Consider the following 72089-nt stretch of genomic DNA (forward strand, 5'->3'; position numbering starts at 1 on the left):
GGCAGGAATACCTTCCCACGTGGCTTCTCTGAGCTCTGCTGCTCTTTTCTGCTTCGCCCTGTAGTCACCAGGTGAGGAAAGAAGGGTCTCGGGCACTGCCTGGCATCATCTATGGATGCTCCACCCAAACCTTTCCAGCCTCCCCAGATATGCCCTTCAAAGAGAAATTTCTGCTGTGGCTCCTTTAAAATAGAGAAATTTTAAATTGCTGGTCTTCAGTAGCACAACTGGCGTTTCACTGGATAAGTTAAAACATGCACCTGAACACCTCAGCCTACACAGGCAAGGATATATATATGAGGAGGAACTCAGATTTAATTGCAATTAGGGCCTTTTCTGCAGCTTCACAGACATTTTCTTGCTGTACATGCACACACACACACACACAAACACATCCCAGAAACAGCACCAGAGGATGAGACCACAATGGACTTGTTTATCTGCAACAATAATCCAGACCAAAAAATCAAGGTGCTTTGTTCAGGGTTTGTGTGGGGAAAGAAAAGGTCGGGGTGCTGACTAACAGCTATTTTAGGACAGAACTGGTGCCATTATGAGTGGATTTCATCCTCTCCTATTCTATTCTTTCTCCCACTCCCACCTAGACACAAAATAACCTGCAATCCAATTAGTGCTGAGTGTGTACGAAGCAATCAAATTTAATAAACAGAGCTGGTGGGTTTTAAAAAAATACAGCCTTGTCCATGACCTTTTCTTAATTTTGTTGGATGTAATCTGAAATTCTGCTCTATTTATTTACACTTGCAGTTTAATTAGGCCCAGTTGTTTTAACCCAGCTACCTGCTTGCAGGCACGTAGGGGAGCACACACACACACACACACGGTGCTTGTGCTCAGCTCCTCTGTTATCCCCAGGAGCTGCTGGGCTGAACTTCTCTCACACACACCCTCAGCTGATTAATAATGGCAGAGTCAGTTTGTGTGTGTGTGTGTGTGTGTGTCTGTGTGTGTTTGTGTGTGTGAATAACATGCCCTGGTAATGAGTCGGGAACACAGACAGGGATTTGTGTCTCTCAAATGGATTTGGGACAGTAGCATGTAGCTTTCTCTTTTTTTTTTTTTTTTTTTTTGTTTTTTTTTCATTTTCAGATCTGATTTGCCCTTCTTCCACAGCCATCACTTCATTCCATGGAGAGGTGCCATGGAAAGATCTTTACTCACTGTACAAAGAGGAGTGATCCCCTCTGAGCCCTCTTTTTAATTCTTTGAGAGTAGACAAAGCAGAAAAGAACTGACAGAAGCAGCATGAACAATAAGCTGTGCTTTCCAGAATCAATGATGGCAACCAGGAATTTTCTGGTTGGGATGAAGGGCAGAGGAAGAGAGAAGGTGGCTTTGGAGAGTGGCCAGAGAGAATTTTGACTGGAGTCTTTAAGAGATGGAAGACAGAATTAAATATCAGCTTGTGACACAGTGGGTCCAGTGGTTAAATCCATCATGTTCCATCCCAGAATCCCAGAGTCATAGAATGGTTGGGTTTGGGAGGGAGCATAAAGATCATCTCATTCCTATTCCCCTGCCATGTGTAGGGACTCCTTCCACTAGACCAGATTGAAAGAGCCCCATCCAACCTGACCTTGGACATTTCCAGGGATAAGGCAGCCACAGCTCTCTGGGCAACCTGTGCCAGGGCCTCACCACCCTTATAGCAGGAGGCACAAATGCATTCCAAGCGCTAGACACAAGGGCAGGCAGGTCAGGAAGAACCCCCGTGGGCACCCAAGTGCTTTGGTTGCCCCATATCCTGTCACACCAGTGCTGTGTGAGACTCAAAACAACCCATGAGCACACCCTAAACACTGGAAAAGGGTGAGTCAGGGAGAATGGTGAGTGACACTGAGGAACTGAGTGGCAGTCTAGTAGATGTTCACTCATGTTTGCCCACCTTTGGGAAAAGCACTGGATGTTCAGGGAAGGTTCTAGGTGAAAATTTAGAATATCTCAGAGCAAAAGATTAAATGAATTCTTTGTGGAGCACCAAGTAAGACCAATGCCCTAAATGTCACACTTGCTTTCCCACTTTCTTGAATAATAATGTTCCAGGTTATGCTGCTTTTGTGTGGCAAAAGTAGCACAAGAAATTCTCACCTTCTGCTCATTCTTGTGTCTCTCCGATTGCCTCCCCTTTTACCTATCTAAGGTAAAAATTACTCCCCCCACCCACAAAAGAAACACCAGACAAACTTGGCAAGACTTGATGAAACTGGTTCCTCTACCAGAGGCAGCACAGCACAGACCTTCTGGCTCCTCACCTCACATTGGCCAAGTCTCAGACATCCCATATCACCCAAAATGCACTTGAGGAGGTTTTGAAGTTTGCCTACTGCTGTCTGAGTGCAGTGCTGAATTTAAAAGTGTGGGGAGCATGTGGAAACTAGTTCAAAAGTTGGCAGTTTCATTTGCATATGAGAGGCCAAAATAATCAAATAAAAACTGCCACACAAAACGAACCAGAATTGGAATTGGCTAAACACTTCCTTGTGAAATGGATTTTCGAAGTGACTCTTGAACTCTTCAGTGGAAAGACAGATTCATTTTCAATGGAGTTTGATCTTGCTCTTCAGCTTCATTTGTAAGACCAATTACAGAGCATTTTGTATAACAATTACGGGCATTAAAACCACTCTGTTCCATTTGATGAATTTTAATAGTAATTGAACAGAAGAACCCATCAACTGAAAGATTGTCCAATCAAGTATGCCCACACACTGAACTGTAATTTCCACTCCACAAATGTGTAATGCCATTCAAAACTACTAAAATGTCCTCTCCACACCACCATCCAAGCAGATTCTTGAGGATTTGTTCCAAAACAACTTTATTCCCTGAGGCTCTAAGTACACAGACAACACATTGACCATGGCCCTGTGGTAATTCCTGTGTACAGCTTTGTCCTGCAAAGCTCCCTGGAGCTCATTCTCGGATGGGGCATTCACAGGGTCCTGGTGACCACAGATATTATTGGGAAGCACCCCACAAACCACTCTACGAATCCATCTTTTTGTGAAGAAAGGCATTTTAGGAGGATGCCTTCTGAGGAACTTTGCAAGAGATTGCAAGAGCTGGGTGACTGCTCTGTGTCAGGGTAGGGAATGGAGCCCATCCCTTGGACTCTGGATCAGTTATTTACATTCAAATTCGTTTCAGATTCTTCCTTTGCAAAGAAGAATGTGCAGAATGGTGGGCACAAGGAATATAGACCTGAAATATATAATCTGGCTATGAGAAGAGACCCCTCACAGGCACTAAAGAATAGATATTTGGGCTAGAAAAGTCCTGATGATTGCCACAAGACCCAGACTCTAACTTGTGTTACAAGTCCAAAAACCACAAAAGCAATGAATGTGGCAGAGTAAAAGAGATCAAAGGCATCACCAATGTCCTGGGTCTCTCAGTGAGTGCTAATGCATTTCTTATTCTTTGTTGTGAACATTCTGTTGTTATTTTTTTCCTACTAAACCTGCCCTTTCTGTCTGAGGTTGGCCTCTGACGTACTGACAATTCCTTGAGGGAAGTTGTGTTCTTCATTGGATTTGCTGTAAATTAGAAGAACAAAAGAAGTATTTTGATGAACTTGCTCTCAATGGGATTTCCAAGTTTGCTTGGAAACAAAAAGAGATTCCGATAGTTTAGATCAGTGGGAGATAAGTGTCCAACTGTCAGAGCCTTCTTTTGAAGTGAGTTTCCCATTGCCAGTGGTCACTACAACTGTAAGTTCACTTTAAAGACAAAAGATGAAGTCGTGGCCTTTCTGAAGTCAATAAGAATTTTATTGCTGACAATTGAGAGGCCAAGATTTCACCCAAGATGTTTGTACAGGCACTAACTTTAGCATCTGTTGAGAGCTACATGAAATATTTATATCGAAGAGGAAAACTGTATTGTTTTCTTGTGTCTCATTCTGAACATAAAAATGACCCTGTCTCACTGGAAAATCATCACTCTTCTATGAACAGGGTACAGTTTCAGGTGAGACACCCCTTATTCCGATGTGACCAAATTGCAATATGTGATTTAAAAGCAATTTACATCTTCATGTGACGTATCTATTTTTTCCTGTTAATTTTCATTTTGGTTTAGAACAAGTGGATAATGAAAAGTGGAGGTTTTCACGTAAACAAGAAGATCTATTACCTCTACAACTAAAATTTCAAACAGTGGTTCCTTGTATTTAAAAAAATATCTGACAAATCCTGCCTTTGAAAGCCCAGGAAAAAGCTTCTCCTGAAAGTACTGAAGGTTCCATATTTCTTTATTTTGTGCAAGTCGATCAGTCAGTGGGTTCAAAATTCTACAAAAGAAGCTCAGATTTATTAAAGGATCTGCAGAGAAACTCTGTCTAGTAACAAACATATCCAAGCTTCTGTAATGTGGGAAAACACAAACCTGGCATAATTTTTTTTTTTTTAAAGCTTCTTCCCCTTTTTCTTCCTAGATGGAGACAATATCCAAAAACATGAGATCTGAGGAGAGGAAGGAGTTGGTAGAGAATGGGGATGGGTAAATGGCAAGATACAGGGATTTGTTTGAAAATGAACCATGCAAATTAAAGGGCAAAGAATTTTTACCCTGCTCATTTCTTGGTCCCCTCCCCTTTCAAACATCATCTCTTTATTTGTTTCATTTTATGTGTTTTAGTGTTTCAGTCCCTGGCTGCTACATTGGGTTTTTCACCCTTCACACACCATCACATACTGCCTGCCTGCCTTTGACCACACTCTGGGTTGTAATAATAATAATAAAAAACTGGGCCTGATTTTAATTTGTGTAATGTTTTTGTTAAAAAAATAAAAACTCAACAGCCTAATTAGGAAACTCGTTAAATGGCTGCAATTCAAATATAATTCTATTAAATTCTCCCTGTAAAGTTAATGTTACAGACTTTTTAACAGATGTTTTAATTAGACATTGTTATTAAAGGGAATACTGTAGAAATTAAAAGCAGGCCCTAAATGTGTTAACAAAGACACTTTTCTTGCATGGCATTGATGGTGGCAGAAACATTAGCAGAGAGATTTTGGCAGCAGGTCATGAAAAAGAAAAAAGAAGAGATGTGTTAAAGGAAAGATACACTAAGAGATATGCACTGCTCAGCTACTATGTGAGATGGGCTCATTTCACATCCAGCACCACCTCGGGCCATTGCCTGAGCTGGAAAGGAGGTAGAGAAGATGCTTCAGCCCAGTGCTAATGGCACCATGTGAGGAGCACCATGACAGCACAGGCACTAATCAGGAAGAGAGATTTGGTTGTGAGAAACTTTCAGCTTCAAGGATTTCCAAGGAAACATCAGCCTCACTGGTTTTTGAGGTTTCATCTGCTGAGTCGAAAGTTTTCTGATGGAATCTCTTGGAATCAAGGAACAGCAGAGGGCTCACATTTTTGTAAGATGGGTTTGTTCTGAGCCCCTCTGATTGCACAGGCTGGGATGGCAAGTGTGTTAGTTTTGGAAATGAGAGAATAAAATAACCCCACAGCTGTATTTTTGAAAAAGAAGGTTTAATCAAACTGCTTGATAGGTTTAAGCACATTGCAAAAGGACCCTCATGAGACCTTTTCTGCGATTTATGACACTAGGATTGAATTGCAGGTGAAAAAGGTGACAAACTGGCCAGGCTTCACAAGACCCTCTTTGCTGGGGACTGTGGTGTGTGCAGGTCCACAGTTCTCCACTTCTGCTGGGCCAGGCCACCAAGAAACCTGCCCAAGGCCAACAGGAGCAGTTCATCTAATACAAATAGCTCCTGTATGGCAGAGTAATTTCGTGGGGCTTCTGCTCTAACCTGGCATCAGTGCTCCCTGAGTGCCACAATCTGCTGATCAGAGCCCTCCCAGAGAGCGATTCAAAGCAGACTTGGTCAGAAAGATAGCACAGAGAACAAATAGCCAGTTACAGGTCTTGTGTTGGATGCTGTGAATACTGACATTAGTCTAGAGACAATCAGTTTGGGCCACACTAAAGAGGGCTTGTGCTCCTCAGGAGGCTGCTTGACTTGATGTTTCTATTCCAAAGCAGGACCAGCTCTACCTAACTCATTCTAGTAAACATGCACTGGCCAGGTCTATTATATCACTTCATTTACAGACTATTTCTGATGTATTTATCTAGTTAGTACTAGACCTTGTCTTCTTTCCCTGTAGGCACTTCCCACTCCTAATCTTCACAGCTCTTGAAGGAGTCAAGGAGAGCAGTTGGCACTGGGGGAGGTACAATTTTAATGAAGATTTTCACATGAACTTTGCTTTTGTCCTTTCTTGTTTATTCATACAGGAGTGTAAACTGCATTTCTCCTTCAGTACCCATTTTATCTCAATGTAGTGAAAAATGGTATGTCCCATGGTTCTATTTCTTGTAAGAGGTCAGCTTTGTGCTGCCCAGCACCTCTGAAGTGCTGAGAGGGTTAACCTGGACCCTTCTGAGCAGTTCAGTGAATAATGGAAGGACCAAGTGGTGGACAGTACTGACATACAAGTTTACAATGCCATCAAGGGCTTTAAGGCATCAAGCCCTAAAGACAGATCTTGGCATTGATGTCACCAGCAGTTCAAGGTGGCTCTTTAGGGTTATAAGAAGTAGAAATTGCTTACAGGCTGAGTAGATGGACCTGACATTTTAATGGCTTATTTCCCCCAGCCCCTTCTCATTTCTAATACATGATGTTGGCATTGCATCTGTGAATTAGGAAATGGTAGGTGTTCTTACCTGCCATAGATGTGCTCTTTGCAATGCATGGGGGGTGAGAAGGGAAAGTGTTGTGAGATTAGTCAGGAATCTCTGAGAACTGCTCTGGTCATGCTAATCTGGTAATTAACATCAGACAGTGGGATAGGGATGCAGACAGGAAGATGAACTGGCAAAGCTGCGTGAAACAGGCTGAACAATTCAAACTTATCTAAACCCCCTGATTTTTTCTCTCAATGAGAGGAACAACTTCTTCCTAAAACATTAGGTGAAAATCTGATAATCACAGCTCTGAATGTTTTATCCCTGTCACCAAAACCTGTTATTGCTCACTCTGAGAAGAATATGAGTCTGGAGAAAAAAGACACATGGAAAAATCACATTTAAGTGATGCTATCATTGATATTAGTGAAAATTGTCAACTCCTGTTCCTCCTTCTATCTGTAGATTTCATTCTTTCAGCTACATTTATGCATTTATAGGCTGGAGACAAGCCAAACCCAGAGCAGAACTTTCTCAGAGCTTGGAGGGGTTGAACATGGCTGGTGATACTTGTCAGTGACTCTTGTGAGCATCTCTCAGAATCTGCACAACTGGGATTTTGTATATTTTCTCATTTATTTTGAAGCCTTGTTTGCAGTTTATTCTTCTTTGTTATCCCTTCCCTTTAGAGATATTTAGTTCAAAAGCAGTGCAGTAACCAGATTAATGCAGGTAGTCAAATTTTAATGATCACCTGAGTCAAGCAAACAGGAAAATCATTCCTGTACAGCCGTAATGGTAAAAGAGAGAGGTGCAAAACCCCACCAAGAGAGACAACTGGCTAATTATCTGATGCAAAACCAATGTAAAAAAACCCAGAAACTAGAAAATAAATGAAAACCTCTACAGCAATTACTTCCCAAAAGGTAACATTTTCACAATTAAAGCCATTCTAAGAACTTTAGTTAATTATGTAGGTTTTCTTCTCTCTCTCTTCCCCCTCCCTCTTCTTCTCCCTTTTTCTCCCCTTTATTAAAGTCCATCAGGGCTCATGATGTGTGGGAAAAGTGCTAACATTTGCAAATTGCTGGTTTATGATAAATGAATTGTGGAAACTCAGCCCCTTGGTTGGGGCCCGGGTAGATTGCAAAGCACCAGCATCTCCGGCTGCTGCAGCCCTGACCCTGACTTTACACCCATTGATCACAACTGGTGCATAGCCATGACCACCAAATGCATACATTGTAGCTGGGGGACTTGCTTTTCCCATAGTATTTCATCATCGTTCCACACCGCGAGCGCCACAGTAACCTTTGGCATGCCATCCTGCAAGACTAATACCTGCAGGAGATTTCCTCTTGCCCCAGTAATCACTGCTTCAACTTGCTCCATCTTTAAAAACCCTTAGTCATTAACCCAGATTTGATTTCCAAAAAATATCCGTTGATTTCAATAGTGCTGGAAAGGTAGGAAAGGGCTCAATGTGCTGGAAAATCAAACCCTAAATAATTCTAACATATTTCCAACTATAATGTTCTACATCTTTCCCAGCACTTTTATTTTAGGCAGAAATTTACTACAACTTCTCTGAATGTTAATCCCAGTGATGCTCAAGGATGTAACAGGAAGGAGAGAGAAGTACCTCTAAGGATATCAGAGGAGTGACATGTCTCGTGTGCTCCCGCGATTGCTCTTTGTTATTGCTGGATGCCTGGAGTGCAGGAGTGCTCCAACCTTGGAATGGCACAGAGAAGGGAAACCCCCTGCCCCAGGTGAGGGAGATGTGCAGAGTCATCCAGGGATGAGGGAGACACATGGCAGGTAAAGCACAGGAGGCTGGTGGCTGGTAGCTGGTGGCTGCCTCAGCTGGTGCTCCAAGTGGGATGTCAGCTCTGTGCAACATTTCGTGGCGAGTTTTGTGTTGACTTTAGGGACTATTTATGGTTTCAGGGAAAACACAACTGAAAGGAACGCAGAGCCTGGGCAGCTGCACGTCAGCTGAGATTCCTGCACAGGGAAATTGTTTCCATTCACACTTCTGGGTCTGCAGGCAGGTCCTGATCCTGCTTTAATGAAAACAATTCCTCGAAAGTCAAGTGCATTTTTCTGACTGGCACATGGATGTGCTGTTTTCTTGGCAGAGTCTGATAGATAATGCTGAGCATATGTAAGGAAATGTGCACGTGTGTGTATCAGCTCACACACACACACACGGACACACAGGGGGAAAAGGGAGAGAGGTTTTCAGACCCAGCATCAGACAAGAAACCCACCATCCATTAAAGAGTCTGGGTAAGAGACGATAGTGTCCCAAAGAGACGCAGAGTAATGAAGTTATGGAGAGCTGGGAAATGTTGGTATTACTTTATTATAGTGTACTGAAGAGAGCTTGTGAGCCAGTGCTCTAAGGGTTGTATTCAATAAAAAAATAATATGTCTGGTTCCCACACATGGCCACTGAAGTACCAAAAATCAATTTTAGTCATTGAATTGGACCCTAAGGTGCAGCAAAATGGGTAAGATTCACAACAGAAAAGTAAGGAAATGATGTGCATTCTCCAGATGAGGAACATTTCCCCACTTCACTTCTAGTTTTGGTTTGTGCAGCAAAGAACTGATGGAGCAACTCTCAGCTGCCCCATGCATTGCCCACACACCCTGCTGACCTCCAGCCTCTTGCAGAAAGCCTTTTCCTTCTTCCATGTGCTAAAACTCTCTCAATACTATTGAATCTGGCACAAACCCATCAGTGTTGATGAAATGGGCAAGGCTTGATACTGTGACTGTATTTTGGGAGGCTGCAAACACAGCTTGGCGTGAGCACCAGTGTTTGCATCAGTAGTTTAAACTCAGTTTGGGAAGGTAATACCTAAAACATGTCTTCAACCAACATAGAAAGGGAAGTATGGAGTCAGAAACATCCAGAGAGAGACCATTCCTGCACATCTCAGATGTGACTAATGTGAGGGGATTGAAAATTGGTTTAAAAATCAAATTTGAATGGAAAGCTGAAAAGTGTCCAAAGAGAGAAAGGCTGGGATTGCCTGGCAGATCTGGTTGGCATTTTCCAGGCAGCTCAGTCATGAGTTCAGAGTTTGCACCAGTTCTGTGTTGTCTTTATTAGTGCTCTGAAGCACAGCGTCTGAAGCAAAAGTTATTGAATTTTCCCTAAACCCTTCCTACATGTAAAGGCTTTTTCTACTTTAATGTTCAAAAAAGTCCCAGTCGCAGCCACCGTCTCTAACATGTGCCCATATCTTTTCTCATTACAGGCTGAGGTCCAAAACCAATACGAATTAAATAAATACCCCACTGAGAGCTGTACTTTTGAAAATGGCCTCATTGCAGTGCAGATGTGTGCTATCTAAAACCAGCTTAAATGTTTTATTTTTTTATATATATTTAAATTAAGAAAATAAAATAAAATCTAAATATTATCCTGGAAGGAAGTGTATGCACTGGTGGATGTTTGATTTTCATTTTTCTCCCAGCATGCTCTGGCCTTTCATCCTATAATGGTTCTTCTCTATTAATCCTTCTCAAACCCCACAGGTAGAGATGCTTATTGATAGAAGGCCAATGTATATCTCAGTTTACAAAGGCATATTAAAGGATACAAGTAACATATTTCTCTTGATGTCTTCTTATTAATGCAATTCCACTCAGAACATTTTGGCATGAGAGGATTGCCAGATGGAAGATAAAACTTCACTTTTATGGGTATTTTAAGGAAGAAAACATTTGGTTTGCATCAGTTCTAAATGAATAATATTTATTGCCCTAATGATTTGTATTTTATAAGCAGGGTAACAAAAAGCACTGTCAATTACTTAGTATTTTAACAAGGTTTTTTTTAAAAAGAGTCTGATAACATGAAGTCATTTTAAATGATCAAATGCCTTTAAAGCTAAACTGCAATAACCCAAAGTGATGGGTTGTTTACATAATAAAAATAAATAAACACTGACCACAGCTTGGCTGTATTTAAAGATTCTGTCATTTGTTACCACAGATCGCAGCTCACAGCGGGCTGAGGGGAGCCCAGCGTGTTCCCATCACACACACATCAAACGGCCGCGCTCAGGGCCCGGCGCACACCGTGCTGGGGAGGGACGGGCACTTTCAGGGCTGCTTCTGGGTGGGTTTAGGGAGAAGAGCAGTAAATCCTACAAGTTTTATTTTCCCAGGACATCAGTAGGCCTCCTGAGGTTGGTAAGGCTGATCCTGTGCATACAAAGGATGTCCATCCTCTGATCTCTACCCATCAATAATTCGATTATGTTCATGTCTCTCCTTTTGTGAAGATAATAAAATTCTGTATTTTTTCTTCTTTTTCTGGTTTGCCTTGTGCTGCTGATTATTTTTCTATTTATTGCCTTTGCAGCCATTAGGTCTGCAAAAACAGTTCAGTGGATCCAAATATGTGGCCTTTCTGCTGCAGCAGAGTCACCTTCACCTCAAGGCCAGGACCTTCCTGGAGCTTGGGACTCACAGAGGCACAACCTGCCCTGCCCAGCACCAGGCTCACCTCACTTGGATTCAGCACTATGGTGTGTGCCCTGCAATGCTAGACCTGTCCTTCAACAACACACAATGGAAATATTCTAAAAGTTAAGGCTAAGGAAATAAAATTGTTTTTAACTTTTCAAAGGAAATGGAAATAAATGAAGTTGATTTTAGGTAACTCCTCCTTTAGCACCTGAGCATGTCTGACTTTGGCTGATGCCTGAGAGGATTTGATGTCAAGCTCTTCAGAGCCGATACGCAGATTGACTGTGGCCTGTCCTGTGTCACAGAGGACCTGCTGCAGGGTCTGCAGTGGCACCAGTGACAGCAGCACTGGGTAGGACTTCATTTCTGAGACTGATTCTTCACTGCAAGGAGTGTTACCAGACTGGCAAGAGGTTTGGGAAGGAGAAGGGACCGCATTATTTCCTATCTCCTCTTTTCTTGTACAACTTGAGTCCTCTCTAGCCCTTTGCAGTCACCCCCATTTCCAGTAATAACAAATTCTCGGTACTTGGGGCAGTACTGAGAATGGTGAAAACTCCATCCCTGTGACGGCCTTTGTGTGCTTTGAGACACCTTGAGAGCTGCTTTAATTTGGAGTTAGAGCAAGACTTTGGCGAGATAATGAAGGAAAACATCCTCTTTTTCTGTCCTGTGATGGTAGAAATACTTGCAATTCTGTTCACATCAATGACAATCTCTTGCCATTTGTAGTCTGGTTCTGTGGAATTCACATGCCAAAGGACCAGCCTCTCCTGTCTCTGTGATGTCATGTGAGCAGATGGGGTATGAGTAGGTCCAAATCTTGGAATATTTTACATACAAGTCTGAAAAATAGTTTTCATGCTCCTCAGATGACCTTTCAGAGGTGTACTAGTTCTGGAGGTTTTCTCTGTCTGACCAGGTAGATGGATACCTCTCTTTCCTTTGAGATTCCTGCTTTTCCCCATTGTCTCCTGGTTCAACATCAAAGGTTCCCATCAAGGGTTCCCATTTTGGAGACCAGAGGGAAAGCAGAAGGAGACCTTGAACACTGGCTGTGTTAAGGTTCTGTTGAAATAACATCAGATTTACTCTGACATATTCCATGGGACTTAATATCGATTTTCAAATAATCCAGAATGCTGTTTTTATAAACAATTATTGGCAAGGGGAGGCGTTGTTTTTGGAAGCTCTTGTATGTACAGTAAGGCTTTATTTCTGCTTGTTTTGAAGTGCGGCACGTCTTTTAAAAAATGCTGTTCAGGAAACATCTGCTGTCAATTAAGGAGTAACACATTAAGGCATATTAAAGTGCACTCTTATTAGTGTTTCAGCAATAAAAAGAAAGGTTTTCTATTTGAATCATATGTTCTTTAACACATCTGCCAGCCATCTGAAACTTGCAAATATTCCTCAGTAAAAACATCTTCATGACTTTGTAAAAACCTAGCACTATATTTAAAAAAAATCTCTTTCTGCACTGAGTTCAGGTGATTCTCAAACAGGTTATTGGGCTGATGCTGACAGTTTTAGGTAAGGACAGCCACTGCAGATACTTGGTCCAGTCAGTCCCTCTGAATTGAAGGGAAAAATAAACTTTAATTTTTTCATTTTTGTAAAAATGGAGAAGTAGAAAATTCTTCCACAGAAAAATCAGACTTAAAAAAAAAAAAAAAGAAAAAATAAAAAAGGCACATTTGGATTGGAAAAGAAGGAATTGATTTGGAAAGGGGTAGTTGTGTATTAGGCAAATAGTAGTTTCAGTTTATTGAACTGCCCCTGCTCTGTTCAGACTACATTTCCCATGACACATGGTGGGTTCTTGTTATTTAGCAAGGTTGTGGCATCCTGCAAGACCTTGGTCAGATGCATAATGAATATATAAGTCACAGGAGATCATCCTTACTTAAACTGCTGTTATTTCTTAATGTAAACTCTCCCAAGCTCCAGAAAAGTGCATGAGACTTGAAATCTGAAGCCACTTGGTAAAAATGTTTGAAAGCATTAGTACACTGACACAGAAACTTATTTTTTGCCAGTAAGACCATGGAGATGACTCAGTTACCTGTGAGACAGGTGAGCAAGGTACGAGGTACTTGGGTTTAGGTACCCAGTGCTCTCTGAATCAGATTACTGTAAAATGAGGGTGATGGGGCAGACCAAAAGCACATTGTTTTCACCAGTCTTGCTGGATAAAAATGTGGGCCACCTCTAGGAAGCTCTAAGTATTGTTCTTGACATTGGGACATGGTGGGAACAGTGGGATGTGGAATCCTGACACAAGGAGATTACGGGAATGGTGCAACACAGGGTCTGGTACGCTCTTGGCAATTTCCCAGTAAAAGGCAGCACCAACGAGGTTTGACTGCAGGGTGGTATGAGGAAAAGCCTGGACTTGGTGTTTGTAGGCAGATAATTGTCTCCTTATGCTGCTGAAGTTACTACTCTTGTCACCTCCAAGCAGGATTCTGTGTAGGGACCAACAGGCTGAGCCTCTGAACAGCATTGCTCGAAGAGATTCCATGTTCCATCAAATACAGTTTTTACCTAAATACCTTTCAAATTTCTTGAGAAAAATTTCATCTGACTTTCAAGTGGATAGGAGAGAATGAAAACCTTCCTGGGCAAAGAATCAAGCATTTTTATTGTTTTCCTTTTGTTACGGAATGCTTTAAACACAGATCCCAAAGCTGAGGAGTCAATGAGGCAGCTCATTCTCAGCTACTTGATTAATTTTCTTACTGATACCTTGGAAGTGATTGCTACTGCATGGGTCAAAGCACCAGCCAACAAGTAACAGAGATTTCCTATTTCTGCATTTTTAAGGAGCTGGGAGCTGTTATAACTGGATGATGCAGCATCTAATGTTCAGTGATGGATACATCTGCTTGGATAAACAACAGAAATCTGCCTAATTAGATGCTATTTGGAAATGACCTGCTTGTGCCACTCCAACATACAGATATTCTCTATGAGGGAGGATACAGTTCTTCCCTAGAAAATCACAAATCAAAGCTTGGTCATGCTGGCTTCTAACAGCAAAGGGATTGTTTATATTTTCGAGAGCTGCAGGAGGAAGTTTGCTGGATGTTCAAACTATAGAGGGGAAAAAAAGGAACTGTAACTTTGATTCAGATCTCACACACTAAACACCATTTGCCCACTGGGCTTGCAAACTACCCATTCAACTGCCAAGCAGAAAGCAAACCTAAAGACAAAACCAAAAAAATCTACTGGGCTTCTGAGTGGCTGGGAACTAAATGCTTCCTCAAGTGTGAAAGAGATTGTGCAGCTGATTTATGGCAAGGGACTTAGAGGTGGACCAGCTCCAAAGCCTTCTGATCTTTCCACTGGTCCCTGATTTGAACTCCTGGGTCCTGATCATTGCTGGATTTCTTTCAAAAGTGCTAAGGAGGAGCAGTCAGACCTGAAACTAGAGATGATGGATTCAGGGTGGTTGGATAAGGATCAGATTCAGAAAAATGTGTAACAGTGAGACATTGAGGTTTTGTGGGGAAAAGGCCCCTGGATGCACCTTAGGTGATTATTCCTACTCTTCTGCTGAGGGATGGGTGCTATTTTCAGGCGCATCTGATGGTGGACACTTTTTCTAATCCACTCAGAAAAAACTTCACTCCCTCCTGGAAACACCCACAATGTCAAGTTCTTATATTGAAAGCTGTGATGATGCTTTTCTTTTTCAAGGTTTACAGCCACCACTGTCACTTAACAAACCTTGAAGCCCCTGCTTGGAAGGCTCTGCCAGGAGTGGGCAGACACTGCAGTATTTCAGCTCTCCTTCAGCTGCCCTGCCAGTGATGAATACTGTTTAATTACAAAAGCAGAATTTCTGTCATTTCTCTCAGCATGGCTTCTATTGGGGAAGATTAAACATCAGCCAAACATTACTGAATTACCTTTTTAAACCTATTATTTCAACGTGATTAACTTCTCTTCTTTTCATTTAGCTGTAAGTAAAATCTTGTTTACAAGGCAAAAAAAATGCATTTGCTATAATATCGGCAATAATAATAAAAATGAACATCACAGGGAAATAATTTATGTGTAAACCAGCATAAAAATGTCATTGATGCATGAGTTTCCTCTTCAATTAATAAAAAGGAGGAAATATTTAAAAACAATTTATCAAGGTAATACATACAGTTCATATATCATGCACTCACAAAGACTGTACAGTATCCATTCCACAAATAGCTGTGTGACCTGCACTGTTGCACAGATGCTGGATTCCTTTAGGTGACCTAATTTGGAGCAGTTGCACAGGACAAGACTGACTTTGTACCAAATGAAGATCCAGGATCAAAACACTGACGAAAGTATATTCTGTTAAAACAGGTAGTAATTAATCCTGATTGGACAACCTGAAATAAATGAAAATATAGCTGTTGATGATTCTTGCTTCATTATTTACCTTTTGCTGAGGTTGTCGTCACCACCCAAGTGATCTGTTCTCTGCTATGTATGATGGAGCTCAGTTTTGAAGTGGTCACAAGGGTAACATAAATCACTGAATCATAGAATGGTTTGTGTCCTTTGTGCAGAGTTGGCACTGTAAAACCAGATGGCTCTGTAGTCACATATAGAAGCTGACTCATATTTAGAAGTTTCAATATTGAAAAAAAAAAGATAGAATACCCATGCTGAACAGAAATACTGGAATTGTCAACCATGTATTGAACCTTACCCATTGGTTTGTGGCAATTTGAGTAAACCTTTTCCATTAATTACAGCCCTACAAAGAAACTGGTGCCTTTCCTACACCTGGCATTCTTTAATGTACCTCTAACATCTGTATCTGAAATGGTGTCTCCTATTAAAGAGATGCATTCTAATTTAAAATTATTTTCCTGTTTTTTACTCTATTTGCTATCTGAAAACCATCTGCAGTGCTTTTCAAGGGAAGGGAGAAATATAATTTATTTACTTGTCACTTTTCCTGTTTTTCAGTATTGTCCTTAGGTAAATGTGTGTGAAATTATAATTGCTAGAAAATTACATTCTGTAAGAGCTTTTGTACCCTTCCAGATGATGTGTTTGGCCCTAGGACTCAACCACAGGAAAAACTTCTCCTCTGTAGGCTCTCAGGTGTTGTGCAGAGGTAACCTGTGCAGAGGTATTCCCCTCTCTCCCCTGCTCTGGAGGAAAAGGAGGACTTAGTTTGGGTTTGGGTTTTTTTATTGATGTTTTGAAAAGGAAGAAAAAAGTGTGGATAATCTGCACAAAGCATACGGAAGTCATGCAGGATGTGATGATTCCTGCTTGCTCTCCCAGACCCATGAACCTGCATTCCCTGCATTCCCAACAGTGGGTGCAGGGCTTGGGAACAGCTGAACCCTGAAAATCCAGTTGGATTTGGTTTAGCACCCGAGAGGAGCAAAAGGCACTTCAAGAACGGGGAGAAAATGGGTTACTGGAAATGATGATGCTCTTCTGGTGCTGGGTTGCTCCCCTGTTTTCTCCCACAGCCTGGCAGCGCAGGCTCCTGCGAGCTGCAGGTGGAAGGGCTGCTATGCATAGCTGGGATGTCTCTGGGAGGTGTGAGAAACCTGATAGTTTCAGTTTCGGTTTGCTGAAGCTGCTCATTCACTCCCTCGTGGGGCTCACAAGTTTCCGGGGTTACTTACATCCCACCACCTGGGAAGGCTTCTCATCCCACTGCAAAGAAATAACATGCAGAAAATCAATGTGATATTAAGCAGAATTTTGTGTCTCAAGAGGATGGAAAGAAATCATGTCTGTAACTTCCCCACAACTCTGCAGCAGCTGTTGGTTTTGCTGGCTCACTTGCACCCCGAGAGCAATCCTGCAACCCCAGCCATGGTGCTCAGCAGGGTGAACCACAGCCCTGCTCCTCCAGGATGCTGCCGTGGCTGAGCTGATCAGTGTAAACTTCCCAGGAAGAAGAAACTCTTGGCCAGCCTTGGCCAGCCCTCAGTTCCCCTCTTCCCTGGCTCCCTGGGAAACACCATTTTTATTGTACTGCCAATTATATTGCTGAAACATTGAGTGCGTTTAACTGAGTCCCTGTGGCAGATGGATTGCACAGGCAGTGCCATGTCCATCAGCCAAGTTCCCAGAGAAAAAAGCACTTTCAGGTATTGCTTACAAACTCCTTTTCACATTTCTCTATTTATTTCTTCCTTGCTTCAGTCTTTGAAAACTGAAGATGCAGGTCTCACCTTGGCACCAGGGCTGCTGGTGTGTGGGTTTGCCTGGTGCATTTGGATGCTGGTTAAGGGAACATCAAGGAGCACAGCTAGAACAGGGGGTGGGGTTTTCAGTCTGAAGGAGGGCAAAATATTTTTTGTGCAGCAAGAGGGACAGGCCAAAAAGTACTTGTCTCTCTTTTTCCTTGTTTCTGTTTCCCATCTGTTTATCACTGAGCTGCTTTCTGGAACTACAGACAGGCTTTCTTTTGCTGCGCAGCAAACAAGAGCATTTAAGATTAGAAATTACTCAGCTTGTCATTTCCCAACCTAAACAGTGACCAGAGTAGAAAGGCAAAGTGTTCTGAGCCACTGCTGTTTGCTTCATGTCCAACCAGTTTGTCCATCAATGCTTCAAATAAACAGCTTTCGATTCCTGGATTGGGAATACCAATCCTTCTCTGCTGCAAATGCTAAAGGGCTTCTTCCCTTCCAAGGTTCTCCTAGCCAGGATTTTAAAAAGTAGCATTAAATTTTGCTGGCCAGGGAAGGCACCTGTCCCAGGGTAGTTATTTTTAGCAGCAGAGCTGACATCCAATACAGTAGCCCAAGTCACAAAGTTGGCCAACATCCTCTCTCTGTGAGTTATGTTTTCTTCAGTGTGATTAACTGTAGTTAAAAAATGAGCTTGGAGTGCATATAAACAGGAGAGTAGAAGGGTTGCTTAAAAGTACGAATCGCAAAAATATTAAATGAGAAAGTACATCCAAATTGGTTCTTGTTTGCTCAAAGATATTTAAATTAAGGAAAATATCATCCCTTCTCAAGAAAGTAGTTCATAATTTCCCCAAATGAGACCTAAACCAGCAAAGACCTAAAGTAACATTGTATACCCCAAAGCATCACTAACACAGCAAAAGGACAGCAGAACACATTTTAGCTCCCTCTTTGCTTTCTTCATGATGGCAGGAGGAAGGATCGTGGCCATGAGACAAATAAGTTTAGGAGGCCACCTCAGCAGAAAGGTCACAGCTGGACACCTCTGTCTCCCCAGTTTCTTCATCTCAGCCTTATGGCAGCAATAAAAAGGAGAATTTTCTTTCTTATCTTGAACACAAATTGGTCTTTTAATGCTCTTGCTGGTGCTGACAACTAACAGCAGGGCAAGAAAGCCTATCCCCACACTGAAATTTCTGACGTTTGCATTATCCCACTGAGTTGACGAGGAAAAGGAGCTGCATCTTTCTTTTTCAAATTCCAGTGAAAATACAGAGGAAAATTCAGTATGAATAAAAAATTCTAAACCCATTTCTTCTACAATCTAAGTGTCCTAGAAACACATCATGTGCTCCTCTCCCTTTGTCTATTAGGAAGATACAGTTGAGGTATTCAAGACCACATGTGTTTTTTTTCTGTGGCAATATATGAAAGTTTCCATCCCAAAGCAGGTGCTGCACAAGGAGAACCCCTGCCCAAAGCTGTGATGTCTGGGAGCAGCACGGAGTTGTCTTACATCTAGCCATGGGATTTTCTCATTAGTAGTAACAGGCATCACTTCTTGCGTGTGATGAAACCCCAGTGACAGCAATGCACTCTGCTGGATGGCTGGGTTCGCTCAAGGAAGTTCCTGTTTATTCACCTGTGAAACAAATGAGTGTTTTCTCTGGGTTGAGGGATATGTTAGGAACATGCCTGTCTGCATCTCCCTAAAGTGATATCTCATCTCCCAGCTGTGATTCAACATCTCCCTAAGTGTGCTGGCAGCACTCAGTTTGAAAGGTGATACTGCACCAGGCTTTCCAGTTCTTCACCTGACTGGCGTCGTTCACATCCCTCCACCACCGTCAGGGCTCTGAGTAATGTTCACTGCTGAATGCTCACATAATTTTTCATTAGCCACTTCTGTTGGCTTCGTGTCCTTTTTGTACACATAACCAAAATGCATTAACAGTTTCCAGTAGGTCCATTAGGATTTTCTCCCCAGTCTCCCTGGCAAACACGAGAGCATTATCACAGGCTCAGATTTAGTTAACCCCTCCATATGCTGAGCATCTCTCCTCCTCCTCTGCTATCTGTGTTTCTGCTGAGTTTCCTTTTTAACAATTATTAGTAGGAGTGGTTTTTTTCTTTTTAAGCACCACAAAATGAAAATGCATAGTTTGGGCATTTGCTTTAATTAGACACTTTTATATAAAATCTACTTTTGCATCTTTATATAGAACCTGCTTCAAAGGAAACAAGAAAGAATGTTGGTTTGCTCTGTTTTAGTTCTAAGTTTTTCACTGGCTTTACCCACTGGTAGATTAATTGAAGTGATGCTAAACCAGACATAAACTTGTCCTGCAATATTTTTAAATATTAAAAATTAATCAAATTCTTCCAAGACAGCAACTCATCAAAGTCTGCTCAGGAAAGCAGCAGGCAGGGATAGGCAGGGTTTGTTTTGCTGATACGTCAGTCCATCAGGGTCTAACACTGGTTCAGGCACGGACTGAGGTATCCAGCACATCTGACTCAACCAGCCCAAGCTCTCCCAGCAGCTGGTTGTTAGGTATGTTTAAAAGAGTAGCAGTTGGGATCAGCTTGCACTGTGCTGTTCCAGGCACAGCGATGTCCCAGCACGCGGCACCCCCACACAGTGACAGCCACACCGAAGTCTGCATCAATAAAATCCTTCGGTGTTTGCCTTGAAAACGCTCCAACGCCTCGATCCGTGTTGCCTCCTGTTCCAAGGCTGGGGGAGATGCTTTCCAACTGCTGTGCCTCAGGCTTGTGAAATATTATATGGTGAAGCTAAATGTGTGTTTATTTTAACAATAACAGCTTTACATGAGGGGAACCCCTGATGGACTCGTTCAGCAGGACTGTTAGAGGCTGTAGCTATGGAGCAAGAGAAGAGCAGATCTGTTCCAAGGCTCAGAGCACAGCCCAGGCTTAGCTCTGCTCATGGGAAAGGGACTGGGACTGCCCAGTTAGTACCAGCAAGACCATGTCCTTTCTGACCCCAGTCACATCCTCCCTAGCACCTTGTCAGTGCCAGTGGCACTTGATGCCAGTGTTTCTCTCTCTTTTGTTCAGCTTATAAATTACAAACTTGGATTCTTCACTATCATCAGCGTGGCTCAGGCCAAGTGTGCTGAGAGATGCTTGTGCAGCTCCACATCTCAGCCTAGGATTTCCAGCTCACTCACAGCTCATGGCTTTCAGTGTTTTGATTGACTTTGGACTCCTCTCTTATTTTCATTTCTTAACTCTGAGCATTTACCAGCTTACAGCTGAAACTCAGAGCCAGCCTCACAAGCCATCCCAGGTTATTTTTGATCAACCCAGCCTATGAGGGGAGTTTTAAAACCCTAACCAGAAACGGGAAAAGTTCCAAAAGAAGTGGAGGTTGGATTTGCTGTGGTGCAACTTTCAAAACACTTGGACATCTGTCCAGAGTTTTTCTAGCCTGAACAATACTGTCCTCTAACCTGGAAAGAAAGCAAATTATCCCAAGATGCCAGCTGGATTATGAGCAAGAATACAGTCTTGGGTGGTAGACTTGGACTTGTGGTTTTGTCCTAAGTCAGTTGCCACGAGCCCAAAGGTGATCATTTTTTCACCTCATAAAAATTTTGTTATGAGCCAAGACTCTGAACAGAGGTGAGATTTCATCCTTTCCTTGAATGGAAAAAGCCAGAAGGACACAGTCATTTCCCCAAGCCGACCTCCTGAGAGCCAGGGGAGCCTGGATCCAACTTGAGGCACCATGAGATGTGGGACACAGTGGTGACTGTGGATGGGAATGGCTGCAAGGCTGCAAAGCTACTGCTGAAGAAAGGGCAAAGGTTTGGATTTGGGCAAGGTGGGAAGAGGAAAGGTGAGGTGCAGGGACAGGGTGGTGACACCCCTGATAGCTGTTCTCTAACCTGTTAGATGAGGCCATAAAGAGGAAGATAATGTTTTTTTTTTCTATGTCCCTAGGGAAAGAAAAAAGGTCATTGACCTAAGTTATAGCAGAACTGACACCAGTTAAAAGGTTTGGAATAATCTACCTGGGGAAGTTGTGTGTTCCTTTTCAATGAGTTTTCAAGGAAAGCCCTTCCAGAAAGGACACAGTTCTGTCCTGCAGCCAGGATAGTGCTGCAGTTTTTGCTTTCCAGCCCAGCACAGAAAAGATGGAAGCAAATGGGGAGATTTCTTTCTCCCAGAGGCCAAAGAGGAAACAGACCATCATGACCATCTGGATGGGACTAAGCCCTTTTCCCCTCTGCATCTCATTCAGTTTGTTTGTAATTTTTAATATGCAGGCTTGGGCTTTGGCCTCTGTTCTACCAGATGATAGAAAGCAAGGAAGGTATTTTTCTGAACTGAATTTGCATCCTTCCCTCCTAAACTAAAGTCGGAGTGTGGGACCACGGTCTGCAAATTATTTTTTATAAACTGAGCTGTAAATATTTTTGTCGCTGGAAACCTGCAGCTTCTTATTGATCTCAGCTCACCTTGCCCCCAACCAAGGACTGTGTGTTACATGAATAATACAGCACTGCAAATGGGACAGGATCAGAGACTGCAATAAGAGTGTAATCTAAGTAAAAACACTGGATCTGTCTGTTTATGGATCTAATAAATTATGTTGGAATTGTGCGGTTATAAATCCAAGCTGTCCAGTAAACCCAACAACTAATTTGTCAGTCTCTCATCTAGCAATCTGACTCTCCCTTGCAATTGCTCACCATGCAGATAACAAGGTGCCTTACAAATCTCTTGGTTAAATGTCATTTGTTTCAGTGCCATAACATGCTATGGATCATTGCTCACACACAGTAACCCAATTATATTAACCTGTGCAGCAATACGGTGTAATGACATGACATTAATGCGAACACTTCCGAGGTTTCCAGCAATTTGGTCTTTCCTCCAAAGGGGTTTTTCTCCTTGAGCATCTTTTTCCTTCTTTCCTCCCTTCCCAATGCTCAGAAGCAGAGCAGTGGATCTACCCAAACACATCTAAAATCATCATGATTTCCCAAATAGCAGAAGCTTGTTCACAGCTTGGAAAGTGGGTTTGAGCTGTATTACTTTTTGGAATCTCTCCAAATCATAAGTATCACTGTTCCTGAGGCTCAGACTTCTTTGGCATTTTCATAAGAATACCTTTTGAAATACAACCCCTTACATTTTGTCAGTGTTGATCATGTGATCCTACAGCAGTGGAGGAAAACAGCACTTTTAAATACACACATGGAAAAACCCAAGCCTACAGAAAGATGAAGCTGTTATTTTCCAGCATCAGAGAGAAAGCTGGCTAAATCCATGAGCAAGTGGCTTGGCTGGTTTTCCTTCTGTTTGCATTGCTGCAGTAGGAACAACATAGAGACAAGATAAATTTGACAAAATCATGTTGTTCAGGAACTCTGGCTTCTGGATGAGGGTACAAAAGTAGTGAAGGAGGCTCTTTCATAGTAATGAACAGAATTTTATTTGTTTTTAAGAAAAGGCAAATTAATTTTGAAGCATGTTGAAAATTTCCTTCATTCTTATTTCTAAAAGGAAAATACCTTACTGCCTAGTTTGGCTGTCACTGAAGAAATCTCCAAAGTGCTCCAGAGAGGGTGCAAAAGGGTAACCAGCCAGCTCAGAGAGGTCCAATGGAAAGACATGAAGGATTTATAGCTCTGTCTCATGGCTGTAGCTGTTTTCCATCACTACAGTGTATGGAGGGGAATGGAGGACATGGGACAGATGCTGATCCTTTGGTGATCCTTCACTCTCCAGCTGGTGTCACCATGAGTGGAGTAATGTGCCCACAGTGTGGGCTCAGAATATGCCCCTGTATTTCTGTGTATTTATGGCTTTTTTCAGCTTCTGCAGGGAAGGAGAGTAACCCCCCTCAGAGGAAAGGGCTAAACTTGCTGATATCAGCTAAACCCAGCTTCTTCCTGTAGGAAGAGTTCTAGTAAGTAAGGAAATAAAGAGGCTCATCCATGACAAATCTTACCTGACACAAACTTATTTTGATCAGCCCGAGACAATCTGTAGCAGGCGCATCTAAATATTATGAAGAAATATGTGGTGATCAGCTCCAAACACAGGGCCTGTAATGTACACTGGCTAAATTCTTTCCATTGTGCTGTTAAATGCATCCAGCTGTCCATACGTTAAAGTTAAATATACTGTACTATAAAGCTGAACCGAGAGTGGAAACTATTAAAATAAACTCAACTATTTCCCTGTTCCCACTCTCCCTCCCAATCAAGTATATTTTAGTTGGGGAAGGAGGAGAGTTATAACAACAATTATTTGATGTGGTGCATGGCAATGTCAGGGGGAGAGGGGAGAGTAAGCGGCAGGGAAGGGAGCAGTCCCAGTTGGATGGGTGAGGAGAGATGGGAAGGAATATTCCATGTGACCTCAGCGGGGCAAAGGATCCTCCTTGTGAGGAGCAAGAGAAACTCTGCCTGGCTGGGTTTGCCATGCATAAAGAAGATGTATGGGAAAAGGCAGAGAGAGGGTGATGTGGTCAAGGGCTGCAGGGGGAGGTTGTAGAGAGCCATGTTAGGCTGGTAGTCAGGGTTTATATGCCTCTTTTTATTGAAGTTTATGGATCAAACCCGCATGAAAACAAGAGGTGGGAGTGTACTTTTGCACTATTCTCATGGAATCACTTGGAAACTTGATTCATTTCCTCTTGTTTTGGTCACAAAATTCCAGAACTGTTCTTCTAAATATGAACTTTTGCAAAAAAAAAATCCTATCTATAAACAAGTTCATGCATCATGAGAACATCAATTTCAATAGCTATTTTCAGATTATAAACAGACCTTGGTTGAAGGCAACAGTCTTCACTTTGAAGAAGGATGAAAATGATGTCTGGATTGGCTGTTGGTAGGACAAGAAAGAGTAGATTTAATATTCAACATGCAAGAATTAGATGAAAGCCTAAGAGCAAGAACCGAGTGCTTCAGTTCAAATCTTTACTGGTTATTTGTGAACAAAATATATGTGATCCTGTTTCCTGCTCTGTTGATGTCTATCAACAACAAGGTGATTTTCCACTTAGGTGGAAAGGTGATTAAGCAACCCACTTAGTCTCCAATTGTTTAATGCTGCACAACTGTCTTACCTATCTTGTTGCTGTTTGTCCTCTTGACAGCTCAGACAGCAGCCCTACAACATATTTGAACCCTTAAGCATGTCAGTGTGGAGGTTCCCTATAGAATGCTGTGAAGGTCAGGGCCTCTCAGGGTGTCAGTGACAAAGACGAGACTGTGAAGAAACCTACTGGTGTGAGGAGAGGGATCTTCTGTCTCTATGGATGCACATATGGGCACAGAAAGCAGCTTGGCTGTTTAGATTTTGCCAGAAAGGAAGGGAAGGTGGAGGGAGATGTTTCTGATATGAGATGTCCAGCTTATCTCACTGGCACTTTGCTGTGACAATTTTTAATATAGCTGCCCCTCTGTCACACTTTTGGGATGCACAGGAATAGCAAAATCAAGTAATGTTAAAATGTCCCAGGACCACACCAGCAATTGCTTTTGTAGTTCCAATGGCCTCAACTCCTCCTCTCCTGTCATGCACTTGAGATGGGAGTGCAGTGTGCTATTTGCCAAGTGTCAGCTTTCAGGAGTGTTTGGTATCAGCCTACAACTATCAAAAGGCAAATTAAAGGTGAACTAGAGTGATCGGTGCAGTGGAGAGTGTAAATGTGTGAGATAAGAGGGTTTTGATGCCAATCCAAGTTGCTTCCACCCTCTCTCCTTCCTCCCTGGTTTATATATATGTTGGTATAAAAGCTTTTCCAAAGCCATTTCTATGGTTATCTTGTAATCAGCTCTACATTTTCCCCCACTTGCCCACTGACTCCCCTGCACACTTCATTTCATTCTTTCCATAGGAGAGGTCTTTGTTTCAAAATAAATGAATGTACTTTGCACTTCCACAGCTGGTTTTGATCCAATGATTTCTAACAGCTTCATGGAGGGGCTTTCAGCACATTAGAGAGATGAGAGATGCACTCTTTTAGATCCCAGGGCCCCTGTGTCCTAGGGGAGTCATCACAGCCTTCCACACTAGGTAGCCACTTACACCTGTGAACAGAAAATTTAACTCCAACTTTAAAGCATTTTGCTCTCACCTTGCAGAGTGGTTGGGCAGTGGGGAACCAAGTCTTTAGCAGCTCAGAGACATGAAAGGTTGTACCCTGATGTTCAGCAGCTCAGAGGCAGCCTGGAGGAGTCCCCATCTCCTCCACCACTCTCTCTTCTGTGCCTTCCAGGAAACCTCCCCTTTTCATTTCCCACCCATCCATGTTAGATGTAGGAAGAATGAAACAGTGCCTGTGCCATCCATATTAGGCTGGAGTTTTCAGAGGTGAATGAAGAGGTTTGGTGACTGATTCCCACTGAAAATATGTTGCAAATGGACATTTAATGCTCTCTGGGTCTGCTGACAGCCTCATCCCTTGCTGGGTTAATGGCCTTAGAGTCTTTCACTTCCCAATCTTGATGCAATTGTTTTATAAAAGCTGCATAGCCCACCCTATGACAATCTTTCACCAGCTTTAAAATCCTTTTTGGTTCAGGTCTTGCAGCATTTGCTAGACTTAAGTAACTTGACAGAGTGAGGATTGTTGGCCTTTGCTCAGCCAGTAGGTAAATAAAAGCCCAGCTCCCTTTTCCTCTGCTAAGAGTGAAATGATGTATTGACAGAGGGCACGATGCATATTCACCCCCATTCATCCCTGTTACTCATTTCCGTGGAAACATGAGGATGCCCCCATTCATTCCCTGCTGAGAACACGACCTGTTGAGAGGTGTGCAGGTAAATGGCATGAGGAGGGGCAGGTGCACCATGGGCCATTTACAGCACACTCACCAGTGGTTTAGAAAGGCACATAATGTAGAAAGCACTGGCTTTTCTCAGACCTGATGCTGTCCTTCAGGTGACCTTGGAATAAATATGTATCTATTTCTCTTCCTTCTCCTATTCCTATTTCTATTCCTTTTCCTGTTCCTATTCCCATTTCTATTCTTATTTCCATTCCTATACAAATACCTGCCTGCTCTGTTTCCCTTCTCATTCCCCCCATTGCATAATTGGTAATTTACAGGATGAATTTCTGCAATTTAAAAAACAACCTGAGGGCAGAGGCAAAGCCACAGGGTGATATTTGAGATGGATCTAGTAAAGTCTTTCAGATTTTGTGCCCATCTGAAACCAAACACTTCCAGACTAGATTTTGGGGGAGTCCATGTGATGGCCATAAGCAGCCTGAGATACTCCATATCCACCCTGATGAACTGCCTGGCTGACAGGGACAGGCTGCTTGCAAAATGTTGTTTTTTGTTGGTGTTTTTTTTTTTTTTTTTTTGCCAGTGCAGCTCCTGATGCCTTTCTGGAGGTCAATATTTGTAAGGAGATGAAATCTCTGATGTACTTAACTCTGCAGGCAGACGGTCACTGCTTACTGACAAAGCATTTCTAGGGAAGATTAAGATTTTGCTACTCTTTAATTAGGGAACCAGGGAGAATTAGAGGCGTGACTACATCCAGGAGCTTCCAGAGAGCCCTCCCTTGTCTCTACTGCAGGAACCATTTCACAGGATTTTGTCCTGAATGTGAATTCAGAAGTTAGTCCCAAAACAACAATTATAGATCTGTTCATGGCAACGGATAAACTAGGAGATAAAGAGATTTGTAAAAGCTGTTTTTACCTGCAATGGCATTATCCAGAGAGAAATCTCTCTGTCCATAAACATTTATCTCACAGTTTAGACCCACTGGTCAACTCCCCAGCTGGGTTTGTTGCCCTGACTCCAGCACAGTTCCTGTGGCTGCCACCAGTGCCAGGCGAGGCTGTGAGCACAGCACACTCAGCAGCTGCTTAGTTCTCGGGTATTCAAATGCTCTGAGCAACTATCAGACTCATTGGTTTATTTCTGCTTTGTGACTAAATTGCAAACTCATTTAATCCCATATAAAGTCACTCCTGTGTCTTTTAAAAGTCACCTCTGTAGAGCCCCATTCTGGCTCCATGTAAGGGGACCAAGAGAGAAGGTAGGAAGATGCTGCCACTTCAGGGGTAAAAGAATCCTAAAATAAATCCCAAACTGATCCAGTTGGCTGGGGTGCAGATTCCTGCTGTCCACCTACAGAGGTTGCATGCCTTTGATGGATTGATTTTATTTATCTATTTATTTTGTGAGAGTTTTTGCAAAAATGCAAAGGGAAACAAGCTATAGAAAGAACTGCTGTCACTGGGAAGTTAGTCATTAACAGCCAAGTGTCTCGCAGACAAGACAGAGATGCTGCAGCCTCTCAGAATTTTGCATGTCATTAGAGAAGGATGTTGTGATGTGACAGACACAGGGATTTAAGACAGATCTTTTCCTTGCCCAGGGTCCCCTCTGCTTCTGCGGTGTTTATATGGGATCACTGAGCTATATCAAGCATTCAGTATGAAATGCATGAAGTACAATCCACATGCATCACCCGTCAAGAAAGATTAACTTTTCACTGCACAGCAGCACAGCAACACTCCCAGGGCAAAGAAGGACTGCCCAGACCAGAATCTTTCTTTTTTCTCCCTCATTCCTCTCATTAAAAATGTGGATGGCTGATGGAAATGGCTTACCTAGCAGAGATGAATGGCCAAGAGCTAATTTGCTGCAGGAATTGACTCTGTGGCAGTTCAAGATAGAACAGTGATTTGATGGCACCTTAAAAGTGCTTAAACCATTTTGTTGAATCAAGTCTGAGTCCAGAATTAGATTAAAAGCATAACTGACCTGGAATTTAGTGTCAATTATTTTATACTGTAGCTGCCCCTGAACGGATAAGTGAAATATCCCATCTCTTTGTCCCCTAAATCCATGTCAGAGCCAGGCACAACCTCATGATTTAACCATCAAGGAGGTCAGGATTTCCCTTGGGATCTGGATTTCAGCTGTAAGCAGGTTTACCACTGTTGTCCTTCGGGGTACAAGTTAGTTAGCTCCAGGTAAACAGCAGGGTTTAGTGTTCATCCCTGTGCTCACAGAGAGATTGGGAGCTGGACCTCTCTGGCTGTGAGCACAGGGATGGACACCAAACCCTGCTATAGACCTAGAGCTCTCCCCTATGTCACCTGGAGGAGAGCTGGACCTCTTGATCTTGCTGTCTCCCACAACATCCCTGTCATCCTCCACTGACCACACTGGGTGTGTATAAAGGGGTGACCCAGGCAGGGTTAGTCTGAAGAGGTTCCCTCATTTCTTCTCCTGGGCCATCACCCCTGAGGAGAGTGTTAAGTCCCCACTCAGCAGCTGTTATTGCCTTCAGAGGACAATCAGGGGTAGCATCACTGCTCTGCTCAGCGTTGCACTGGACAGCACACGGCCCTATTGTTTTAAACAAGTCAGCCAGTACCCATGAAATGAAAGGGAGTAAAATTGCCTGGAAAGAACAGATTTGCATGGCTGACTTGAGGGTACTCCAGGAGAAACCAGCAGCATCCTTATTAGAAACATGGGACAGGCTTGCAACAGCATCAAACCCAGGAGAAACCGTGTTGGTTCCCACTCCAGCTGAGAATTGATCTGACTTTAATGATTCTGGTGTGCAAAGAAGTGGTTACTGAGTCCACATGGCATCAGTGGACACAAGCAAGGAGAAATCACCCACAGCACAAAGTTGTTTTGCTGTCTCTGGGCCCATATTTCTCAGAGGAGCCCAGTAAGAGGCTTAGGGATGTTTTTCTCAGAGCAAGAGCCATGGTTATACCTCATGTGTATCTCATCTAATCTACTCACAGCATGTTAATGAAACTAGACCTAAAAAGCACATCCAACAATCCATACCACAGTGCACCAATATTATGTGCCACAGACCTCACCCCTCTATTTTATGTACTTGTTTCCATTTTTCAGTATCATTTTCTTATACAGAACATTCAAGCAGAATGACTAACCTAATTTTAAAACACTAGCAACATATTTAAAAAGTACCTTTTTTGGTGATATTTTAGTGATGCTTTTTCTGTAAGTAGCCACTGAAATAATTTAACATGTGGCATTTCAGAGCAGAGCTAAAAGGCAAGAGCCCTGAGTTCAAAGACTGAACTGCTGGGCTCCTGCTTCCACAATTAGTGTATTTCTTTCCTCAAGCAATGCAGGATAGAAGCAACTTTCCAAAGAGAAGGAAAAGCACTTTGCACTGACAGGAGACGCAGAGGAAGGGGAGGAGGCAGGGGAAGTTTGCTGTTTGGTGCCCTTAATCCTATTATCTGTAGAAGCATCACAAAGCCACAGCGCAAGAGCTCCTTAAACAAGCGTGGAAGAAAAGGCTGTATTTCCCTCATGCCGTTCCTCAAAAGTTAAACCAATCTTTTTTCTGTATTATTGTGCCAAGACCTGCTTATACAGAGAACACATGTCGCCTGACATTGATGACAAGCTCAGATACCTCACTTGTCTGCAAGAGAAATGGACACACAAAACTTTGCTTCCAGTCTCAGAAGAGAGTGATGATCCTCAGGAAGCAGGACAACTATGATTTTTCTACACTTTGCATGTGAAATTTTTTTAGTCAGAATAATTTTAAATGATGTCCAGTGTTCAGCCTGAGAAATGTGGAGCATTTTGGCTCTAAATATGATATTTGTATTTTATCAGAGGGAAGAGCTCCTCTTTTGTTCACCCTTTTGTACTTTACATCAGACAGAATAAGTTTCTCAGACAATCTGATGGTACAAATATGCTAAAACTTAAAATGCACTTGGAATTACAAAGACAGCCTGTTTTTCTTACATTTATAATTCCAGCCAACACTTCAGGTACACCAGATCCTCAAACCTGCTATATGAATGCTCAGTGCAAGACACCAACAACCAGTATCAGTGTACTTAGCTTGATCTGCCTGGTTATGGATGCAAACACAGAAATAATGTAATAAACTTCTTTGCATCAGCCTCATAAAAACAACCCCCATCAAAAAAAAAAAAGCTACTGCCAAACTTGACTAATTTTTTTTAAAGAAAAGGGCAATTTTTCACATTTTAATAGCTTTCATTCCATGTCTTAATAAATGCATGTTTGTTGATTTGTGTAAGCATGATGTAGGATTCTGCAAATGAATGTAATCTGCAACAAGGGGATAGCTAACCACTAGCTAACACTTTTGAATAATGAATCCCTACTGTATCAGATGGACGCTATTCATAATAATTCCTTGCTTTTCTCATTTTGTCGTGTACAGTAGCGATTAATCAATTTGCAGTGTTATGTCACCCGCAACAAATTGCTAGCACCAAGACAAATTTATTGCTTTATGATAAAAGAACTTGTTTAGGTAGAAATAAATTAAATTTGGGGGTTGTTATTTGAGTTTGATGTTTACATATATGACCCATGCTGCACAGGCCAGCAGAGGTAAGGGTATCCAATTATAACACCGGTGTTTTGAGGATAGTTCAAAGAGGTGCAAAAGCAAATGGTGTGTTTGTACAGCCAACTGGTCCTTGAAGAGAGTGAGTCCTCCTGGGAACTCTCTGTGCCATGAATGAGGCTCTTCAGAAGAATTTGTGAGGATTACTGAGGGCAGAGTCATACATTCAGTGTTCCTTCCATGTGAGGATGGTTTGATGCACTTTGGGGATCTAGGGCAGAAGCACCTCCCTGGGCTCCCAAAAGTGACATTTGCACCTCTCTTCTTCTGAAGATGATGTTTGCTTTGTGGAAATGGACTGAGCAGGAATAGCTTTCCAGGGAATAGTCAGGGAAGTCTGGCTCCCAGCTGCGTGTCCGTCTCTCTCCCAGCTGATGAACTGCCCAGCCAGGAGCAGCAGCCAAAGGTTTGGTGCTGGAAACCGAGTGTTACTTGTCTGGTCCCACTCCTGCAGCTGAATGCAGCCTTGGGGCTGCTTCCCATGGCACTGGAAGGAGATGGCCATCCTTGAGGCTGCAAAGGCTGATTAACTTCTAGCGTTCAAAGTGCCCAGTTTGCTGCCTTTATTTTATTTTTTTATTTCTTTTCAGTTTCCTTCAGCTTTGACAGGCCCCAATCTCATACTAGCTGCTCCTCCATAAATCTAACTTTTGCTCATACTTTCTCATTCCCACTGCTGCAGAAATCACTTTGACTCTTTCTCCCTGCATTAAAGGCCACTGTTACTTCTCTTTCTTTGCTTGTTTCTTCCACTTTTTGCTTTTTCTCATTTCTTATATTCCTGACCAGGCATTTTCTGTAGCTCTGGATAATGCCTTTCCCTTCCCTGCTACTCTCTACTAATGTCCTTGTCAGCCTTCTCCTGAATCATTGCTACACCATCCCAAAAGATGTTTAACGGAGATTACCCCTGGCTGGAACTGCAAGACTGAGAAAACCTGAAGTGTCAAATGGTTCTTCTACACTCCCTGCGGGCAAGGTGACCCTGAAACCTTGAGAAAAAGGAGGAGAGGAGAGGAGAGGAGAGGAGAGGAGAGGAGAGGAGAGGAGAGGAGAGGAGAGGAGAGGAGAGGAGAGGAGAGGAGAGGAGAGGAGAGGAGAGGAGAGGAGAGGAGAGGAGAGGAGAGGAGAGGAGAGGAGAGGAGAGGAGAGGAGAGGAGAGGAGAGGAGAGGAGAGGAGAGGAGAGGAGAGGAGAGGAGAGGAGAGGAGAGGTGCTTGGTGTCTTGTGAAAAATGCCTTTCCCTGTCAATGCAGGCAAACTTCACAAAGTGCTGTTGTGAATAGGGAATAAACTTCATTAAGTGCTTGTAGGGGTGTGAGGACACCACAGCTCATCTGCTGAGATTCCCTACATTTTTCCCTTTGTCTGAGGTGTATAACCTAGTCTGAGCATTTATTTTGTAGGGAGCATCCACACAGTTTGGGCATGAGTGTAGACAGCAGCTAAAAAAATTATATACTTCTAAAATTCAGGTCAAAGCCTCTCATAAATCCAAGTTTCACCAGGTTCTGAGGCTTATTCCAGATTTTTGCCAGTGTAACCAGTCTCAAAGGGTTCTAATGTTAGTCAACAACAGCACAGTAATGGTCTATTAATTAGCCAGTTTCTATCAACACCCGCAATGCAATTTTATTACCCATGACGGCAGCCAGCCTTTGATAGCAATCTGCCCTCAGAATCAGGTGAGGGAGTGTTCACGCTTGCTGAATAGTCCTCATTTCTGACAATATCTGGTGAAATCAAAGCTATTTCACAGAGCTTTCTCACCATCAAATATTCCTGAATCAGGGATTTAAAAAAAGGAAAAAAAGAAAAGCATCCCAAATAATGTCACATTTTGCATCTCCTGATTTGGTCTAATACATGATCTCCAGGCAGTTCAAAACCTACTACAGCCACACAGGAAAATCTATGGTAACAGAGAGCTGGTAGGTTGTCTAAATTAATCCAGTTTTTGGTGTAAAAGAACCTCAAACATTATATTAGTATTTTAAAATACATTATGGCAGTTTTACTGTCACAACCCGATCATGGCATCATCATCCCAGCTACTGTAGGATCTATGTGTGCACTCCTATCCATGTTGCAGTGAGAGGTATAATTGGGGCATGTGGATAAGCATACCCACATTGTTTTAAACACCTGACAACTTAGCACAGTGCTATCTATAAACAATTCATTGCTCCTATCCTGTTCCCCCATCTCAGAGCTGCCCCAGCTTCAAGGGTTGAGCAGGGTCTGCCCCAGCATGGGATGAGAGCTCTACACATCTTCTGACTTCAAGCCCTCTTTATGATGCCTAATATTCCCTTTATCAATACAAAGTGAAATGTGAGGGTTTGAATCTCTCCCCATTTAAAAATTTACATATTTCAAGCATTGAGACCTACATTTTAAATAGATTTTTCTTTTTAAGAAAAAAGTAACAATCATTTTTAGATTGAAAATGCAGGGAAAGAGTAGTGAAGTACATAGTTAGAAAATCTCAGGTTATTTAGTCAGTTAATTGGCAATATTAAGTCCTATAAAATAAGTTAAAAAGTATGTAAAACAGGTTTATCCTTATGCACATTAGTGCAAGAGGGGAGGATGTTGTGTTTTTCTTAAAGTGAATCAATATTTTGACAAAGCTGATCTTTACACTCACACATTTCAAACCCTTTGATGCCCACGTGGGACTTGGCCTCACAAACATGGGTTGCCAAATGCATATTCATTAACCTCACAATTGGCTAATCCAATAAAAGAAAGAAAAAGAAAGAAAGAAAAACCCCCAATGCCCTGGTAAGATGCTTATGGAGTCATTTATTGTAAACATGATCCAAGTGGCTCATTCCAGACATGCTACTAAAAGCTTAAAAACCACTGGCATTGCTTACCCCCAAGTCAAACCCTGCACAAAGAAAGGGCCTTCAGGCCAAGCCAAATGGAAAAAGGGAATTAGAAGGATGTTACTCATTCATTACTGCCACTTTAATCACTTAGAGGTCCAATTAAGTATAAATCATTAGTATTAAGTTACTTTATCCAGGACTCTTTATAACACACATGACTGGATTTGGAGGGCTCTCAGTGGCGAGGTGGAGCGTGAGCTGAAAAAGGCAGTCAGATGTTGGGTTCCCCCCTCCCTTTCCCTTTCCCCCTTGCTATGAAATTGATAAATGAAGGCTGCATTCTAGGTGCAGCAGTAATTTCTGTAGTGCAGTCAAGTGCTAGGTCCCTTGTCTCCTCCGAGCAATGAGGCCACCGTCCCCTTTAATGCCTCAGCCTCCCCCTGGGCTGCCCAAGGGCCCGACCAGAACCAGGCGCAGTTTCATTTCCATGCACAAATCCCCAGTGCAGGACCCTTTAATTCATTAACAGATTCATCCTTTCCTGAGGAAGGAGGCAGAGGAAATAGAAAAGCCAGGAGAGAAAGTGGCTTTCACCTCTTCCCTGGTCTCTGAGCGCTTTTACTGCCCGAATCTCTCCTGAGGAGCAAAGTGGCTTTGGGGCATGTTAAAGACACGATGCAACAGCATCCTCTAAGGTCCTTTCCTCTTCTTTTCCTTTTCCCCCTCTTCTTCCCAGGGATAAAATTTCCCCAGTGGCCTAGATCACTGTCTGGGAAGCATATTTCCTTCTAATCGGTTTTACAGCTCTTTTAAAGTAATATGTCAGATCATTTTCTCCATATACATAGTTAATGAAAGTAACCCTACAAATTCATTTTAAATAGATGGAAGTTGTTATAACCCTGATCTGGAATTTATTACATTCATTACAATCTTGCTGAAGTAGGTAATGTAATGGACTATTACTTTTATTATCTTTTTAATCCCTCAAAATTATTAGGAACTGACTAATATTTGGCATCACCCTGTTAATGTTTAAACAGAAATTGATATCTTCATTCATCTAATAAATGATAGGGTCTTTTTTCTGCAGAAGAACTAAAGCTGGTGACTCTTTTTTTTAACGTGAACTAGGCCAAAAGATTTCTAAGTAAAATCATAAACTGACGATATGATAATTTCATTAAATCAGCACTTTTATCAGGTTATGAGGACATTTTCCAGAACATTTTCATGACTTCTGACTGCCTGGGAGCAATCTGGGCCCCATCATTTTCTGTGAGGAGTGGTTTCAGATTGTACTTCAGCAGACAGCCCTTTAATCCAGCCTTTTGCTTCCCGACCACCAGAAGAGAAGTACCTCACAAAACCCCTCCTTATCAAGACAAACTTCCTTAACCACTCAAGAGCAGTGTTTTTCAAGGCTACTCTCAGATGCTTCAAACTGGCCTCCCAAACCCATCACTTTCTTGTACCTGTTCTGTAACATAGTGTGTTCTGTCACACCTCTGATATCCAACAGGATGCAATTAGTGCCACTGTAATTCGCAACACACGCTGTTCAAAAACTCAAGCGCTTCCTCCTGCTCTCCCTGGCTCACTGGTAGCAGCGCTTGCAAGTTCACCGAGTACATTTGTCCTGGGGCTGAATTGAGAGGCCATGCATTACATCATCCATTTTATGGGATAAGGAGACTTCTGGGGGTTATTTCAAGGTGGCAGGTGTGAACACAAACACGTGGTACAACCCGTGCAAGGTCCACGTGTCCTTACCTGTGTCCTCACATGTGCGACGCTGCGTTTGGGCACCACAGCCTGTGCAAGTGGACAAGCTTTGTTTGGAAAGACTGAAGTGCAGCCTGGTGCTGTGCACGAGGTCCCCTGGGGCCCTGAACTTTTCACCAGGAGTGATATGGACTGCATTAAAGCCCTCATTTGCCAAATCAGTTGACATCTTGCCAGTCCTGTGTTCATGCCAATGTCCCTTGGATAAAGTTTCCTGCTACCGAGGTGGTTATTGGAGTTCAGCTGCATATGCAACACTAGAAGGACAAGAGCATGGGGTTGCCATTTTCCATGAGTCCCAGGAGGCTGGGACCAATGTCACTGATCATCAGTGGCAGTTGTATCCCTGACTCTGCCAGGAGTAGAGTTGAACTCTATTTGAACAGTGTTTTCGGTTTTCCATACAAAATCTACCACCTGGACTCCCCTGCTGGCTAAAGCCCCGTGGTATCTCAATGAGCACATTGGACACACTTGCCAAAGACTTCTAAATGACAAAATTCCATTTTTGGAAATTGCTTACATAGAGAGAGTAACTGTGCAAACAAGTTGCTGATGTGATTTGCAAAAGCATCTCAATTTGGTTTTACACTGGTGATGATGAAGGTGCTTTTGAACCCTACATAAAATACGTATTTGTAGTATTGCAAAGCTTTAGACACCTTGAAAAAGAAGAGTTGAAGTCACTTCTAAAACTGCACTAACAAATCTGGCCCTTTGGCACTGCCAGAAATGCTACCCAGCATGCAACCTTTGAAAGCATTCAAGTTATGTTTTAATACCTTTAATCTGTATCTCACCTTACAAGTGCTATTAATATTCATTATAGATTAAGGCCAAAATGAAGATAACAAAGAGTTCTTTACAGTTTCTTTGGAGTAAAAACTGAGTTTTGCAGCACACTGCAAATGAAATGCAAGAAAATTTCTTTGGACAGTAGCCCTAGAAACCAGTTACTCAGGTATATATATATATATGTAAAGAATCTCTTTGTTAGTATACAGGTGAAAAAATACACAGAGTTGGTGGCATGATAAAAGAACTAAGAAGGGGACTCACAGCATGGTTTATTTTTAATTCAGATGAGAAGTGAAAAATATCAAAATTAAGAGGCAGCCTGAATGAGAAACATTTTCTGAAAATTGACCAGATGAAATGAATATTAGATAATATTTGTTCACCTAAGTAAAGGTCCCTGAGACAAAACATGAAAGGCAAGTAGACAAGTGAAAATTGATAATTTTCAGTGAAAATTATGAAAATATTAGCAGGAAAAGCCTGCTTGGGCTGTGATTATGGGAGTTTTGGGAATCATGCAGAAACAACCAACCTGCAAACATTCACCTGAAACATTCATATCTTCTAATATCACACTGTGTCCAGTATTTGAGAGTAGATGGGGTTGGAGATGCAGTTGAGCCCTCTCTACTGGTTAGGATGGCCTTATGCCAGTTAATAGCTATTAAGGATCTGTTACCAACATAATCATGTTGTGTCCTCAAATATCCTCTCAAAGTTCAATTGCCATTTTTATCTTGTAGAACTGAACCTGCTGCACATACATGACCAGAAAAGTCTCTGAACCATATTGTTGCCCTTAGCTCGTGGATCTGACATCCACAAAAAGATGTGGCAGAAAGATGCTATTTACTGGGACTTCTGTACTGCCAACTACATTTTTAAAATACACTTCCTTTTTGTCTCCCTATCAACTGTAAAAAATAAAGAAGTAACTGGATTTGGTGGCTAGTTCACAGGCAAGCGTTTCAGATGCACATTAAAGCCAATACTTTCTTGTCTCACGTTAATGCTCTCCCTGCTTTATGATCTGCTGCTGAGATGGAGTAAAAGGAGCAGAGGCAAAGAATCTTTTTTTTTTTGTATTCCAAATACTGCTTTAATAAGACTGAAAGTCTCTCTTTTTCTCTCCTTATAGCCCTGCAGCAAATAAATGGAGGTGTCAGCCCAACACCCTTGTAGGTTTAAACTGAATGGAAGTGTCCTTTTGAAAAGCTTGTTCTGTCTGACAGTCCTGAATGTGCTCCTATTGCAGTTCCTTTGAACACCCATCTTTTCTGTGATGGTGCTCTGCTGACATGGCTTTTCGTTGAGTTAAAGATTAACAGAATGCTGCAGAATGACAGGACTTTGTGATAACTTAATTGCATGAAACATAGTTGTTCCTATGCAAATCAGAGTATAATTGGTCAGTAAGAAATTACTCTCCCTGTATTAAGATGGCAAAGTGGATTTTGGACATACAGGGGGACTAATAATTTACTGCTTTTTATCATACTTGAAAAACATAGTTATTTGTTTTTACAATGAGTGTTATACATGCATTTAATGCCATGAAAATATTTGATTATGTACATTCAATATCAAGTCTGAGAGCTCTAAAACCTCCTTTTAAGTGTATTTTAACTGCTGACATTGGAATGAACATAACAATGTGGGAGCTCTGCAGTAGATTCAAAAATTTTGAATCCTAATGGACATAGGTCCCAGGGTATTTACCAGACAGACAGGACACAGCAGAAACTCTTTCTAATGAGAAAACACTGAAGAAGCTCCCTGAAACTGTTTCTTTATTACAATTAGTCTTGGGTAAGGGTAAGTATGAGATTACAGTATCATCTAAAAGAATATCATAAACTAGATTGAAAAATTATATTATAATCACAGAATGGGGACTACTCCAGGGCAATTGCAGCAGCTCTGACTAAAGGTCTGTGCTAAGGAGCAAATGAAAAAAACAAGGTTAAGAACTAAAGAGGTGTGTGACAGCCACAGAATGTTATACTATTTACCAAACTATTTAGCTCTTTACCTTAAACAAAAGCAAGGGTTTCTAAATCGAATTATGTGAGCTCAGCCCTGTCTCATGTTGCAAGAGCACAATTACAGTGCATCCCATCCTTCTCCCTGGTGTTTCGCTGCAGAGGCTCAACACTTTAGGAATGCTAAAGCACAACGGAATGGAAATGGTATTGGAACAGAAAGAGCCTCCCGAAATGAACTGTACGCAGCCCGTTGTGTTGGCATGATTGATACTGGAGCATGTAGGTGTAATGAAACTGATGCTGTCTCTTCTGCACCTGTGATTTATTGAGTACAAATTTAAGATGAGAAAAGGCCCCATACCAGGAGCTGCATCTTCCCCCTCAAAGAGGGTATGGTCATCCATCACCAGCCATTGCAAAAGGCCCAATAGTGAGCGGCTCATCAGATGAGCCAATAGTCTCTTTGTTGGGATTCCTAACAAGTGTTGGATCAGCAAAAGTCTATTTAGGCTGGTGGACCTTTCAGGACCAATTTGTAGTGGGTCACTGATTCTGCTAGTGTATTATCTTCTTTACTACTAGTACCAGTTGGGCAAGCAGCAAAGATTAATGATTTTAGCTGCCGACTGTTTGTGGCAATCTACTGCTTCTGGACCAAAGATTAAGATTTTTTTGTGCTTTACTAGAAAGGACACACCTTTTATCTGGGACCTATTTTATTTGCTGAGTTCTGTACAAATACTAAAAAAAAAAAAAAAAAAAAAAAATAATGGGCACCTCCGTTGCCTTTTTAATGGCAATAAAAAGGTTTTTTTGCTGGTGCATACCACAACAGAAGAGGGTTTTTTAAGGGAATGATAAAACTCAAAGCTGAGAGAAAGTTTTGTTCTCATTGGGATACACAATATGGCAGAGTACAGCTTTCTTTCCTGTCCATCAAGTACACAGTTCTGGAGAAATATACCCATTATAATGAACTTAGCCATGATGCAAAATAACTCAAGATCTATTCCAGGAGCCTGAATCTGTGCTGGGCTCCTTTGGCTTCTTGGGAGCACTTGGGATGCTGGGGGGCCATGGCCATTTTTGGAGGTAGTTTTGCCATAAAAGAATTCAGAAACAAGATGATGTGACTGATGAGCAAACAAGATTGGGGTGAGATTTTGGTTTAAAAGTCTTTTCAGACATATTACCTGCTTCTCATTAGCCCACTAGTAAACTCTGAGATATGTACGAGCTCAAGGGGGTGGACAGGAGAACACTGGGCAATTCTAGAGAAATGTCACTGGCCCCTTAGAAAAAGATGAGACCTGGTAGTGCTCAGGTCCTTGGGCAAACTGCTGCTTCAGACATCACAAGTTGAAATATAATGACAACAAAGTCATTCTGTTGTTGGAAAGAAGAATAAAAGAATCCTGAAAGGACAAAAGAAGTCCAAACCACAGTACTTGTGAAAATTCTGGTCCGGGTTTTCATTATCAGTATTATTTGCCTGTCCCAGTGAGATGTTCTAGAAGCTTCCCAGCAGCTGAGGAGGGCAGCAGCAGCAAAGGGCAGGTCAGCAGAAAGATGTGAGCAACCAGCAGTGAGAGGTACAGAAACCAGTGCAATTCCTGCAGGAATTAATCTTCACAAAGAGCTTCAACTGCAGATGGGCCAGGGCTTGTGGGTGAGCTCAGGGAAGTCCTGTGCACCCCTGGGAAGTTAAAGATATGGCACAGCAGTATTTCCAAAGGAAAGCCCAGGGTTTTCCCTCAATTGAAAAACAGGACAAAGCATCTGAGTGCATGAAAAATGCACTCATCAAGTATCTAATTTTTAAAAGGAACAATTGTATAAATGACCCAATAAAAAAGTGATCTAATTGTTTCCACAACTGCTTCCAAAATTGCCAGGGCCTTTTCTCCTTGCTTGCCATTGTTCATGGAGTCATAAATCACAACCCGGGAGATCACTCAGCTCTTGACAATTTGCAGCCATACTACCAGGTCTTGTATTTGGCTGGGCCACGATCACTGACAAGCTGTTACTTAAGCAGTTGACAGGTTCAAAATAGCAAAAACTACAAGGATATCATCCAGTAAAGAATTTTTAATTTGTTTTGTTTTGTTTATTTTTTTAACATGCTTATCTCCTACTCTTCTTGTGAACACTATGAGAAAACACAGTACTCCACTGTAGGTGCTGCAAAATCCCATTGTTACATCAAACATGAACATGAATTTTTCTTTGTGCTGTTTCTTGAAATATTGATGCTATTTCATAGGGCAGGTAAATTTCTCTCATTTTGAAGGATATTTATTAAAAAAAAGTCTTCCATGTGTTAGATGTAGGGTGTTTTCCTACTTCAACTGCTGGAATAGGCTTTCATCAAAAATGAAAACCATGGAAAGCTGAAATTTCAAGAAAACTACCAACTGTACAGTAAAAACAAATGGCATCATATTGCATCTCACGCTTTCCTACTTTTTGGTGGCCATCTCTCTGGATTTGTCCTTGGTGGCATTTGGATGCTGGCAGCCTGAATGGTTCCCTGGGAGAGAGGTGCTGGAGTCAGGGCTCCTCAGGTTGGAATCAGCAGGCAAAGCTGCCTGTCTCGTGGAGCTGCTGGGGCAGTGCAGCAGCAGAGCAAAGCAAACAGCATTACTGGCAACAAAGACAGCATGATGACATATATATTTTAAATCCCAACTACCCAAACAACAGTAGATGTTTCACAAATTTGATCCCCGGGCTGACAAACGCTCTCCTCTCTTTTGTTCCCTCAACAAAACTGAGCTTGCCCCGTTTTGCAGCTGTATTCCATTCCCTGGTCAGCCTCGCAAACGTGTTTTGACTTGCTCATTGAACACGGGCCATGTTTTAAACACACAGTTATAGAAAGTGGAGTGCATCTGGCACCACAAAACACCATGCTGGAACAGCAGAAAATGTCCTTCCTAAACCACTTCAGAAATAATCACACAAACCATAAAGTTTGAACTCATTCCTCTAGGCACTTTCTGGGATTTAATGCCATTAAACAACAAATTTGATAGTAGAAAATAAGCTGAACCCCTAACCAAATCTCCTTGGCATGCATTCTTTTGGGGATGGTCATTCCATGTGCTGCAGCTTCTTTCTTTGAGGAAACTCTCCCATACCCAGGGAAAGTAATAAAACCAGTTTTTTCAATGAATCATCGGAAGGTGACTTAACCTTTGCTCAGAAGGAACAAGCACCTGACAGAAAGCTGGGGCCAAGAAACCAGCTTTCCTGACCCATGAAATAGATACCAAGAATTGAATTAATAACTGAGCAGTGGCAAGGGGAGAGCCAGTGTTGTGGTGAACTTCTAACTCAGCTGCATTGAAAATTAAATAAGGGGGAGTAAAAGTTGGACAAATTTCTTCATAGTGGGAAAAGTGAAGGAAAGGAAAAAAGAGATCGTAGTAATTTCATAGTGCAATGTTTTGGGATTTCTTTGAGCTTTTTAATCCTCAGAGTGTGGCCACCCTGAGAGGACACAGCCTTTTTAGGCGTCCTTTACTCTGTTTTGGCTTGGTTTCACTAAGCCTTGGCACACAAGCAGAGGACACTGGAGGGCAGTGTGCTAGGTAAGGGTCAAGCACAGTGCTTGAACTTTTCCCAAAACTTGTCTGGGCAGCAAAGCCAAGCAACTCCTCATGGCCAGGCATGGGGAAGTTATGCTTAGGGGACAGGAGAGGATAATATTAAAAATATAACTTGTGCTTACAGAGAAACCCATTAAAAGTCAAAACTTCTGGCTTAGAGCAGGTTTTGCAAAAAAAAAAAAAAAAAAAAGAAATTAAACCCAAAACCAAACCTGAAAAAAAAAAGAAAAACCCAAATGCAAAGATTCTTTGCAAACACAGCATGGCAGTAACAACTGGAGACTTTGCTTCCTTTTTGCTTTAAGCAGAGCATTATCATCTCCAAGTTCAGACTTGGATACAGTTTTTTCCCTACTGAATTCAAAGGCAAAGTGCACAGCTGGCCTAGACTCCAGTCTGATGAATACAGAATCGACCTGCCTTAAAGGAAGATCAGATCTCTGCTGCTGATGCTCAATAGCCAGAGCAAAATGTCAGGGCAGCTGCTCAGGAACTGCTCAGTGAAACCCTGGGAGCCACTGAGCAAAGCCAAGCAGCACTGTGGATTCTTCCTGTAGAGATTTGGTGGAATGTTTAAGGCAATCTGGCATGAAGAAATGTGTCATCCTTACTTCTAAACAGGGAGTGAGCCACTCAGTAAGGGGAGTCCAGGAAAAAGGTTGGATGCACGCAAAATATCAGCTCCAAAGAGCTGTTCCCAGAATTCCCTTCCTGCAAAAGAACAGGGTAGTGGAGGACAAATTGCAGCCCTGCATATTCACCTTTATTTAGCTATTTAGGTGATTGAACATTAACATCCCAGCTCTTCCCCTGGAGATTTTTAGATGGTTAAGGGAGCACAAAAATGCCAAGTGATGTGACCAAGGTCAGAGAGAAAATTAGTGGCAGAGCAATAATACCTGATTCTTCTCTCACACCCCCTCACCCCCCCAATTCCATTAGTTGCTCAAACCTGTGAAGGACTGGTCTTAGAGAAACCAACAGGAGTTTCAGTGGTTTGAAGGTCAGGCCCAAGTACTGCAAAACCCTGGGGCAGGAATGTGTTTCTCCTCTCCCTTCCCTCCAGCAGGTGTGTATTCCAACCCCCTCAGCAGGGAAGGTTACTCCTTCACTGGAGTCCCTTGAATAAAGAGACGCTTCTGGGAGCACACTGAGCAAATGGGTTATTTTGAAAGGACAAGTTAGCTCTATAATTTGCCTTCACAATGTGTTCTGCACTCTAATTACAAATGCAAACACAGTAATTGAGAACAGCATCATAAAACTCTTAAGGAAGCCATAAGTGATATAATACATGGACATGTTTACTATTTGGTGCAGCAGGATGCCTCTGTGATGTTTCCCCATGTTTAAATGGGGTGGAGATTTGCTTTCTTTCATAAAATTAATTCCATGAGAGCAATTCTTTCCTCAGCCTCCCAATCCCAAGGCTGGATCAAATAAAATGCAGTTTTTGGGAAACATTTCTTCACTTTTCTCAAATAAGAAACTCCTCTCTTTCATTTGAAAGATGTAAAATTATTAATTCAAGCTATTCCAAAGAGAAGAAGAAAGGGAAGATATTGGTGTTTTCTCCACCTAGGATGTCCCAGTGTTGCCTGAAATCACAAATAATTCAGCAGGGTGAAGTGTAGAAGGGACTGGGGGGCTGCACTGTTACTCTCCCACCTAAACTGTCCTTGAGGAGATTGCAACCATTCCAATAGTTCACAGGAGATGGGGATCCCCACAGAGCTTTCCTTCAGCTTCTGGTACCTACAACTTGCATAGTGTAGGAAAACAGCACCTCTTGGTACTCTCCACCCATTGAATGCCATGGGCTGGGGTGTGTAGAAGGATTCAAAGCTCCAGGCTTTCCCAGCACAAGACAGGTGAGTAGCTTAGGCCAGTGAAGGGCAAATGAAGTCAGACAAGTTGCTTGCAGGCTGGCTGAGACCTTTCTGCGTGGATGGACAGCAGAAGGGTCTACAACATACTGCACATGATGCAATCCCACATTCCTGCCTACATCCACTCTGTCCCTTTTTGCTCTTCTAACCTTCCTCTTCCATCATCACCCTCCCCATGTCAAACTGGGGTCCTGCTCCAAGACTTCAAACAAAGGCAAAGTCCATGGACCTCAAAAATCTTCCCAGACACAACACAGAGAACAGAAATGGAAAATCAAACATGATATCAGCCCTACCATCTGGAAGACACTTTTGGGATGCTGCGTGGTGGGAAGGAGTAACCAGGAGGATGCTCAGCACTTCAGGGTGTAGTGCAGGAGAAACAGTGGGCATGAACCTTTTTCCAGAGGAGCCAGGTAGCAGCAGCGACCGATGAACTGAGAGAGGATTAGACCTGAGTGTGCATTGACAGGATCCTACAAGCTCACCTGAGCTTAACAGCTGCTAAATAACATGACAAATCATGTGATTCAAACCAGAACAGTTCAACCTGCCTTTTGAGATCAATGAAGACATGTGTCCTATCCGCAGCTCACTTGGGCTCGCATGTGCGCACACCCCGTCTCTTTAGATTTGCTGAAAGCTGCTATGGCCTGATTTTCAGAGGTGCTGAGCACCTGCAACTCATCCTGACAGGCTATACATCAAAATCCATCACCTCTTGGGAAACTTGATTACCCTAGTGGAAACCCTCATTTCAAGCATTTAACTGGTTCCTACTGGTTTCAGCCAGTCAACTGGGTTTTGGAATGGATTGCTCATTTTGGGCTAAACTAATCTTTCAGGAGAAATAAACTCAAGTCCATGAAGACCAGTGTAGGAATCCACTGAAATATCTAGAAATGTATCAACTAAAATAATAATAAAATTTATTTTTAAAACACTGAACCAATAAAAAAATAACTCACACTTGGCTGGTTAGTGCTGTTCATCAGGTGATTTGCTGCTGAACAGATGTCTCCAGCTGGGAATTCTTGGATAAAATTCTCTGTCTTCTTTTTTTTAGAAGTCAGTTATTAAAGACGTACATTAGAGGTTTGAAACATGTGTTAGTTCAAGCCAGAAAAACAACACAAAACAGAAACCACACATACATTGCCAAGAGAGAGGTTGCTGAGGTGTCATCACAGCTTTGAGGGGTGAAACTCTTTATCTGGATGTGTGAAGGATGAAAATACACTTATTAAAACCCCTGCAAATACAGAGTTAATGCTGAAGATAAACAGGGCACTCACACTGAAAGCCTGGAGAACCTTAGAGAAAGCTGTCCAGGAGACTCTAACCTGTTTTTTCATAACGCTCAGAAAATGAATAAAGTAGTGGTTAATTGTGTATATGGAGATGAGTTGACAGCATTTAAAGACTATTTTTTCCACAGCATTTAAAGACTATTTTTTCCAAAATTTTCAGCCAAAGTTGATATTAATATATGTATTTAAAAAACCTAATGAATACCTGTGTTACTGTTTAGCCAAGGGGGGATAACAGAAACTGCTGTAGTGCAGGCACTTACTGATTGTTGCAGGAGCCGTTACTTTTCTACCTTACAGAGTATAGGCTGGAAATTTTGGTGTGTGTTTCTGTCTCCACTAACATATGAGGAATTGATCCTACTGGAGCAAAACAAGCAGAAATGATCGCCCTTAGTACAGCACACATAAAGTGCCCCATAGGACTTCCATTAGAATAGGAATAGAAAGGAAGGAACCTTCCATGACCACCTTTTATTCCCACGGCAGCCTCAGCTCACACTGTCCATCTCCTCGCTGCATTTTCCTGTGATCTCTCCAGCCGAGGATACACAGGCACTACTGATGGGATCTCAGAATGATCCATGCAGCAACTGCCTAATTTGCCTGGAGAGCATTCAGCCTGGGAAACAGCAGGTGAGAATTTGTAGCACCGCTGTGCTGTCAGCTTTCCTGCACAAACTAATTTGACCATTCTGCAGAGAAGATCTGGAAGCAAAGAAATAGTTACAGAGCAACCACAGTTTGCCCCAGGGACAGCAATGAGCTCTGTGAGCCCTCCCCATATCCCAGCCCCGTTGTGTCAGAGCTGCTTCCCTTGGACCCTCCTTAGGATCCTGGTAGTGGCCAGTGATGGGAAACACCTCCAGCTTTTCTAGGGACTGGAGATCTAGTGAGTTTTAAGCTGAGAGGTGTTCACAACATGCAGTGGCCACATAGGCACACATGCTAAAACACAGTTTTATTTCCTAAAGATAAAATGACAGGTTGCACTATGAGCCAAATGTCTTGTTTGGGTAAGTGAAGCATAATTTACACTCTGAGTCTGATTTTAAAATCATCTGGTCTGGGGCTGTTCAAGACTGGATCTGTTTATGTGTAAAAGAAACAAAGATCAAGAACCTTTTTTTTCTCCTGTCTGGGTAACAGCTGAGTAAGTGCTCCTCAGACTAACAGGGAGAGCAAAGAGAAGCATTTCCCCAGAACTATTCCCTTTCTTTGTTTCTCTTCTGCTCCCATCTCATGTTTAGGACTTGAAATGTTTGGGGATGAAGGTGGAGGTTTGTAGAAGCCATCTCTTTTCCAGTTTTGCTCATCTTCTCAGAAATGCACAGAAGGACTTTAATTGCACTGCAGAACAAGTTTCTGCTAAATACTTCCTCACTTTTCTTCTGTACCTGGATCTATACGGAGGGGCTAGCAAAGGAAGATAGATGAATTCCTTAGGTGAATAGAGAGTTTCATTCCCAAAGGGCACAATAAAACTGATCCTTCCTCTTCTGATCAACAAGAGCACAGAAGCTGCAAACCTGACCAGTACATCAAAAAGGAGCTTGAAAAATACTTTGAGCAAAAAATGCTAACGGTGCATCCTTCTCCTGTAACTGCACTGATATTAAATCAGGAAACAGTACGGAACAACGGCAAACACATATATACAGGGGCTGTCAAAACAGAAACAAAACCAAATCCCTAATGGGGACTAAAGGTGGAAAGAGCAAAAAGAATATACAGTATAGGCTTTATGATTATATTTAAATCCTTATGCAGCAAACGCTGAAAAGGGAATTCCAAAAATTTTCTCTATATAAGCAGTTTTTTTGATCCAGGACTTAATGCAATGAAAAGGAATTACAAATCAATGTGAATGAAAGAGTACTGGTCCCAGTGGGTGCTGGAGCATGTCTGTGGACTCCTGGGTTGTAACGACAGCCCCCTGATCCTGCAAGGGCCCAGGGACATGCCCAGCCCTGCTGGGAGCATCCTTTCTGCTGCATTGAACACTGAACCTGCAACAACACTGTCTTTGTGAAAAGATGCCTCAATGGTCCTGGGTTTCCTCAAGCACAGCAGGCCAGATCTTCCTTCTCTCCTTCCTGACCACTAAAGATCTGATCATCAAGAAAGTCTCCTGCTGAGCCCCTTGGCCAGAAAGGGATGCTGACCTTTCCTAGAAGATCTTCTAGCTGCTCATGATTTTGTGACATTGGGTATAGTTCCAGAACACCTTCCCTGTTTCCCTGACATGTCCCTTTCCTACATCCCTTCCAAGGAAACTAAAAACCCTTGGGAAGATCACCTTTTTCACCCAGATATCTGTGTAGTACCTCTGAATTCATAGGAGAAGCAGACAAGCAGGAGAGAATTTTTTCTGTGGTAAGATGTGGTCCAAGTTCTGAAGTGTTTCAAAAGCCTTTGAATGACATAAAATGGCATTGCAAGATATGGCTGCAGCAATTACAGTCCTTCAGCTTCTACTGGCTACTTCAATCCCCAACGGCAACTTCTGATCACTCAGACAGGTTTTGGTGCTGTTTATTAGCTACAAGCTCCTAAAAGGGCTCAGATAATGAATTCAACATGCCATGGTTCAAGTGGAAAGCAGGACTTAGCAAAGCACAGGAGGAAATCTTATCCTAGCAAGGCTTGAATGGGGAATTTTGTGCTTCTGGATCAGGTGTTTCTGCTAAAAGCAATTTTTACTGTGATGGCAAGGGGAATAATGACAAGAGCATGTATTGGAGAGGGGGCTATAATGGGACAGTAGAGTTTTGAGATGGTGAAAGAGGGGCAAATTCTCTTGAAAACAAGTTTGGATCAATGCATTCATGGTACAATGGGGCTAAATCTGAAAGAAATAACTAGAAGGAGAATGTTTGTACTCTCTGCCTGCCTCCTTGCCAAAGACACTGTTGTGGGATGTTGTAGAAGGAGGTGAAATTATGCCAGTTGGTCTCAAAATCACCCTCGGGGTGCAGCGAGACTCAGACCCAGTTGCAGAGGTTGCCACGAAGGGGTTGTGCTTCTTTCTGTGCACAAGAAGGCAGGAGCCAAGCACGGCAGCAACCCCTCTCCAGGCCCCCGGACGGCGCAGCTGTCCCAGGATAACCCCGAGCAGTGGGGGCACTGGAGGACTTTCCCCGCTCTAAAAAGAAAATAATATCCTCAAGACCCAGAGGTTCTTCATCCTCCGAACCTCGCAGGGACTCGGAGCCCCGCCGGGGCATCACCTCGACGTGCGCTGGTGCGGTGCCCCCAGGGATTCCCCCATCAGGAGTCATCGCTCTGCCCTTCCGTCCCCATCAATCGCGCTGCAGCCTTTAGAGGTGGGAGTCCCAGGGCTGATGGGGGGCCGCAGGGCTGAGCCCTGCTCAGGGGGGACCCTCCGGGCAGTGACACCTCCCCCGGTGCCGACACAGCGGGGCTCACGGGCTTCGCGGTGCCTTCAAAACACCCGTCCGGGTGCGCTCACTCCGCGGGGCCCCCCGCGACAGAGCAAACCCCAAACCCGCCGCCCGCACATCCTGACCAACACCCCCCCCACCCCCCCGGCCTTTTCGACTCAGCGGGGATTTAATGCTGGACACTGTGAAACCTCAGGAAAGAAAAATACCCCACCCCCAAAAAACCTACCCTTCTGAAGTGTTGCTCCGCTCCCTTCTCCCGGATCCACCTGTGAAAACGTGTCTAAAGTTGGTACTGGGATTCGCCCCCCTTTTAACTAGTTCGGGCTAAAATCTGAAGAGGTCCCAGTTAACCCAGAAGGGTTCAATAGCTGATTTTATACTGCAAAGCTGTTGTGCAGACTTTGTCCGAAGACTCTTGCCCGCTTTACTTTGACAATCCCCGCAGAAAAGGGAGAGCGAGGGGAAACAAAGCCTTATGATTACCAGCAGTAATTTAATCCTAAATTCGTGGGCCATTCCCAGCAGCCCCAACAAGCAAACATCAACACTTTTCTTTCTCATGCACTTGTATCTGCGATAGATGATTAACCAGGTCTCTCACTGCTTACACAGGGGAAAAAAATCCTGACAACCAGCATGGTGTCTGCGTGCGGTTTGGGAAACTAAAAATCAAGTGAGGGGACGTAGGAATTTGGAAAGTGATGCCCTTTTTCTCCATCAATGCCGGCTGCCAGCCCAGGGTGATTTTTGTTTGTGTGTATGTTTCTTAAAATAACTAACCCCCTTTTCATTCGACATTTCCCGCTAATGGGGTAAAAAAAAGCTAATTCGGGGGAAAAAGTAGCAGTCAGCTACCAAAACCGAGGAGTTCTTCTCAGAGAACCGAACATTTCACAGTCCTCTTAGTTTTTATCAGTTACCCAGAACCCCTCTTTCTAAGAATTGGGGACTGGGATGCCAGCGTAACAGAATTCACTTTCTGAATGTCACGGATTCAGGCAGAGCCCTACCTGACTGAACACGGATAGGTATCTATATGCTCTAGTTTCAAGGGAGGAACTTCAAATTTCAGTGGCTCCAGGACACCCACTGTCCTGTCCTGGGCGGACACGCCGGCTGGAGTTGATCTGAAATGACATTAACATTTTCTCCGAACTCGTCCCGCTTTTGACCGCGAGTTTGCGAAAGGCAGGGGGGAGAGGAGGGAGAGCGGGAAGAAGTCATTCTTTCCTCGAAACTAACCTTCAAAAACAGGATCTTAAAATACAGAAAGAAAAACAAATGAAGGCTGCTCGATTATCGGCTTTCGGGTGCGGGGAGAAGGTCGCAATTAAATAAAAATTGCCCGAAGGGCACGGCAGGGAAGAGACCTGCGTCCCGCGCTGCGGGGCCAGGAAGGTGGACGCCTCTTCTTCCACCTCCGCGGGCGCGAAGGGGACAGGGAATCGTTCCCGCAGGAGCCTGCAGCCGCCGCTTTGCCCCGCGAAGGCTTTTAGGGTGCGGGCGGCTGCACGAGGCCGGGATGCGCGGAGTTCCCTCCCGCTGCGCGCAGCATCGCGGCCGCACGGCCCCGCAGCTCCGCTGCTTAGGCCGGCTGATGGGAAACTCTTCTGAGCTGCCTAGCTGGGCTACTCAGCCCAGGAATCCTCTTCTTCTGCTGCAACAACATAATATCTTCCCCAATCCTTGTTTTTTAAAAAAAAAAAAAGCATGATTTAAAATTCGGGAAGGAGCCCCTAAAAATTAAATCGCATGGCAAATAACTTTTGGTGGCTGAATTAAAAGCTCTGCAATAAACAAAATTGCCCTTTAACTGGGAATTCAGGGCACGAAGCGGTTCTGATTTTAGTCAGCCGATTAACGCCGCAAGTTTTGTGGGATGTATTTTGGAAAGGGCAGCGACGGACGGAAGAGCAAAGAAGCGGACCCAGAAAGTGTCCCGAAATGTTACGACGATTAGGATGGACGTTCAAAACTGATTTGCAATTCACAGCTGAAAAGATTAGGGAAAAGGGACAGAGTGTGTATGGACAGGGAGATAATCAGATCAGTGCTTCCTCCGCCTTTCAGTAGCTCCACCTTGTGAATATACCTCAGTAATTATGAGAAGAAAAAGTAATATCCATCTAATGGCACGTTTTACAGGGCTGCATTCAGGCTTCCCAAGCTCTCGCCAGGGTCCCCTTTCTCTCACTGGCAACGGTAACGTTTAACGTGCAGGTGAAAATAAAACTCTCCCCCAGCAGCTTCCAGGACCTCCGAAATAGCAAGCCCAGCGGACCCGCACGAGGAGTTCTCGGCAGCCCCCAGCCCCCGGGGAGGCGGCAGCTGCAGAAACGGGACCGCCGAGCTCCTTCCCTGGTCCGCTCTGCCCGGCTCGCCGGTCTCCTCGCACTGCTCCTGCCTCCCCACCTCTCTGTGCCACGGAATCGCTCGTAAAAACGAAAAGCCGACGATTTCCCAAATCTAGGACTGATAGGAAACAAGCAGCTTCTTGGCCGTGCGGACCCTGGAGGCCCCCGCACCGCGGGGCTGCGATGCCCGTAGGGGACGCAGAGTGCGGGGAGCGCCCCTTGTCTGTGTGTGTGTGTGTGTGTGTGTGTGTGCGCATTCCACGCGTGTCCTCCAGCACACGCGCTTGGAGCAGAGCGACCTGCGGTGAGAGGTCTGCGCGCTTTCGGCAGCTCTCCCCGCTCCGGCCGGGAGCGGAGTGCGGGGTCAGCTCTCATTCCCGGACAGCACGGCGTGGGGAGCGCCGGAGCCGGCCGCTGGCGGGGGCTGTCGACTGCGAGTTCCGTCCCCTCCAAATGTCTCGGGGAAACACTCAAACGAGGCATTGCCACACAACATTAAGCCCCGGTGCCCCTGTACTAAAGAGGATTTGGATGAAATACCCCTTCCTGGTTTCCACCTCCTCCCTTCCAGCCCGCTGCCAGAGGGACCCCCTGGAATTTCTGTTCTGGGGGAAGGGAGGACTTCGCGCGACTTTTGCCTCCCTGTGTGTGTCCCTGCACGGCTGCGACTGGCTCCGCGGAGATGCGGGTGAGAGGAACAAGCGGGTCCAGGCTGCGGTATCGCCGCGGGGTTGGCGGTGGGCGTCCCACAGGGAGGGACTGACACCGGGGGGTCTTCGCATGGAGACTCCGCAGTGTTGTCCCAGCTCCATAAAGACAGTTCCCTCCTCATAAATTTCGGGATAGCAGGTAGATCTTAAAGTTTATGAGTACTTTTGGCTAAATAAATATGGGTGATGTGGAATATGGGGGATGCTGAGGTGCAGGGGCGGAGGCGCAGCTCTGGAGCGGTGCGGCGGGCTGGGATGGGGGCAGCCCCTCTCCCGCATCGCTCCGGTCCCGCATGCCCATCCCCTTTTCCCCGGTGTTTTTTTTCCCGGTGAAAAGTAATTGTTATTCTGAAAGTGACCACTTGGGGTCGCACTTTCTGTCTGTTTGAGCGTAAAAACTGTAAAAAGAAGCCCTAATCTCTCTTAATCGTTACAAAATGTTAAAAAAAAATCCTGTTACTGGACGAAAAAAAAACCCACAAAAAACCTAAAAAACCTTACAAGTCGAGTACTCCTTTGCATGCAGTCACTCACTCAGGGAACAGCAGAGGAAAGCAAACACGGTCCCCTCAGAACAGAAATGTAATTATATTTTCTCCCTCCTCTCCCTAATATTTGCAATTGTCTGTGTCAATGTCTTTGCTTTACTTTAGGGAGAGATTCGCTTCCTGTAACCGGGAGGGTTTCCCCGCTGTACACGGAGCGCTGACAGCCTGCCGAGCCGATGCTTCCCTCGCTCCCGGTCCCCCGCGCATCCCTCTCGGCGCCTCCCGCAGCCCAGCGCCCGCTCCCGGCCGGTCCTGCTGCGCGTTCGCGGCCGGTTCTCCCGCGGTACCTTCGCTTCGGGGGCGCTTATATAAAGTTGGAGAGGGCGATGCGTGTGCGTGGCACTGGGGGAAGCTGACTGCCTCGACATTTGCTACGGGACGGCAGTGGGCAAAAAGGGGACTTTTGTTATATTTAGAACAAAGGGACGGGCGGGATGTCCCCGAGTCCTTATCCTTTGTCGGCTGCAGAGGCCGCAAATGATGGGGGGGGTTGGGAGGCACACACACAAATAAAATAGCTAAACAGATAAAGAGGAGGCGGCGGTGCGGGAGGGGGGAGCCCTGGAGCGCCCGGAGGTGCGGGGCTGGGAGCGGCGGCCGCTCAGCTGGCGCTGCGGAGCTGTCACGGCCCGTCCCCGTCCCCGTCCCCGCCCCCGCCTCGCCGCCGCCGCCGCCCGGCCCGGCCCGGCCCCGCCGCTGCGCTGCCATTGGCGCGGCCGCCGCCGGCCCCGGCCCCCGCCGCGCTCTCGGCGGGCACGGCCGTATAAGAAGCCAAAAGGGGCTGCGCTGCGATCACAGCTGCACAACGAGCGCTGGCGGCGGCAGCTACAGCAGAGACCTGGGCTGCGCTCGTCCCCCCACTCTCCTTTTTTTTTCTTTTTTTTTTTTCCCCCTCCTCCTTCCCCTCCTTCCTCCACCTCTTCCCTCCCCTTCCCCTGCGCTGCCAGAGCCAGTGAAACTCCCGTGCAGAGCCCCGCCGCCGCCGGTATCCCGTGCGCTGCCCCGGCGCTCGCTCGGGCTGGAAAGTTGCGGCAGGCTCCAGGCTCGGCTGTCGCGGGGAGAGTGCTCCGGACTTACAAAACCCGGCCGAGGGCACGGGCTGGGCGTTTGCACCGACATTCTTCTTCCTGCACAGACCCGAAGGCAGCATCTTTGTTTTGTTTTGCTTTTGCCCTTCCTGCTACCGCTCCTTTCTCCCTGCGACCGGGCGCCTCGGAGCCGGGAGCTGCCGCAGCCCACGGTGCGGGACGAACGCTGATACCGAAAGCAGGAGCCAGCCCGGAGGCCCTGGGGACCGACTCGTCCCTGGCTTTGTTGCTCTGGACTGAAGAAGCCCCAGAAACCGGGAGAAGGGGGCGGCGGTGAAGGGGGAGCAGAGGAAAGGAAGCGAGAGCTGAAAGCCAAAGTTGGTTTGGAATAGGGGAGCGCGGCCATCCCTCTGCCAGGCTGTGCGCTGGGGTGAGGTCTCCAGCCCCCTCCGCCGGGAGAGGTGCCCGCAAGACAGCGATGGCCGGAGAGCTCAGCATCGGAGCCGAGCTGCCCACTAGCCCGCTGGCCATGGAGTACGTCAACGACTTCGACCTGATGAAGTTCGACGTGAAGAAGGAGCCCCTGGGCAGGAACGACCGCTCGGGCAGGCACTGCACCCGCCTGCAGCCGGCCGGCTCGGTCTCCTCCACCCCCATCAGCACCCCCTGCAGCTCCGTGCCCTCCTCGCCTAGCTTCAGCCCCACTGAGCAGAAGACCCACTTGGAGGACCTGTACTGGATGGCCAACAGCTACCAGCAGATGAACCCCGAGGCGCTGAACCTCACTCCAGAGGATGCAGTCGAAGCCCTCATTGGGTCCCACCAGGTGTCCCAGCAGCTTCAAGGCTTCGAGAGCTTCCGGGCCCACCACCACCACCATCATCACCATCACCAACACCACCACCAGTATCCCGCAGTCACTCACGAAGACCTGGCCGGCAGCGGGCACCCTCACCATCACCACCATCATCACCACCAGGCCTCTCCCACTCCCTCCACCTCCTCCAGCTCCTCCCAGCAGCTCCAGAACTCGCACCAGCAGCATCCCCCCTCCAGCAGCGTGGAGGACCGGTTCTCAGATGACCAGCTGGTCTCCATGTCTGTGAGGGAGCTCAACAGGCACCTCCGAGGCTTCACCAAAGACGAGGTGATCCGCCTCAAGCAGAAGAGGAGGACCTTGAAGAACAGGGGCTATGCCCAGTCCTGCAGGTATAAACGTGTCCAGCAGAAACACCATCTGGAGAACGAAAAGACCCAGCTCATTCAGCAGGTGGAACAGCTCAAGCAAGAAGTGACCCGGCTCGCCAGAGAGAGAGACGCCTACAAGCTCAAGTGTGAGAAACTTGCCAGCAATGGCTTCAGAGAGGCCGGCTCTACCAGTGACAACCCGTCTTCCCCTGAGTTCTTCATGTGAGTGCTTAACAAAAATAATTAAAAAACAAACAAAACCCCTTCACCCCCCAAACCTGACCCCAGTCACCTTTCCCCCCCGCTCCCATCCTCCTCTGACATCTCCATCCATCCGTCTGCGTGACTAGAGAGAAAGAAGGAGAGAAAAATAGACTTGATTTTTTTTTCAGCATCCAGTCTTCTAGAGTAGCTGTGGGAAAAGTAGGCTGGGGGTGGGGATGGGAGAGGTAAAGTGCAACTTTTTGACTTTCGTGTGTGAGTTAGAGACAGAGGCAGAGGAAAAGGAGAAAAGGACAAGTGAAGCGTTTTATAGATCACTTGATTGCAGAGCGAGATGGACTTTAAAAGAATAATAATAAAAAAGGACAATGAACAAGCCATCTATAACATACTGCCTGCTTGGAAAGAGAGAGGACATATACAGCACCATCTCATGCACAATTTACCTGCTTGGAAAAAGAGAATAAATAAAAAGGACAATATATGCAAACTCTTCATATATTGCCTGCTTTGAGAAATAAGTTACAGGACTCAGATGGGACATTCAATCTAAAAAAGAAAGAATGAAAGAAAAAAACTCATCAGTTTTATTGCCTGCTTGATTATATAGAAAAATACGAAAATCTGCATTAAAAATATTAATCCTGCATGCTGGACATGTATGGTAATAATTTCTATTTTGTACCATTTTCTTGTTTAACTATAGCATGTTGATCATTGATCATAGATTTCTGTTGTGTTTTGTTTCATCAATAAGAAAAGCATCACAAGTTATCAAACTTTTACTGCTTGTGCAGTTTTGTTCGTTGGTTTTGCTCTTGTTTTCTTTTATGGTTGTTAGCTTGTAAATATCTGCTACTTCAAACCGCACAGGAAAAAAATACACAAAAAACAAAATAACATTTCAGCAGGCTGGTTATACGGTTTGTTTGGTGTTAAAGAGATACTTAAGGAAAAAAGTTATGGGCATTTTGCATTAGAAAAAAACCAACTTTGTATATCTGGTGCACTTTTAAGTTGTTTGTTTGGTTTTTTTTTGTTAGTTTTCATTTTGGTTTTTGTTTGTTGGGGCAGAAGCAAAAACGCCTGTATGGTATTGACAAACCTAAACTTCACAGGGAAAATCCCCTCATCGGTCACTAGAACCTACTCCATGCCTTAAAGTGGCAACGAAGCTCTTTCCTTCAGGACAATCCCAGCCTGGAGTGGTTAGGCTTGGCCATATAGTTTTCCTTCTGATAGTACACTCAGGAAGCAAAGGACGGACGAGATACCAGTTCCTTTTAAAAAACAACTGCCCCTTGATTTTCGGTAAATAAAGAGAAAAAACAACCCCAAGCCCTCCTCGTTAGGAGTCAAGTTGCGACAGCAGCGAGGGCTCCGTGTCGCCACTGAAGTTGGGTTTCTCAATGGCAGCAGCAGATGAGTGAGCTGGGAAAGCATATAAAACTAAAACTTTTTTTTAGAAGACATACTGCAACTTTTAAGTGTATTCTTTTGCAATGATTTGTAATCTGCTTCTCTGCTTCCCTATGCAGCAAGTGAAAGTTTTAGTCAAAATTTATTTGCAGTTGTATAGTATTAGTAGTTTCGAGTCTTATGGGTGTTTTTATCACTTTTTTTTCCTCCTGCAGGTCAGTAAAAGGATTTACGTTGCACTGACAAAAATACCAAAATGAAAACTTATTTTTTAGTTTCCTTTTAGGATAGCTGGCACTGCTGGCCGGATGCATTTTAAGTTTGTATTAGTTTATAAATTAACAGTAATAACAAGATTGTAATGAACAGCATGGTGCTTGCAGTTTTAAATATTGTGGATATTAGTCATGCATCAGAAAACGATCTTTGGTTTTTACTGATTCAACTGTGTTGAAATCAAAACATTGCAGCAGCGGAAAAAATTGTTTTTATTTCATGTAAAGTTCTGAAGGGATCAATTTCAAATCCTGCTTATGATATGAAAAATATTAAAAAAACCTGGTCTATTGTAGTTTTATTCAGACTGGTTTCTGTTTTTGGTTATTAAAATTGTTTCCTATTTTGCTTATTAAAATCATTGAAATGGCATTTCTTGGAGGGACCTGCTTCTCTGACGTCTCGTGTTCCGAAAAAAAAAAAAGGAAAGAAATAAAAAGTTGTGGCCCCCTCCCCGTCCTCGCACTGCTGCCGGAGCTGGGCTTGCGGGGGGCTGCGGTACGGGGGGGGCGCGGAGCTGCTTTGCCCACTCGGGAACGCTGCTGCACGCAGGGAAGGAGCGTTCAGCCTCGCACTCTGCTCGGCTCAGAGCTCGCCCGTGGCAGGGAGAGCATCACCCCAACCCCCCCGGGGAAAGTGGAGCTGCGGGAGCCCCGCCGGGCCCGGCTCTGGCGGCGTGTCCACCCCTGGCGCTCCGCTTCCCCCGCCGGCAGCGGGAGTGTCCGGCCTCAGTCTCCCCCGGGCTGAGAGAGCGGGGAAGCGCTAAGGGCAGGCACTTTTCTTTTCTTTTCCTTTTTTTTTTTTTTCTTTTTACCTTAGAAAAGGAGAGAACTTGAGCAAGTCTTTCTGTTTCCCGGCTCCTCTGGGATCCGGGCTGGCCATTTTCTGACACTTTCCTCCTGTCCACCCTCCTCTCTGCCTGCACACTTTATTTGCACACTTTATTTACTCTGGCTTTTTTTTTTCTTTTTAAAGAGAAAAAGAAAAAGCATGAGCAATGAGTAGTTCCGAAGACTTTAGATGCGTGAGGAGAAGGGGACATATCTGTCCCCGCCATCCTGCAGGGTTCAGCACCTCACAATCCCATCACCGTCCATCAGCTGTTCTCAAGGCGGAATAACCGCACAGCTCCCTAAATTGAAGCAGAAGGACGTTAAAAATACCACCTGCTCCTTGCCTCCCTTTTCCTTGCAGAAAAGGGACTCCCAGAGCGAGATCGCAGCGTGTCTGAACGCCGCTGCTCTCAAAAGTGTGAAAGTAGTGTTGAACTTTAAATCCCTCCTATAAACAAAATCCAAGGTACCACACAACCAGAAAGAACAGTTTCTCTCTGCCCTGCTTCTCTTCCCAGCAGCAGCGAGAGCTACCCTTGCAGGGACAGCATAAAGCGCGTTTGGAGAGCAAACCGGTTAAGGACAGAGTGTGGAAAAAATAATTTAAAAGCAAATACCGTAACTTAAAACAACCCCCCCTCTTAAATCGCAGCCGCATCTCTGCCTTGTCAAAGCCAGCTGGGCCAGCCACTGGGCTGAGGGAGCTTGGAAGGGGCCAGGGCCCGTCCCAGCCCCCCGGCTACATGAGTCAGGCCCGAAGAACAAGCTCGTACCCTGCTGCTCTGCCAAGGGGGGACAGGAGTTTGCAAAGGAAAAGGCTGGGAGAGCCTGGCTTTCCCTGTATAGCCTCCCCCCTTGCCAGTAAATGCTATGGCTGCAGAAAGCCTGAGAGGAATATTGTTTGTGGGAACTGCCACCGCATATTAATGTCCCCTCATGCATGCATTGAATAAATCACTAGGCCTAATTGAACAACAACAACAAAAACAAAAAAGTAGGAAAAACAGGCCTTAGAAAAGCCCTCCAGATTCCCACCGCAGAACGGTGTCAGCGGCGGGGCAGCCCCGCGGCACGGCCCGGGCGGCCGGGGCTCTGCTGGCCCGGCCCCGCTCCTGGGCTTTAATTTATTGCTTTTAAAAGGAAAGAGAAACGCAACTGAGCCCCACCGGCGCACGGCTCGGGCCAGTGGGACCGGAACCGGCGGGTGTCGGCTCAGTAGGCGTGAGAGGAGCAGGGTCCGTGCCGTGGGGTCCCTCCCTCCCGGCCGGGGGTCGAGCCGGCTCCTCTGCCCTCACAGGCGGTTCCGGGGGAGATCGACACGCGGAGGGGGACAAAACCCACTCGCACTTGTGCTCGGCCCGGCCTGCGGCTGGGCAGAGCTCTGCCCCGGCGGCGCCGGCACCGGGGCCAGGCAGCCCCGCGGGGTGCCGGGGCTGGCAGCGCCTGCCTGTACCCTGCTGCCTGTTCCTCCAGGGAAACCCCGTCAGGGAGGGGTGACCCCCTCCCCTTCGTTCGCCCATTGCCATCCACGAATATCGACTTTTATCTCTCGCCGTTCATCACACAAGGGCAACCACGGAGAGCAGCTACTTGAAAAGAAGGGAAAACTCCTCTTTCCCCTCTTTTTCCTCCCGGGAGCGGCCTGCCCGTGGGATGCTCCCCCAGCAGTGCGGGGCTGCGCGGGTCAGCTCGGGGCCGTCCGCCCGGGGCTCCCCGCTCCCCCCGGAGCGCACAGAGAAGCTGCGTGCCAGCTGCGGGGGATAGAGCATCGTTCCTGCCGAAACCCCTCTGCTCCCCCGTCTCCGAACGTGCTGCTTTGACTGCGGGTCCTCTGCCCGTCCTTTGCGCCACATCTCCCCACACACACCCCGACCGGGGTCATGGTCCAGCTCCGCGCCCGGGAGGTGCAGCAGCCCCGGCCGGCCTGGGCTTCCTCGGGGGTCGGAGGAGGCCGGGAGGCGGCAGCTACGGCCGCACACCGGGGCTCACGAAAGCCACGGCTCGGAGGGGTCGGGCTCTGACCACCTCCCGCTCCGGAAACCGTCCAGGAGACCCGTCACTCTCTCTCGGGGCTCTCCGGAGCGAAGATGCTGCAAAGTGCCTCCGAAAAAGCCAAGTGTAGCTGTCCCCATCCCGAGTCACTCGTTGCAGCCTCGGGGAGGATGGGGTCGGAGTGTCAACGAGACAGGACCGGCCCTGGACTGGGCCCGGGCTCAGAACTCGGACGGGCCCATGCACTCCGGGCTGGAGCAGAGCCCCTGGGTCTCTGGGATGCGCTGGGAGCAGAGGTGGCCGTGCCTTTGCCGGCGGTGGGAGCCCCCGAGAGCAGCCCGACGGGGACAGGCGGCTGCCCTGCACCCCAGGGATGGACGGGGCATGTGATGGAAAAGTTTTGCACCGCTAAATTTGTCTGCCGTACGACGGTTCACTATGTGATCTCGTGTAATGCTGGAGGACGATTCCCTAAGTGAAAATCCTGATCTCTCAGTGTTGCAAGAGCTACTGCTAACAGCCGGAGCGAGCTGCGCACCCCCCGCCGAGACAGAGGTGACGACCGGCTACGGCTGCTCCTAAATTGAACGAGACACTCAGACAGGAAACACAATTGGCAACAGCCCCCCCTTCCCCCATTTACTGACACAGAGCTTACAGACTATCTCTGCCAACCGTTTAATAGACTCGTCTCAATATTCCCTTCCCTTCTCCCCTCCAGGAGAGTGTATAAAGCTGATTGTCTTTAATTCCAAAACAGAAACATCTAAGACTAAAAAGACTTTTTGAACTAAAGATAGAAACATCACTCTAAGACTTTCCGGAGATGCTGAGCGGCTGCTGCCGGCCGGCAGATGAGTTGCTCCGTATTGAGGTGGGCAGGCGAGATGTGTTATAAGGATGAGCCAGGGGCTTGCGAGATAACTGTTCCCAGCTGGTTTAGAGTTTAATTTTTTTTTCCTCTTTTCCATTTTCCCCCCCTCCTCCTTTCTCCCTCGGGCTGGCGCAGTGCCCGCCTGGCTCTAGCAGGCTGCTCAGTGCCGGTGATTGACAGACCAAGGTCAGGGAAGCTCTTTGGGGCTGGGGGTGTCGGGTTTCTGGGAGAACAGATAAAACATCTCCAGCGCTCGGCAGAGCACACTCTTGGCTCCGCGGTCGCGCAGCGCCGTGCGCAGGTTCCGCGGGGTCGGGGAGCCCGCTGCGTTCCGCCTGCCGCGGAGCTGCCGAGTGCCCGGCTCCACGCCTCCCGCTGCCAGCATCCTCCCCTGCCTCGGCTCCTGGGGCGTCCTTTTTTCTATATTCATTTTAAAAATACCTTTATTTGGACAAGTTTTTTACTTTTTTTCCCACTTTGAAATTGTAACGTTTCACTCCATCAGGGTTGCATTAAATCTGAAGTTATGTGCACACATACACACACTCTAAATAGCTTATTGCATAATCCTCTGTAGCGTGTTCAGTAATGGCTCATGCAGCGGTCAGGTGGGATCCCACACTGGACTTTTTTTTTAATGCAAGAAGGAGAACCAGAAGAGAGGGGTTAAAAAAAGGTTTCAAGCTCTGCCTTTTCTTGATTTTAAAAGGGTAAGTTTCAGTAGTAAACTGTGAAGTGCTGCAAAATGTTTTCTGGCTGTTATATCCAGGACAGGAAAGGGACAATTTGTATTTGTGAGCTACTCCTGGTCATCACGGTGTGTAGAAGTGTTTGGAAATAGATTGCGGTGGACTCAAGACCTAAGGTACTGCAGATTCTTTGCCTTAAACAAAATCTCTCCAATGAGGGATTATTGTATTCACAGTTTTGTCACAAAATGGTTAGAATAAACACTGCAGTAAAGAGGGGGAAAAAAATCACTCCACATAGAGAAAGCGGCATGTTTTCCTGTCCCATGGAGACCGCTGGTGGGTTTTAGTGATAGTTGTCCTTTGCCATGTTTTATTTCCCCTTTTAAAGTTTCACTGTTTGTCTTAAGGCACAGATTCAAAACACTGTATTTCCACTTTATACATGTGTTCTCTTAAAAGATTTGTTTAGACAAGGAAACCAATGCTAAGTGTTCTCACTTGAAAGAAATTAAATATATAGAATGATAAGCTGCTGCTAAAATATATAAAAAACACTTAAATTAATAATAAGAACTTGTTCTGAGGCAAAATTCAATTTTACTTCCTATTATGCAATCTTTGCATGTAAAGTTGCTTTAATGCAAAATAGCAGCTCATCAAAAATTCTGTTTTATTGGTATCAAAAATTTATGATATCCTGAGGCATGAGGGGCAGAGAGCAAGGTAGCGAAGCTGTGTCCTTTTACCAAGTTTAGTGCTTTCTTTAAAGAAACATCTCAAACTTATTTCTTCTCCCTTCTTCCTTGTTGTTAGAGGCACTGGGTGAAGGTTTATACCAGAGAAAACTTCACTGCCAATGTCACTGTGCTGCTATAATGCACCATTTTAACTGTATTCTCTCTACAGACTCTTGTTTTTACTGCAATACTAGGAGATAGTAGAGCATGTCCACACAAATACAGAGCTGGGATTATTTCTAAACTGTGATATTTTCATCCAGTATTGCAATAACACACATGTATTGCAAATATACAGGCATCACTTCTGCCTGCATCTAAAACCTCCCTTCGATAGAATGTAAAGATCTGATTCCGTTTTAGCCTCAGCTTCCCACTAATGAGACTTCATTTGTTTCCAGAAAGATGCTCCTGGCTTTATAAAGGATATTAAGCACTCAGTGGCAATGGCATTGTGGTCAGCATGATTTTTTTTTCTGAAATAAGTGTCAAGAAATCAGTGCCAAGCACCTGAAACCTGCATTCATAAAAATAAACAGTGCCTACTTCTTCTACAGTAGAATTTCAGGTAGTTTATTAAAGGAGGTCACTGACCTTTTACAGGGGTATGGTGACCTGGCCAAGAGGAGCTGCAGACTGGCAGGAGGGCTCTGCCTGACAAGTTTCTTTGGGCCATGCTGCTTGTCCCCCATCACACAGCTGGAGGCACAGGGCAGGATCACCAACTACCAGGGAGTAGTGAAGTGGGAAGGCCACACAAGCTCCTCTGATCCTGTTGGTGTATGGATCATGTTTTATTTACTATTGAATGGAGCTAAAACTTTCCTGCTGCTTCAGGGGGCCCATTCACAAAAGAAATTACAGAGGGCAATAAACCTGCACCTTGGACTTCTGATAACTGCTTCTTCCTTGCTCTTATACTGTGGTGCACTTATTACCTAAAGCTTCCACAAACATGAGAAAGAACATGTAATTCCAAACTGGTCTCTGAGCTAACACTGGCCCTCACAGCCCTCCAAATCTGCATTTCCCCCTTATTTAAGGCAGCCAACAATTATAGGAAAAATGGTTTTGACTCTGAAATCTCTGCTCATGTGGTCCTAAAGGAAAGCTTTTACATTTCTCCTCAGTGTGGTCCCCATCTTGCTGATCATCCCACGACATCCAGCTCCACATGTTTTGTTAGTGCTATTGCAGTGCTACTATCAGCTCTAGCCCTCAGCTATCACATGCGGTTACTGAGGCTGATAAACAGAGTGCATCCAAGCACCAGAAATACAGAGCTGCTAAACTCCTTTTGACACAGGCCATCCTTATTTTTATGTCAGCCTTGACCCGTGGATCAGGCATTTTATTCTGGGTATTGCTGTGGCAACGCTACAGTGGCCTGTGAGAGCACATGTGGATCTCAAGGGCTGAAGAGCACAAAATCATTAGGGCCAGCATTGCTTTTGTGGAGCCACAGGTTAACCCACTCCACAGATGGATGAAAGAGGCAGCAAGGATGTTTGTTAACAGAAAATTGTTTTGAAAGGGTATTTCCAGGTCCTCACTTATCTCAAGTCAGACCCAACAGAACAGAGTATTAAGTAAATACCTATGAGCCTCTGGGTCTACGTAATAAATGACTCATGCATAAGTCAGACAGGCAGACAGCAATCAGGATAATAACAATAGTAAAGAAAACTCTATGCCTTTCTGATTTGCAGTATTACCTTAACTTTCTCATGCAGTGATTTCTGTCCTGCTATATGGAGACTAAAATGATGAGGTGACACAAAAGAAAAGGATCCCTAAACAGCAGGTAATTCTAAACTTGAAATAAACAGATTTTATAGTCATGTTACTCAGCTCAATAATTAATGAAATTACTTGGATAAAATTTAAAACAGAACAGATGTATCAGCTGATGTCTGCTCCAGAATCTAAACCCAATGTTCCTACTAAACAGTCATGTATCTTTTAAAAGAAATCCTTCTCCATAATCTGTTTTCAATTGAAGTCTACAGTAAATGTATCAAGATTACTGAATCACATTGTTTATAGATGAAACAGTTTAAAGGTGAAATTATTTTTGGTTTAAATCTTCTGTGTTTTAAAGTGAAAGGCATTTTTAGAATAGCTGCTTAAAAAAGAACAAAACAGAAAAAAAGGAAGATGAAACGTGGCAGTGTGAGGGTTAAGCAAGGTCCCAGGATCCAAGTAAATATTTATATGAGTGCTCAAAGAGGGGGAAAAAATCTCAATATAACCAAAATATAAATCATGGTGCTTTATGTTAGCTGTCAAATTATTCTAGCCCCTGCATTCCAGTACTTGCTCTACTGGTAATGTCACATACAATATGTGGGCTTATGCCCTGGTGCAGGTTTGGCAGGTAATTAAAGTCAGTTGCATGGAGGTTTACACAGGCTCCCTCCGATCCACTGAAAGACAAACAACCTGTTAACTGGGCGAGCTGCAAGTGTGCAGAACTGTATGGGAACAGGGATTCTCACAAAAAGGGGGGAAAGCCTGGCTCTAGGGTGCTGCTCTGCTGCTCATCTCCAGTCTGAATTAACTCTTTGGGGCCCCTATAGCTGCTACTCTTTGCAGAGGCAATGAAAGCTGACTAGCAGCAGAACCAGCAGCCAGGCATCTGTCAGAGTGAAAAAATAATAATAAAAGCAAACCCTGAGGGCAGCAAGCCCTTGGGTCAGGTTTGCCTGCATTCTTGGCCTGGGGGAGAGTATTCTTACTAGAAGTCATCTGTGTGATTTAGTCTTTCTGCTTTGTCCACGCTCTGTAAACTGGAGACTCCAGTCACAACAGAGTGAGTTGTTCCCAACAGGTTCATGATGCAGCCTGTTCTCCAACCTGAGATGGTCCTGGGAGGTGGACTACAAATGATGCCCAGAGTGCATCTCATGGCCTTTGATGAAACTCTTTCACAAAAGTGAATCAGAATCAAACTCTGGGGCTGTTCCATTCTCATCTTCCACTCTTGTCTTCTCATTCAACTTCCTTGTGTGAATAGGAGAGGAGAGAGGATTTCAGATACACCTTTCATTTTGCTCTTTCTGCCATAGGTGTTCCCGTCTTGGTGGGGTTGATCTTTGCACTGGGAGGCACCAGCATGTCTCCTGCTCCGTGTAGGAAATGGGCACAGGGCTGCAGGTTCTGCTCTGGGAACTGGAGTGCTGTGAAGCCACACCTGTGAGGATGCAACCTCGGTGTAAGGGAGCTGTGCCAGCACTGACAGCACTGCTGTGCGACACCCTCTCATTTAGCCACAGGATTAGCATGGCACCAGGATGACGGGTTATTGCCCTCTGGCTCCCTCCCCACGCGATGTGTCATCCCCACCTCCAGCCTGCAAAGACAGAGGCTGGGGGCAAAGAGTAAATCCTTCCCCATACAGGTTGTATTTCACTACCTTTCTGTGGAGGCTTGCAGAAGAGAAGTCAAGCTGTAATGGGAACACCCCCTCTTTCAGGACGCTCCCATTAAAAGGATAACCCCACCACCAGCATCATTTCACAGAGACTGGTGAACAACCACCATCTGTTTGGCTGCCAGAGAACCCATTCATATTCATTTAACCAGTCTCTTATGCTAATTTCTATCTGCATCCTTTCTTATCTTCCAGTCATATACAAAATCAGAGAGCAAGGCCCTTCCTGAATTAGCCCAGACTCCTGTTACTCAGTTTAGGAAATGCTGGATTGAATCCTGACAGTAAGGGAAAAAACCTCCAAAACACCAAAGCAAGCAGAGATCAACTTTTGGAATTGCATAGGACCATTTATCTGCCCTAATCAAATGGTGATTTGTCTGTCTGATAGGAGTTTAGATAAAGTTTTCAGCAATTTGCAGTAATTAAATGTGAAAGGGGAAGAAGCAGAGGGTTTCCAGGCAACATGCTTGCAGAAGGGGAGTTTTGGAGAAAGGCAGAGAACCCCCTGTTAAACATCTGTCAGCCTGCATGGAAGGTAGTGGTAATTTCCCTGCTCTTATGGGGTTCCTCCCCTACTCTTCACTCCCTGCAAAGATGTTCTCCTCCTGCTGTTAAAATCACCCAGAGGAAAAAAGGAAAATCCATGGAGAGCAGGTAAATATTCTCCAAAACAAGTTATTGCCTTTGATTACAAGTGACAAATACGAAAGAAATTAAGTCCCAAGTAAAGACACTCCCCTTCTCCATAAGGACTTTGCTCCCATGTCAGAATTATGCAAGCTAGAGCACAGTGCAATGCTCATTATATTCATGATAGTTGTGAAGAGCAAAGTATAAACATTTCCAGCTAATGCACTTAATAGAAGTTTATTTGCTAAGTGCTGCCTCCTCTTTTCTTGTTTATGGCAAGGAAAAGACCTTTTTATTAAGTGGAATTAAAAATCCTTCCCCAGTTAAAAAAATAAAACAACAACCAAACATTTGAATGTAAAACTTTTTTTCTGGTGTTTTGCTTTGTTACACAGCAGGTTTAGCAGCACTGTATCAAAAATCTGCTCAAGTTCTCCCGTCATGTATTCTTTTTCACAAATGTTATCTGTGAGAAAACAGTCCCACTCACAGATGGGTCTGAGCTGACCAGCAAATGGATGTAGTGAGTGAACTCATCACTGTGATCCAAAGGGGATGCAGAAGAAATGGAGTGGAGCCCCTGTTGTGCATACACAGTGACACTCCTGGGAAGACAGAGTCTGTGGGAATTTGGACATTGGACTTTGCTGTGACTAAAGGTTCAGCCAGGCTCCAAGAGGGCTTAGGTAGCTCTGGCAGGAGATAGAGGAACTCAGGAAAGAGATATGCTGCAATGGCAATTAAGCTGTAACCAGTATCTGCCTTTGCTTGAATCACTTTGCTCCACCCTGAACATGCAGTACAGCAGGGCTGGAAGCTCCTCCAGCCAAGAACTTGGGACTCCAGGGAAGGGGTGTGTTTGTTCCTATTCTGAACTAACAGCTTAATTCCAAAAGCACCCGCAGTTGTCTTGAGCTACTGTCGCCAGTTCAATATGCCTTTAGCAAGAAACAGAAGCTTTCTGTGAATGAAAAAGGCCTGAAAATAATGCTTCTGTTTTAATTAACTGATATACCCCATAGATTCCTGCTTTTTTGTTGAAGTCTCTATTGGCTTCTTTAATTGCTGCTCTCAGTGACACAGTGTAATTCCCCCTCCCTGGCCTGCACTTGCCTTTTCCCAGGGCACTTTCACTGAGAACGCCCACAAGAGCCCTCTCTCATAGCAAGGGTGCAGGAGGAGCTGTTTTCCATTAGGGAACCTGCTGATGACCCCAAGATGACAATGGAAAACTGTCCCTGAGTAAGTCCCTTCATGCCACATGATAGAAGTGTTGACAGGAGGTCTCTCATCCAACCTCCCACTCAACGCAGGGCTGTTGCCAGCAATAGATCAGGTCAGCCTTGGCTTTGCCTCAGTAAGTCTTGAAAACTTCCAGAGGTGGAGATCACAACACATTTCACCCACATTATGATAATTTTATATCTAGGAACTTACCCATCTCCAAAGTAACTCTATTCTACCAGCAGGACAATAACTACAAGACAGTTTACAATATACCCCATACCCTGTCCCTCAAGGATCTGATGACCCAGAAACACCAAGGATCTGATGACCCAGAAACACACAAGAAGTTGAACACCTGTTATGGAAACTAGGAAAATTAAGTCTTCTGTTTAGATTCACAAAATCCCCAGCAGGCTGTTCCTCAAGCTTACAGGCTGGAGCCACCATCAGCAGTAGCTGTGAAGTTCTCCAGGCCCCTGGAGTTGTGCTCCTGGGATAGCCAGGAGCAGCTTTCTGCCTCTCTCAAGCTATGTCTGATTCACATACATGCAAATCAGACATTATTCTGCCTCTCCTGGTTTAAGGCTCAATTTGCTAAGGTGTTCTCAGAGCATCCTCACCAGATCTACCAGACTTGGCAGCAGGATTTATGTTCTGAGTGTGTATGTGATGATCTACATATTCACCTATACATGCATGTTTGCAACCTCTTTCCTTCCCTTCTGGCTCAAGTTATTCTGTACAAAGCAGAACAGTTTTGATAGAGGAAAGCAGGAAAGTAACGGTGCCAGGCACCTCTGGGAATGGATGTTTGCACCTTTGGGTGCTGTAGAAAACCCAGTCCCTGCCTTCTGCCCCCCAGGCAGCCAGAGCTGGCTCCTCTGGTTGAAAGGAGAGCTTTGGATGCCCAGCTCTGGGAGAAAATTCCGCGTAAATCTGGGAGTCAGATGCCAATATAGGACTGAAGGGGGTGGATAATCCCCATGAGAGCGTGATTTAAATCATTGCTTTATCTCTTCCTAGCCAGGATGGGTGGCATGGTGGTTTAGATGGTGATAGATCTTACAGAAAAGTCATGAGGATTACAGGGAAAATGTCAGTGCCGTGGTATTTTCACCACCAATTAGAAGCTTCAGTGGTTATTTGGTTGCTCACCAAGTCCACATAGACTAAAAAACCCAACCCAAACCAAAAAAACCTAACAACCCCCCCCTTCCCCCACCTCACAGAGGAAAGATCCAATAGCTACAAATTAGAGGAAGATGAAATTCCAGCTTTCAAACAGACTGAACTTTTTTGTCATGATAAAGCTAAAATAATGGGTAATTTGAACAACTCAGAGGGGTTGCAAAGGCCTAATCCATGGCTTGGAAGTTGTAGGGAAAAGATCAGATATTTTTCCAAGAGTAGTTTTAATCAAATTAGGAATTAATCCAGACATGTCCTATGGTCTATTATACATGTGAAATCAGATTAAATAGTAGCAGTGGTTTCTTCTGCTCTTACAATCAATGAAAAAATATAATTGTGGTTCCAGTGAAACAGTGGAGAAATATACTTCTGAACTAGGGGGGAGGCTAAAGGACAGATGAAAATATTATGAATTCTAGAACTTATATAATAGATTGCCTTCACTTCAGCAAGAATTCCACCATTGTTATTTTTTTTCCACATTTAATTTAAAGAGGCAATATCCTTTTAAGCTTTCATTCTGAAGCAGGGTAGATTAAATTTAAAATAGAAAAGTGCTGCCGAATAGATCTAGGATGTTCAAGGCTAGAGGACAACTTAATGAAGCAGAAACTGAAATACCATACGTCTCCAATAGCTTTAATTTATACAAATATTATCTTTGTGTCTTTCATAACATGATGCAGAGGAGCTCAGAGTATAGTTTAATTCCTTTGCTTTTCAAGATAATTTTATCCATTTTAGTACCTGGGTTTGAAACAGCCCCAATTCAAACCAAAAGAGCTATAAAGAATTTTTGCTTTAATTGCTGAAACAGGCTTGCACGTATAAAATCAGTTTAATGGCTGGAAAAGGCTGCGTGGTGGATAAATTGGGATAAGTGCCAGACCACCTAGAGTCTGATCCTAACACAGGTATTCAGGCTGGCCAGTCTGTTGGACACAAAATGTTCAAGGTCAGGGATAGAGATATGTCTGGGTCACCCTGTGATGGAAACTGGGCACCCTCCTCACACAGGTGCATTGCAGATCCTGCACATCCTGCTTTAAACAGCTTGGTTTTGCAGGACTGGGATGTACCTTTGCAATGTTTTGACCTTTTTCCACCTCAAGCTCAGAAGCAGGTAAATAGGACTGTGGCCCCAGACCGCTTGATGCAATAAAACCAAGAGCAGGGGGAGCAGCAGGTGGAAGCTTGGAGTTGATCATGTACTTGACATGGGATTTATTCCCTGCTGATGAAGGATTTCATGCTGGCATAGGCTCAGAGGAAGATCCAGGTGCAGTGTGGTTAATAATCCCATCACAGGGACAGTCACAGCCAGTCCCTCTGGGGTGGCTCTTGACCAAGGATGAAGGAGAGTGTCACCAAAGTGGGTGACTCACTCTGTGCTGTGATCCCTGGAGCTTTCCCTTTCCTGCACAGCCCTTCTGGCTGAATGCAAAAGTGGTCAATGCCTTTAGGTTAGAGTGGCAACTTTTGGTGTACTTGACATCCCAGATATTTTGGGATGTCATTGTACCACTTTATATACTCTGTAGGATACCAGACCCATCTCTGCTTCTAACTCATTGCATGATCTTGGTTAAAGCAGCCTCATGTGACTTATTTTTCATTTCTGTGGGGTGAAATGATATCTTTTATTAATTTCTGAAAAGGACTTTGAAACTTAAATAGCAGGTATCTAATATCTAGTACCTTATTTATTCACAGATGTTTGAATTTGCTTAAGACATGTAAAACGGCTTTTTTCTTTCCACTCAATGTGTTAAAAGTGGGGAGAAAGAAAGAGAAAGAAAAAACATGTTGCTGGAAGACAACTTCATTCTGAATAAAAGTAGAGTTGATTAGTGAAGAAGGTTCATCTTTTCTTTATTCTTCATAACATGCATTTTCATGGTTGGTTACAAGTCTGGCATTGCTTCTTCCTTCATATGCTGCCAATAGTTTTCTATGATCTTACTTTCCCCCCTCTACAGAAACCTCAGGAAAAAAATTCCATATATTAGCCTGCAAGCATTTGATTGACACACAGATTAATGTTACACAATTAAGGAGTGTTACCAGGTGAGTGCTTCAAAAATCACAATATTTCACAGCCAACAGGCTTCCTGACACCACGGTAAGTAGAAATACTTTATAAAAATTATTTAGAATCACCATCTATCATCATGAGAAACCTTGTGTTGTGCTAAAATAATTGACAGGTTGATAGCTGTGAAATGTTCCCAATCCAATAAAATACATGGTATTTCCAATAACAACACTGATATGCAAGGATTTACAGTGGTTACCAATTTATTATGAAAAATGATGGAGTTTAATTTGTGAGCAACTTGAGTGTATTTCAACTCCATGGTCAGTGTCCTTCAAACCATCTCTATTCCAGTAAATTCTTTCAGGAATAAACGAGCCATGAATATGCATATTAGATGCAGCACAGCATGGACTGCTCTGCCATCTTATATTCAGAAGGTCACAGGCATAAATCTTAGATGCTAAATATTCCCTTTACCTCAGGTGGGTATTGAGCAGCTCCCCAGTTTCCCACACCATTAAAGAGAGGTGTAATTGGGTAGAAACCCTCATGTATTCACTCCCCTGTGGCTCACAGGGACTAAGAGAAGATGGAACTAAAAGGATGGAGCTCAAAATGAACCCTCCAGCTGCTGGCAGGCAGTTCATCAGTCACTTGATGTGACTCTGATGGCTCTGCCTCTTCCAGGAGCGCTGTGTGGTCCCAGGGCTGGCACTGGCACTTCAGATGCAGTTGCCTCCCTGGTCCATTTAAGCTGGGCTGGAAATGGATCATCTCCATTGCCCATGTGGGAAGTACTTTAGGGGATCATCAAGTGAAAACCCCAACTGCTACATCATTCAGGCCCTTTGGTATTGGTGGATGAGGCAACCGAGCAATGGGCTGGAGGTCATGGACCAGCCCAGAACTCCAGCCAGCTCCTCTCCCCTGCCTTCACTTCTCCCACTCCCACTCCCACTTTCCTTCCATCCTATTAAGTTTACAGTTAGAATGAGCACTATGGGCTTCTCCTCTGTTCAGGATAATCAAAAGAATTGCAAGTTGCAACACCTCTTTTGTTCATGCATTTCCCTGGCATTATTTGGCCTAATTCTGACCTTGTTTAACAGGGATTTGAGCTACAGAGAATGTCTGACATTGATGGGGATAAAGGAATAAACCTTCTGCTAACATTAGAAGAAAATCCCAACAAACAAAAGTAATAGATGTACCTTACTCAGACCTATTCTCTCAGCTACAAGAATGCCAAAAGGATCAGGAAAAACTTTTGGGTTTTATGCAAGTTTTGTTTAAAGGAGAAACACCTTTGGACATTTTTTCTTTCTCCTTTTAAGACAAACATTTGTTTTAAGCAACCATCAAGACATTTCCAGCAAGTTTCAAGTATGAGGGATTTTCTTTCCCCACCCTGTCCCCAGAATTAACAAGTAAGAGAAGGAACATAATATCCTAGAGTAACAATTAACCTTCAGCCACTTGCCTGTCACAGAGCATATGCAGATGCAGGAGGAGGAAAAGCTCAATGGAATGCACACTAAAGCACCATCCTTTCAAACTCTTACTATAGGATACTGGTTTATAAAAGACCCCATTGAAAAACTGGACCCAATTCTGCAATAGCCTTCTGAGGCACAGAGGTAAATGTGGTCATCCTTCTCCAAGGTCTCACTGCAAGATGAGAACTTCCAACAAGAATTTTCCTAACACCTGGGTTATTGAAAAAATAGATGTAATTATATATGTAACTCACTACGTAATTACATATATAACTATGCATGTATATAGCTATATCTATAGTTATACATATAATAGTAGTGAACATCACTGCCACTGCCTTTGCAGCTACCAGACTTTTTTCTCTAGATGAGCTCAACAAACTTCAAGAACTTCTACTTGGACCCAGAAAACATAATTCACTTTTTTCAGTAGAAACCTAGAAAGGGTTCTGGATAGCTGTTTGACATTCAGTTTCTGCATAGTTCAGCAGAGAGATCTGGATCTGAAACTTAGGGACCAGTGTAGATTCCCTGTCGCCTGCTCCAATTGGTATTGCTCTGTTCTCCAGTGGTGGAAAAAAACTCCCACTGCCCAAACTATAGCCATTCTTGTCAGAAGGATGTTTTGTTTTCAGAGACATGGTTTATTTTTCCCAGTGTTACACATAATTGTTCCAAGAAAAGAGATATTATAGTAGGTTATTGCATTATTTAGACGGTATGCAGGATTATATTATAATTTCCAGGGGAAAGAAGTCCAACACCCATCAGGATTTATTCAAGAAGATTAAATATATCCACTGTTCTTAAATCCAGGCAGT

At 44.3% G+C, this 72089-nt stretch overlaps 1 protein-coding gene and 1 long non-coding RNA gene across 2 annotated transcripts; one reads left to right on the forward strand and one right to left on the reverse strand.

Moving 5' to 3' along the window:
• Nucleotides 1-16135: 16135 nt before the first annotated feature.
• LOC139680509 (uncharacterized) lies at nucleotides 16136-48910 on the reverse strand. Its single transcript, XR_011699356.1, has 3 exons — nucleotides 48604-48910; nucleotides 24150-24207; nucleotides 16136-16852 (listed from the first exon to the last, which is right to left on the reverse strand). It is a non-coding gene; the product is annotated as an uncharacterized lncRNA (long non-coding RNA).
• A 3797-nt stretch (nucleotides 48911-52707) lies between these two features.
• MAFB (MAF bZIP transcription factor B) lies at nucleotides 52708-56494 on the forward strand. The gene has a single exon (XM_071572984.1). The coding sequence runs from the start codon at nucleotides 53496-53498 to the stop codon at nucleotides 54429-54431; it is 936 nt and encodes a 311-aa protein (XP_071429085.1). The 5' UTR covers nucleotides 52708-53495; the 3' UTR covers nucleotides 54432-56494.
• Nucleotides 56495-72089: the final 15595 nt, after the last annotated feature.

Source organism: Pithys albifrons, chromosome 18 (genome assembly GCF_047495875.1).
Source record: "Pithys albifrons albifrons isolate INPA30051 chromosome 18, PitAlb_v1, whole genome shotgun sequence".
Classification (NCBI taxonomy): Eukaryota; Metazoa; Chordata; class Aves; order Passeriformes; family Thamnophilidae; genus Pithys; species Pithys albifrons.

Bases quoted from the DNA above. Each gene is read 5' to 3' on its own strand.
- MAFB (XM_071572984.1), top strand. From the start codon at position 53,496: ATGGCCGGAGAGCTCAGCATCGGAGCCGAGCTGCCCACTAGCCCGCTG.